Source organism: Dama dama, chromosome X, assembly GCF_033118175.1.
Source record: "Dama dama isolate Ldn47 chromosome X, ASM3311817v1, whole genome shotgun sequence".
Taxonomy (NCBI): Eukaryota; Metazoa; Chordata; class Mammalia; order Artiodactyla; family Cervidae; genus Dama; species Dama dama.
The window spans coordinates 10,239,847-10,311,935 of NC_083714.1; the positions used below are offsets into that span (position 1 = coordinate 10,239,847).

At 39.4% G+C, this 72,089-nt stretch overlaps 2 protein-coding genes, 2 non-coding genes and 1 pseudogene across 6 annotated transcripts; 1 reads left to right on the forward strand and 4 right to left on the reverse strand.

Annotated features, from left to right (window-relative positions):
- Window positions 1-558: 558 nt before the first annotated feature.
- BEX4 (brain expressed X-linked 4) lies at window positions 559-2,188 on the forward strand. 3 transcript variants are annotated; one of them, XM_061135923.1, is made up of 3 exons: window positions 559-715; window positions 1,168-1,246; window positions 1,593-2,188. In XM_061135923.1, exon 3 carries the CDS (start codon window positions 1,598-1,600, stop codon window positions 1,958-1,960), a length of 363 nt encoding a protein of 120 aa, XP_060991906.1. In that variant the 5' UTR covers window positions 559-715; window positions 1,168-1,246; window positions 1,593-1,597; the 3' UTR covers window positions 1,961-2,188. The 3 variants fall into 3 exon arrangements, with proteins under 3 accessions (XP_060991906.1, XP_060991907.1, XP_060991905.1); XM_061135922.1 differs by lacking the exon at window positions 559-715 and adding an exon at window positions 725-870; XM_061135924.1 differs by lacking the exon at window positions 1,168-1,246 and having other exon boundaries at window positions 564-715.
- Window positions 2,189-9,517: 7,329 nt separating this feature from the next.
- TRNAE-UUC (transfer RNA glutamic acid (anticodon UUC)) lies at window positions 9,518-9,589 on the reverse strand. The gene has a single exon. It is a non-coding gene; the product is annotated as a tRNA-Glu (tRNA).
- Window positions 9,590-37,671: 28,082 nt separating this feature from the next.
- On the reverse strand, window positions 37,672-39,850 carry TCEAL8 (transcription elongation factor A like 8). The gene is made up of 3 exons (XM_061136444.1): window positions 39,732-39,850; window positions 39,264-39,336; window positions 37,672-38,650 (listed from the first exon to the last, which is right to left on the reverse strand). The coding sequence occupies exon 3, from the start codon at window positions 38,611-38,613 to the stop codon at window positions 38,260-38,262; it is 354 nt and encodes a 117-aa protein (XP_060992427.1). The 5' UTR covers window positions 38,614-38,650; window positions 39,264-39,336; window positions 39,732-39,850; the 3' UTR covers window positions 37,672-38,259.
- A 7,364-nt stretch (window positions 39,851-47,214) lies between these two features.
- LOC133053195 (U6 spliceosomal RNA) lies at window positions 47,215-47,321 on the reverse strand. Its single transcript, XR_009692130.1, has one exon. It is a non-coding gene; the product is annotated as a U6 spliceosomal RNA (small nuclear RNA).
- Window positions 47,322-53,624: 6,303 nt separating this feature from the next.
- Window positions 53,625-54,040, reverse strand: LOC133052201 (transcription elongation factor A protein-like 5; annotated as a pseudogene).
- Window positions 54,041-72,089: the final 18,049 nt, after the last annotated feature.

Below are 72,089 nucleotides of genomic sequence, written 5' to 3' on the forward strand. Positions count from 1 at the left end.
GAGAAAATAAGAAAACGGTGGACAATCATGATGAATGATTGAGACCAAGATTGAGACAATGATTGAGACAATCATGAATGAATGAGAATAACAGCTTGGAAGTGAAGTGTGTGGGACACCTTGCTCATCACAGATATTCTTGCATTAATTTTGTTTTTTAGAATATTGCATTAAAGTGTGATTATCTTCAGTGTTGAGGGGTTTAGCATCCTTTAAAATGCTGTGTCTAAATCCCGGCAGGTGGAGGGGTGTATCCAGAGTGCAGAGGAGGGAAAAGGCAAGTCCTCAGAAGAGAAATGGGAATGGCTATCGGCCCCTGGGAAGATATTGCCCTTAGGTGGCCGGCAAAGAAAGGCCCAAGAACACGTGAAGAAAGGAGGGTTCTGCGGCCGGCTCCTGGACAAGTGTCACAGGGCGGCGGGTGGTGGTGGTGAGGAGTGAGGGGCAACGGAAGGTGTGTGTGCACCACCAAAGGCTCTGCGAGGCACCGCTGGCTCTGCGAGACCCTGAGGGGCAGGAAGGGCGGGACGAGGGCGTGGCTTTCCGCGGCGACACAAGCCCCACGTGACCGGCCAGTGCCTAGTCTTGCTTGCACGCCCCGCTTTCGCGTCAGACCCGGCGGTCGCCTCCTCGCCTCTTGGTACCTGCTCCTAGTGGCCCCGAGGGAGCCCGGGCCGGGGACGACCCCTAAGAGGAGGAGAAGCGAGAGGAGCAGGTAAGGGACCCGGAGTGGGGTCCGCAAAGATGGCGCGGGCGAGCGGACGCAGCCTGCGGACCTCTACTCGGGAGTCCGTTGCCTCGGAGTGGAGACTGCAGCTCCAACGCCACCCCGCCCCCGCCCCGACACCCGGCATTTGGCCGCGGAAAGCGGTAGGCCTTCCCGGGGGCTGGGGTGGGGAACGGGCCGGGAGGCCTTAAGGCGGCAGGCCCTTGCTAACACCTGCTTCTCGCACCATCGCGAGCTTTTCCCACACCCCTGCCCCGCCCCCGTTCTTCTCGGGTTAGAAAATTTTGGTCGGCGCGGCGTGTGGGGACTGGGAAGGGGGCGGTTGAGCATGGGAGCGGGGCACACTGGGTGGGGGTAGCTGGGGGTAGGGGACGCAGGGCCCGGAAGGAGCCGAGCGCCCGGCTGCAGCAGCCCCCTGCCCCCACCCCGACCCTCTGTAGGTCTGCGAGTCGGAAGTGTTGCGGCGGCGCACTTGCAGCAAGAATCAGGAGGAGCAGGAGACAGAAAGGATAGGCCCAGGTCGGTGCGAGGGACAGTTGGGAGGTGGCGGGGGGGAGGGGGAACGTGGGGAAAACCCTAAGACTCCAAATGCTCCCTGCAACCCCGTCCTCCATTTTGGTGCCTGCAGAGACCTGGGCCTGGATCGGCAGGGAAAATGGGGGCTTTGGAGCGCGGGAGGGGGTTAATGCTCGGACTGGAGGCTTCCTAGAGGGCATAGGAGGCCTCTCAGGCGGGAAAAGGAAAATTTGAAAAGCCTTTGACCACCAGGACTGGGAATATTGAGAGGTGCATAGTAGGGCCTCTGTCCTCGGTGCTGATCATTCCACCCAGAAAATAGTCCCTTGTTGCATCTTTTGTCTCCTAGGAGCAATGGCTTCCAAAGAGGAACGAGCAATAGAAAGTTTCAACATGGAAGATGCCCAACAGGAAAACGAAGAAGGGGACCAGGCCCCTTTGAAGACTGGAGAGGAATCACGCGACCTGGGAGGTGGCAAAGTCCAGAAGTCTGGAGGAAATATCAGGCTGGGATGGGTTAGACGACTTGTCCCTAATTTTCGGTGGGCTATACCCAACAGGCATATTGATCACAATGAAGTGGGAGATAATGTAGAAAAGCATGTGGGGCAGATGATGGAAATCAAAAGAAAGACTAAGAAGCAGCAGATGAGACATCATGTGCCCTACCAAACTCCTGAACCTGACAATCATTATGAATTTTGCCTTATACCTTGAATGTTAAGAGTTTTCCTGAGGTTAATAATGTGGCCTCTGCTCTACATGCTTGTAGTTTTTGTGAGTTACCTTTTTCTGTAAATCTTTTGGTGTTTCCACTTACCAGTTTCTAACTGAATACTGTTTTGTCTCATTGTATAACTTTCTGTCAGGAGGGCAATATCATTCAGTTATAAGAAAAAGTATTCTTTTCATAATATGAAATTAATAAAGCAGTTTTAAAAGCAATCTTCCTCTTACACACCTTGTTTTATTTTTTTTAATGTTACGTTTTCTCTTCTAGCTCCCTAGACACAAAATATCAATTGTCTTTGGTTATTTTTTGTCCTCAACCAACCAGGAAGGATCATATTCATAATTCAGTATCTGATAGGACTTTAAGAATGCATTATTGCTGTTGTTTAGTCGCTAAGTTGTGTCCAACTCTTTGCAATCCCATAAACTGCAGCATGCCAGGCTTCCCTGTCCTTCACTATCTCCCTGAGTTTGCTCAAACTCATGTCCATTGAGTCAGTGATGCCATCCAACCATCTCCTTCTCTGTTGTCCCCTTCTCCTCCTGCCCTCAATCTTTCTCATTAGGGTCTTTTCCAATGAGTTGGCTCTTTGCATCAGGTGGCCAAAGTATTGGAGCTTCAGCTTCAGCACCAGTCCTTCCAATGAATATTCAGGGTTGATTTTCTTTAGGATTGACTGGTTTGATCTTCTTGCATATCCTACTGTTTTCAAGGAGTGTGAGTCCACCATCTTCGTAAAAATACTTTAGTGGGGGAAGCTCTTTGAGAATGTGGGATCTCTGGTTTCTATCCTTTAGAACAAGAGCGCTACTTAGTCGCTCAGTCATCTGACTGCAACCCTATGGACTGCAGCCTGACAGGCTCCTCTGCCCATGAGGATTCTCTAGACAAGAATCCTGGAGTGGGTTGCCATGCCCTCCTCTGGGGGATCTTCCAAACCCAGGGATCGAACCCAGGTCTCCCACATTGCAGGCAGATTCTTTACAAGCTGAGCCACCAAGGAAGCTGTATGTATATTTCATGAACACATATGTGTATCATGTCACATTAAGTATAAACGAAGTAAGTGTAATAACATGATGAATACTTCCTGAATTCACTGGGCAAAAGCATTAGAAAAGTATAAGACCTTAAAGTAGCCTGATTATAAAAAGGGTAGGGACAATGGCAGATGAGGGTACTGGAGTTGAGATGCCAAGTACCAAGGTTACCTTCTGCTGTACATTTTGGTGGGGGGGTCTGACTTGGGGCTTTTTCTGTAGGACATTGTCATCTGGAAATGGAGAATATTTCACTATTTTAACTGACAATGAGCTGAAGAAGACCAGACTCAGCAAGACTGAGGCTGTTTTTCTGTGTTTTGCTTTTTTGTCTTTCCAATGTAGACTGGTTAATTTTTAGAATAGAGCAGAAAGACATCTCAAATATTCTTCAATCCAGTGTTCTTCATAGTGAGAATTGCTGCAAATTATAGCTCTTGAAATCAGTTTTGTGGGTCACAACAAGAAATTTTTTAAAAAGAATAGAATAAAAAGCATCTGTTCATCACCCACAAGTAGTGTTAAGAATTATTACTTTGAGAAGCTTGTTTTAGTTTTACATATAAGAAATAATGTCACCTTATAAGATGTATTTCTAACATCTTAAACCAGCCCCTGGGGTCTCTGTAAACTGAAAGAAGCTGAAAACTCTTGAGTCTTTCACACAAGATACCTTCTCTCTCATTTTCCTTTTTGGAAGTTTCCTACATTCATCACAACTTGTCGAGTATAGCATCATGTAAATAACCAATTGAGATCCTTTCTGATAGAGATCTGAAAAGGATGCCGTTAGGCCAACTGTTTCCAAGTGAATGGCAGAATTTGGTCCAGAAGTAAATCAGTCAGGAGGACCAATTTCTGCAGAAAGGTTAGAGAAGCACAGAACCACTGGGGATGTACCCCTCCAGCACTTCACATCCACTAGCAATGCTATTGTCAAAAAAAAAAAAAAAGCAAACAGTAGAAACAGAGAAGTGGAAACATGAGCACAACTCAGTTTGGTGGTGTTATCTTTAAAGATAGAGGAGAGGGGCTCTGAGCCAAGGAATGTGGGCAGGCTTGAGAGGCTCAAAAAGTAGAGAAATGTATTCTCTGGATTCTCAGTAAGGAATGCAGCCCTGCTGATACCTTGAACAAAAAAATCAGTACCAAGTGTTGGCAAGGATGTGGAGAACTATAACCTTCAAACATTGCTGGTGGAAAAGTGTAATCATGCACTTGCCATGGAAAGCATTGTGGCAATCCTCCTAAAAGTTCTATGTCGAGCTACCATTCAACCTAGCAATTCCACTTGTAGGTATATACTCAAGAGAATTGAATATGTGTTTGCAAAACCTGTACACAAATGTTTATAATAGCATTACAAGCGTACCTCAGAGATATTGCAAGTTCAGTTCCAGAATAGCAATAAAGTGAATATCACAATAAAGCAAGTCACAATGTGTTTATATTGTACTGCAGTCTATTAAGTGTGCCATAGCATTATGTCTAAAAAATACATATCTGAATATAAAAATACATTATCAATAAAAAATACCAAAACAATTACAATAGAAACATCAAAGATCATCAATCATGAATCACTGTAACAAATATAACAATAAGAAGTTTGAAATATTGCAAAAATTACCAAGATGTAACACAGAAACACAAAGTAAGCAAATGCTCTTTCAAAAATGTCACCAACAGACTTTTTGCTCAAGACAGGATTGCCACAAAATTTCTATTTGTAAAAACCACAATAAAGCAAAGTACAATTAAATGAGATGTGCCTCGAGGTATGAGGTATGATTTGTAGTATATAGCAAATCAAAAACTTAGGAGAGACTTCTGATTAAATTTTGCAAATTGACTACAAGGATTTGTGAAATCTCACAAGAATTAAGTGAAAGTCACTCAGTCATGTCTGACTTTTTGCAACCCCATGGGGTTTACAGTCCATGGAATTCTGCAGACCAGAATACTGGAGTGGGTAGCCTTTCCCTTCTCCAGGGTATCTTCCAACCCAGGGATTGAACCCAGGTCTCCCACATTGTAGGCAGATTCTTTACCAGCTGAACCACTAGAAAAGCCCAAGTAAATTAATAATCCTTTCTTAACTTTGCACTTTGGAATAATTTTACATCTACAGAAGAGTTGCAAAGGTAGTAAGGAGAGTTCCTGCATACCTTTCATTTAGATTCCCCTAAGTTAACATATTTCACCTATTAAAATTAAGAAATTAACATTAGTTCAGTACCATTAACTAAGCTAGACACATTATACAAATGTTACTAAGTTTTCCCCAAAGTCCTTCCCCCCCGCCAAGGCTCGGTCCAGGATACTGATTGTATTTAGTCATCATGTCTCCTCGTTTTCCTACATTCTCTGACAGTTCCTTATTATTTTATTTTTTTAATAACCTTAACACCTTTTGAAGAGTACTTGCCAGCTGTTTTGTAGGATGGCCCTCAATTTGGACTTGTCTGATGTTTTCTCATGATAACTGGGATTACTATGAGATTTGGGGAATAAAACCACAGAGTTGATAGCTCTTTTTATCATTCGTATAAATTATATGATATCAACATGACTTATTGGTGGTGGTGTTTACTTTGATCCCTTAGCTAAGTTTTTCCTCTGTAAATTTCTATTTCTCCATTTCCATACTCTGTTTCTTAGAAATCAGTCATCTAGTCCAGCTCATAGTCAATAGAATGGGGTGGGGGTGGGGGAGGTTAAGCTTCACCTCTTGGAGGAAGAAGTACCAAAAAATTTGTGAGTATAAAAATAAACACAATTATTAATTAAAATTTGGAGGTGAGGTACTTTGAAGCTATGCAAATATCTTGATTTTCCTTAAAGTTTTGCCCATTAGGTTTAACATTCATCAGTGGGTCTTACCTGCATCAAATTACTACCTTGGTATTCTAATGGTGATTTTCTATGTCCCTCATATCACCTACATTTATTACTTGGAATTATTCTGTAAGTAAGTCCTACCTTATTTATTTACTCATTCATTTATATCAGTATTGCTGTTGTTGTTTAGTTGCTAAGTCATGTCCGACTCTTTTGTGACCCCATGGACTATAGCCTGCCAGGCTTCTCTATCCATGGGATTTCTCAGGCAAGAATAGTGGAGTGAGTTGCCATTTCCTTCTCCAGGGGATCTTCCTGACCCAGGGATTGAACACACATCTCCTGCATTGTAGGCAGATTCCTTACCACTGAGCTACCTTGATGTTTTATTCTTTGTGATATAATCAAATAGCATCTGATTTTCTCAAATTGATCCAGTTTTGTCCTTTAGAAGCTCTTTGGTATTGGCTCATGTACCTTTGACATGTCCAATGTGTTAGGCAGAATTTTAAAGATATTCCCCCTCAAGATTCCTGTCCTTTAGTTATTCAATAAAATACTAATCTTGGAGAAATGCAAATCAAAACCACAATGAGGTACCATTACACACCAGTCAGGATGGCTGCTATCCAAAAGTCTACAAGCAATAAATGCTGGAGAGGGTGTGGAGAAAAGGGAACCCTCTTACACTGTTGGTGGGAATGCAAACTAGTACAGCCACTATGGAAAACAGTGTGGAGATTTCTTAAAAAACTGGAAATAGAACTGCCATATGACCCAGCAATACCACTTCTGGGCATACACACTGAGGAAACCAGATCTGAAAGAGACACGTGCACCCCAGTGTTCATCGCAGCACTGTTTATAATAGCCAGGACATGGAAGCAACCTAGATGCCCATCAGCAGATGAATGGATAAGGAAGTTATGGTACATATACACCATGGAATATTACTCAGCCATTAAAAAGAATTCATTTGAATCAGTTCTAATGAGATGGATGAAGCTGGAGCCCATTATACAGAGTGAAGTAAGCCAGAAAGATAAAGAACATTAGAGCATACTAACACATATATATGGAATTTAGAAAGATGGTAACGATAACCCTATATGCAAAACAGAAAAAGAGACACAGAAGTACAGAACAGTCTTTTGAACTCTGTGGGAGAAGGTGAGGGTGGGATGTTTCGAAAGAACAGCATGTATATTATCTACAGTGAAACAGATCACCAGCCCAGGTGGGATGCATGAGACAAGTGCTCAGGCCTGGTGCACTGGGAAGACCCAGAGGAATTGGGTGGAGAGGGAGGTGGGAGCAGGGATCGGGATGGGGAATACGTGTAAATCTATGGCTGATTCATGTCAATGTATGACAAAACCCACTGAAATGTTGTGAAGTAATTAGCCTCCAACTAATAAAAAATAAATTAATAAATAAATAAAAGAAAAAAATACTAAATCTTGGTATTGTTGTAAGGAGATATTTTTTCAGATACAATTTAACACTCAATCAGTTGACTTTAAGAGTGGGAGATGATCCTGGATTATCCTGATCTGCTGAGTAAAATCACATGAGCTGTTAAAGCATAGAACCTTCTCCAGCTGGTGGCAGAAGAGGAAGGCAGAAAAGAAAGGAGAGGATGTCGAGGACATTCAAAGCAAGAGATTGATTCAATTTGTCATTGCTGGGTTTGTAAAATGGAGGTGACCAAGAGCCAAGAAATATAAGGAGTCTCTCGAAGCTGGGAAAAAAAAAAAAAAAAACCTCAGTAAACAGCCAGGAAGGAAACAGGGACCACAATCCTCTAATTTCATGAATTGAATTCAGCCAACAACCTGAATGAGTCCAGAAGTGGATTCTTTCTCAGAACCTTCAGATAGGAGTCCAAGCTTATTGCCACCCTGATTTCAGCATTCTGAGACCTTAAGCAAGGAATCCAGCTGAGCCTGCCTGGATTTCTGTTTTAAGCCACTACTTTTATGGTTATTTGTTACACAGTAAAGGAAAACAAATACATTTGCATATTCTTTACAAAACACTTCTTTACTTTCTAGTACTACAAGACATTCCAGGTTCATCTTGTACTTTCCCTGCCCTGATCCTAGGATCAACTATTTCTCCAAGGAGTCATGGTTCCTTTTATTAGAAAATGGTATTTAGAAACCAAGATCTGTGCCCTATGTGTGTTCATTGCTAATGGGGCAGCATTGTGTCTAGGCCCTCTCAGTGGACAGAACTAATACACACACACACACACACACACACACACACACACACACACACACGAGTTCATATTGATGTCTCTGACACTAAATCCTTTCCTTTTTGCAACTTCTTTCTCTGCCGTGAGAAACTTGGCTCCCACTATCTACAACATATAATATAAACTTCTTTGTTTAACCTTCATACACAGGCAATGCACGGCTATACATGTAATAAACTGCTATACTACACTCTGAAACAGATATACCAACTAGAATACAGTTAATTTTGTCTTTTGCTTTGCAGTACCCAGTCAAGGGGTTTCCCTGGTGGCTCAATGGTAAAGAATTCACCTGCAGGACATGTGAGTTCAATCCCTCAGTTGGGATGATCTGCTGGAGAAGAAAATGGCAACTCTCTCCAGGTTTCTAGCCTGGGAAATCCCATGGACAGAGGAGCCTGGCAGTTTACGGTCCATGGGGTTGCAAAAGAGTCAGATATGACTTAGTGACTAAACACTACTACCACCCTGTCAAACGTCATTTCTTAAAGTTACTTAGGTCATCTTCATTATTCCCTATCCACTTCAAGGAAGTGATTTCATACATTTTGCTATGGTCTGAATGTTTGTGTCTCCCCAAAGTTAATTTGTTGAAATGTTAATGTGCAATGTGATTGTATTAGGAGGTACTCAGTCATGAAGGCAGACTTTTCATGGATGGAATTAGTGTCCTTATAAAAGACACCCCAGAGAGCTCCCTAATCCTTTCCACCATGTGAGGACACAGTGAGATTGGCAACCTACAACCCAGAAAACAATCTTCATTAGAACTCAACCATGCTGGCACCTTGATCTTTGACTTCCAACCTCCAGAAATGTGAGAAATAAATTTCTGTTGTTTATAAGCTACCCCAGCCTGTGGTGTTTTATTATAGCAGCCCAAATAGACTAAGACATGTGTAATTCAGTTAGATGCATCTATACTCTTTCCTGTATTCTCCTGACATTCTAGTTGATTTTTTAAGTTTCCATGTAGAAGGCTTTCTCAACTTTGTTACTGTTGACATTTTGGGCTGGATCATCTTTTGTTTGGGTAGTTGTCCTGTGAGTTGTTGGATGTTTATCAGTATTCCTAGTCTCCACCTACTAGGGTGCCAGCAGCACCAAGTTCCCCAGTGTGAGAACAAAAAATGTCTGCAGGTACTCCTAAATATCCCCTTATGGGCAAAATCACTCCCAGTTTAGAAGCACTAGCATAGGTCAAAGTCACTCTGTGGTGTATGGTTTTATGGGTTTGCATATGCACATTAACCACCATAATAATGTATAGAAGAGTTCTACCACCCTAAAAATTCCTTTTTGTAGCCTCTTTGCTATCAAACACATTCATTACCCCCAATCCCTGTGGCCCACTGATCTGATTTTTTTTTTTGGCCACACATCTTGTGGCACCTTAGTTCCCCAACCAGGGATTGAACCCAGGTCACAGCAGTGAAAGTGCTGAGTCCTAACCACTGGACCATCAGGGAATTCCCTCATTGATTTGATTTTAATTCCATAATTTTAACTTTTCTAGTACATCATATAAATGTAACCATACAATATGTAACCTTTAGTATCTGACTTTATTCAACTAGTATAATGCACTTAAAATTTATATGAATACATGCTGTTGCACGAAACAAAAGTGCATTTCTTTTTACTGCTGAGTAGTATTCCATTTTATAGATGTGCCAATATTTATTTATATATTCAACTGTTGAAGAACATCTGGATTATTCCCAGATTTTGGAGACTATGAATAATGCTACTATGATTATTCATGTGCAGGTTTTTGTTTGAATATGAGTTTGAAATTCACTGAGTCATGTGGTAAATATATATTCAACTTTATATTAAACTGCCAATTTGTTTTATAACATAGCTGTATCAGTTTGCATTCCCAAAAGCAATGCATGAGAGTTCTTCTTTCATATTCTCACCACCATATGCAATTGTGGAGGGTTATAAAATTTTATCCATCCTAATAAGTATACACTAGTATCTCATTGTGGTTTTAATATGGATTTCCTTAATGACTCTCAATATTGAGCATTTTTTCATTTATGTTTTCTTGCCATTTGGATATCTCCTTCAGTTAAGTCACTTCAGGCATTTTGACAATTTTAAAAAATTGTATCTGTTTATTTCCTTGTCTATTTTTGGCTGTGCTGGGTCTTGGTTGCTGCACACAGGCTTTCCTTAGTTGTAGTGAGCAAGGGCTACTCTCTAGTTGTGGTGCATGGGCTTCTCAGTGCTGTGGCTTCTCTTGTTGCAGAGCATGGGCTCCAGGGCACTCAGACTTCAGTAGTTGCAGTATATGTGCTCAGTAATTGTTGTGAGTGGGCTCAGTTGCCCTTTGGCATGTAAAATCTTCCCGGACCAGGGATCAAACCCATCTCCCCTGCATTGGCAGGTGAATTTTCAACAACTGAAACACCAGAGAAGTCCAGTTATATTGACAATTTTTAATTGAATTGTTTTCTTTTGCTGAGTTTTGCGAGTTCTTAAAATATTCAGAATATAAGTATTCTATAAGACATGTGATCTGCAAATATTTTCACGCAGTATGGTTTGCCTTTTTACTTTTTTAACAGTGTCTTTCATAGACCAAAAGTTTTCATTTTTATAAAGTTCAATTTATCATATTTTTATCAATGTCGTACTGATACATATTTTCTTGTGGTGTCATATCTGAAAACTCATTGCCAAAACCTGTATATCACAGATATTCTCCTATATTTTTCTCCTGGAAGTTATGAAGATTTTCTTCTGTCTTTGTTGTTGTGTAGTCATTCAGTCCTGTCTGACTTTTTTCGACCCCATAGACTGCAACACTCCAGGTTTCCCTGTCCTTCACCATCTCCTGGAGTTTGCTCAAATTCATGTCCATCGAGTAGGTGATGCCATCCAACCATCTAATCCTCTGTCGTCCCCTTCTCCTCCTGCCTTCAGTCTTTGCCAGCATCAGGTCCTTTTCCAGTGAGTCGACTCTTTGCCTCAGGTGGCCAAATTACTGGAGCTTGAGCTTCAGCATCAGTCCTTCCAATGAATATTTAGAATTGATTTCCTTAAGGATTGACTGGTTTGATCTCCTGGCAGTCCAAGGGACTCTCAAGAGTCTTCTCCAACACCACAGTTGGAAAGAATCAGTCTTTCAGTGCTCAACTTTCTTTATGGTCCAACTCTCACATCCGTACATGACTACTGGAAAAAACATAGCTTTGACTATATGGAACTTTGTTGGCAAAGTAATGTCTCCAATTTTTAATATGCTGTCTAGATTTGTCATAGCTAATGTGGGAGACCTGGGTTCGATCCCTGGGTTGAGAAGATCCCCTGGAGAAGGGAAAGGCTACCCACTCCAGTATTCTGACCAGGAGAATTCCATGGACTGTATACCCCATGGGCGTCTCAAAAAGTCGGACATGACTAAGCGACTTTCACTTTCAGTTTCTTCCAAGGAGCAAGCATCTTTTAATTTCATGGCTGTAGTCACTATCTGCAGTGATTTTGGGGCCCAGGAAAATAAAGTCTGTCACTGTTTGCAGTGTTTCCACATCTATTTGCCAAGAAATGATGGAACTGGATGCCATGATCTTAGTTTTTTGAATGCTGAGCTTTAAGCCAGCTTTTCACTCTCCTCTTTCACCTTCATCAAGAGGCTCTTCAGTTCTTCTTCACTTTCTGCCATAAGGGTAGTGTCATCTGCATATCTGAGGTTGTTATTTCTCCTGGTAGTCTTGATTCCAGCTTGTGTTCCATTCAACCTGGCATTTTGCATGATGTACTTTGCATATAAGTTAATAAGCAGGGTGACAATATACAGCCTTGATGTACTCCTTTCCAAATTTGGAACCAGTACATTGTTCCATGTCTGGTTCTAGGTGTTGCTTCTTCACCTGCAAACAGGTTTCACAGGAGGTAGGTAAGGTGGTCTGGTATTCTCAACACTTTAAGAATTTTCCACAGTTTGTTGTGATCCACACAGTGAAGGCTTTAACATAGTCAATGAAGCAGAAATAGATGTTTTTCTGGAATTCCCTTGGTTTTTCTATGATCCAATGGATGTTGGCAATTTGATCTCTGGTTCCTCTCTGCCTTTTCTAAATCCAGCTTGAACATCCGGAAGTTCTCAGTTCACATACTGTTGCAGCCTAGCTTAATGGATTTTGAGCATTACCTTGTTAGCAAGTGAAATGAGTACATTTGTGGGGTAGTTTGAACGTTCTTTTACATTGCTCTTCTTTGCAATTGGAATGAAAACTGACCTTTTCCAGTCCTGTGGCCACTGCTGAGTTTTGCAAATTTGCTAGCATATTTAGTACAGCACTTTCAGAGCATCATCTTCTAGGATTTGAAATAGCTCAGGTGGAATCCCATCACCTCCACTAGCTTTGCTCATAGTGATGCTTTCTAAGGCCCACTTGACTTCACATTCCAGGATGTCTGGCTCTAGGTGAGTGATCACACCATTGTGGTTATCTGGGTCATTAAGAATTTTTTGTACAGTTCTTCTGTGTATTCTTGCCACCTCTTCTTGATATCTTCTGCTTCTGTTAGGTCCATGCCATTTCTGTTCTTTTTTTTTTTTCATTTCTGTTCTTTATTGTGTCCATCTTTGCATGAAATGTTCCCTTGGTATCTCTAATTCTCTTGAAGAGATCTCTAGTCTTTCCCATTATATTGTTTTCCTTTATTTCTTTGCATTAATCACTGAGGAAGGCTTTCTTATCTCTCCTTGCTATTCTTTAGAACTCTGCATTCAGATGGTTATATCTTTCCTCTTCTCCTTTGCCTTTTGCTTCTCCTCTTTTTTCAGCTATTTGTAAGGCCTCCTCAGACAACCATTTTGCCTTTTTGCATTTCTTTTTCTTGGGGATGATTTTGATCATTGCCTTCTGTGCAGTGTTATGAATCTCTGTCCATAGTTCTTCAGGCACTCTGTCTATCAGATCCAATCCCTTGAATCTATTCGCCACTTCCACTGTAAAATCATAAAGGATTTTATTTAGGTCATACCTGAATAAACTGTGGAAAATTCTGAAAGAGATGGGCATACCAAACCATCTGACCTGCCCCTTGAGAAACCTATAGGCAGATCAGGAAGCAGCAGATAGAACTGGACATGGAACAACAGACGGGTTTCAAATAGGAAAAGGAGTACATCAAGGCTGTATATTGTCACCCTGCTTATTTAACTCATATGCTGAGTACATCTTGAGAAACGCTGGGCTGGAAGAAGCACAAGCTGGAATCAAGATTGCCGGGAGAAATATCAATAATCTCAGATATGCATATGACACCACCCTTATGGCAGAAAGTGAAGAGGAACTAAAAAGCCTCTTGATGAAAGTGAAAATGATGAGTGAAAAAGTTGGCTTAAAGCTCAACATTCAGAAAACTATGATCATGGCATCTGGTCCCATCACTTCATGGCAAATAGATGGGGAAACAGTGGAAACAGTGCCAGACTTTATTTTTTTGGGCTCCAAAATCACTGCAGATGGTGATTGCAGCCATGAAATTAAAAGACGCTTTCTTCTTGGAAGGAAAGTTATGACCAACCTAGACAGCATATTAAAAAGCAGAGACATTACTTTGCCAACAAAGGTCTGTCTTGTCAAGGCTATGGTTTTTCCAGTGGTCATGTATGGATGTAAGAATTGGACTGTGAAGAAAGCTGAGAGCTGAAAAATTGATGCTTTTGATGTTGGAGATGACTCTTGAGAGTCCCTTGGGCTGCAAGGAGATCCAACCAGTCCATCCTAAAGAAAATCAGTCCTGGGTGTTCATTGGAAGGACTGATGCTGTAGCTGATGTTTCAGCTGATGCTGAAACTCCAATACTTTGGCCACCTCATGCGAAGAGTGGACTCATTGGAAAAGGCCCTGATGGTGGGAGGGATTGGGGGCAGGAGGAGAAGGGGACGACAGAGGATGAGATGGCTGGATGGCATCACTGACTCGATGGACATGTGTTTGAGTAAACTCCAGGAGTTTGTGATGGACAGGGAGGCCTGGTGTGCTGTGATTCATGGGGTTGCAAAGAGTCGGACATGACTGAGCCACTGAACTGAACTGAATGGTCTAGTGGTTTTCCCTACTTTCTTCAATTTAAGTCTGAATTTTGCAATAAGGAGTTCATGATCTGAGCCACAGTCACCTTCTGGTCTTGTTTTTGCTGACTATATAGAGCTTTTCCATCTGCAGCTGCAAAGAATATAATCAGTCTGATTTCAGTATTGACCATCTGGTGATGTCCATGTGTAAAGTCATTTCTTGTGTTGTTGGAAGAGAGTGTTTGCTATGATCAGTGCATTCTCTTGGCAAAACTCTGTTAGCCTTTGCCCTGCTTCATTTCGTAGTCCAAGAGGAGTACTTGCCTGTTACTCCAGGTATCTTGACTTCCTTCTTTTGCATTCCAGTCCCCTATGATGAAAAATACATTTTTTTTTTTTTTGGTGTTAGTTCTAGAAGATATTGTAGGTCTTCATAGAACCATTCACCTTCAGCTTCTTCGGCATTAGCGATTGGGGCATAGACTTGGATTACTGTGATATTGAATGGTTTGCCTTGGAAACAAATTGAGATCATTCTGTCATTTTTGAAATTGCACCCAGTACTGCATTTTGGACTCTTTTGTTGACTCTGAGGGCTACTCCAGACATAATGGTCTGAATTAAATTTGTCCATTCCCATCCATTTTAGTTCACTGTTTCCTAAACTGTTGATGGTTCCCTCTTGCCATCTCTTGTATGACCACTTCCAATTTACCTTGATTCATGAACCTCACATTCCAGGTTCCCATGCAATATTGTTCTTTATAGCATCAGACTTTACTTTTGCCACCAAACACATCCACAACTGGGCCGATACTTCCGCTTTGGCTCAGTCTCTTCATTCCTTCTGGATCTATTTTTCCACTCTTCTCCAGTAGCATATTGGACACCTACTGATCTGGGGAGTTCATCTTTATTTTCTTATGTCTTGCATCTCCATTTTATGATTTACATTATTCTTTCATTTATATTTAATTCATTTTTATATATTTAAATGTAAATTACCATTAACATTTTGAGTTACTTTTCTATAAGTTGTGAGGCACGTGCTGAAGTCCATATTTTAGTTATTCATGTCCAGTTGTTTTGGTTTTATTTCTTTTCCAATATATGTTTCTTGGGATTTTATTCATAGACAATAATGTCATCCACAAATATGGGAAAAAATTTATTTTAAAATTTCTATGTCTTTTATTTATTTATTTATTTGCCTTTTTCCTGTTGTATAGAATAAGACTTCCATTATGATGTTGAATAAAAGTGCTGAGAGTGGATATCCTTGCTTTGTTCCCAGTCTTGAGAGAAAATATTTGGTCCCTCAGCATTAAGTATGTTAGCTGGAGGATTTCATAGAAGCCTTTTATCAGGTTATGGATGTTGATTTCTATTCACAATTTTAATCATTAATAGATATTGTATTTGTCAAAAAATTTCTTGCATCTATGGTATGCTCATGTGGTTTTTCTTCTTTGGGTTTTTAATGCAGTGGATTGTGTTGCTTGATTTTCAACTGTTGAATTAACCTTTCATTTTGGGGATAAATCCCACTTGGTTGCAGTAGATTGTTCTTTCTCTATATTGAGAAACTTAATTTGGTAATATGAGATATTGGTCTTACTTTTCTTTATTCATAGTATATTTCTTTGGTTTGTTATCAGAGTGATGTTGCCTTTGCAAAATGAGTTGGAGTGTATTTTTTCCTTATCTGTATTAGTTTTCAATTGCTGTCATAAGAAATTGCCACAAATTTAGAGCTTTATACAATACAAAGATATTACCTTACAATTATCTGGTTCATAGGCCTCACCTGCCAAAAATCAAGATGTCAGCAGAGCTGTATTCCTAGGGGAATATCTGTTTCTTTCCTCAAACACTGTTGGCAGAATTCAGTTCCTTGTGCTTGTAGGACTGAGATCCCCGTTTTCTTATTGTCTGTCAGCTAAAGGTCATTCCCAGCTTCCAGAAGCCAACCGTACATTTTGGCTCATGACTCTTTCTCCATCTTCAAAATCAACAATGGCTGGTAAAGTGCTTGTCACATTTTCAATTTCTCTTTCTCCTTCTATCTCATCTCTCTGACCTAGATAGGAAATGTTCTCTGTGTTTAAAGATTAGATTTGACTCACATGGATAATGAGGGCAATCTCTTCATCTCAAGGTCCAAACTCTTAATCAAATCAGCAAAGTCCCATTTGCCATGTAGCATAACATATTCATAGGTTCCAGCGATTAGGGTGTGGATATTTGGAGAATCATCATTCTGCCTATGACATATTCTATTTTCTGGAAGTGAGTGTGTTCTATTGGTGCTGTTTCTTCTTTAAATGTTTGGTAGAATTTGCCAGTGTAACCATCTAGGCGTAGAGTTTTGTTTTTGGGTGTTTTTAAACCATGAACTTGATTTCTTTAATAGTTGTAGGGTTATTGAGTTTATCTATTTTATCTTGAGTGCTGTTCAAATTGGACAATATCTATTGATTTATGTTCCAATTAGCTATCTCTTTCCTCTGTTATCTCCCTATTTGCATTAAATCTATTGTGTCAGTTTTAAAATTTAGTTATTGCATTTTGCAGTTCTAAAACTTCCATTAAGTTCTTTTTTATATTTATTTCTTTGCTGATAAATTTCTGTTTTAATTATTTTTTCAAGGGTGATGGCTCTTTTGAGCACTTTTATAATAGTTGCTTAAAAGACTAGCAAATATTTACAGATAGCATCCTATCATTGGTGTCTGTTGATTGCCTTTCCACATACTTTTTGAGATTTTCATGGTTTCTTATATGCTGAGTGAGTTTGGTTTGTATATTGGACATTGAATATAATGTCATGAAATTTTGGGTCTTGTTTACATCTATCCACTTGAGAGTACTTCAGATTCTGGTATTCTTCACCAGTACATCTGCCATTTAATATTTCCTTTACAGAGAATTCAAATAGCTGCACCACACACTGTCTCTGGTTTTTTGCAGCTCTGTTCAGGGCTGCAGAGTTAGAAAGTGTTTATTCTATCTTACCTGGGACCAGAACTGCACTGTATAAATCTTTATGTTTACTTTTAATTTGAAGAAAAATCACAAACTTAAAGAAAAATTGCAAAAGCTGTACAGAGAATTATTTTTCCTGAATTATTTGACAGTAATGCCAGCCTGAGACCCCATTAACCCCACGGTACACAAAATTTGAAGAGGGCCCTTATGACTTTCATCTCCTACCATTATGTTACATATATGGAAAAATGGAGATCATTCAGGTGGGGCTAATTTAATCACACAAGCTCTTTAAAAGGAGAAAGTTTTATATGGCCTTTGGCAGAAGGGGAAGTCAGAGAATTTGGAAGCATAATAAGGCTTGGATGCATCACTATTGGCGCTCTAAAGATGTCAGGAGCCAAATGCAAGGACAGAGAGAAACCTCTAGGAGTTGAGAGCAACCCTCTGTCAAAAGCCAGCAAGGAGATGGGGAAATAAGTCCTACCAGTACAAAATATTAATAATTGAGTTCTGCCACCAACCCAAATAAGCTTCTAAGGGTCTTCTTCCCCTGATCACCCAGATAAATAAGAGCACGGGACAGTTGACATCTTGATGTCAGCTTCATGAGACCTAAACAGAGAACTAGCCAAGACCTCCCAGACTACTGACCTACAGAACTGTGAGCTAATAAACAAGCATTGTTTTAAGCTGTAAAGCTCATGGTAACATATTACACAGCAACAGAAAATAAATATAACCCCAAGCATCTTCAGTGCACATTTCCCACAAACAGACATTTTCCAGCACAACCAAAATACAATTATCAAAATAGAAAATTAACATTGATATGTTACTATCATCTAAACTCAGATCCCAGTAGGTTTTTAGCAGTTATTTTAACAATGGCAAAAGGATCCAGTTCAGAATCACCAGTTGCATTTAGTTGTCACGTCTATTCTCCTTCAGTATAAAATATGCCCTCAAATTTCTTTGGCTCTCACAACATTATAGCTCAGTTATTTTTTACATTGCCCCTCCATTTGGCTTTGCTTAATATTTCTTCTTAAGTGGATTCAGGTTATGCATATTTGGCAGGAATATCACAGAAGTGTAGCTGTTCTGTTTTCTATCTTATCAGGTTTGTAAAGAGCCTTTTCAGACTGACCTTTGTGTCCTTTTGGTATGCTCCCCTCCCGTCATTTTCTGAGCACTTTGCTTTCTGGCACAGCAAAATGTTCTGGGCCCATCGTATTCTTTATCTGCCCTGTCCATGTAATCAGTCATTTCTCCAAAGAGTCCTTGTTCTTTTTATTGGATAACAGTATTTTGAAGACAAGATATGGACTCTAGTTGTGCTTATTGCTATTGGGGTGCTGGGCTTCCAAGCTCTCTGGGAGGAAAAACTAGAGTGAATTAGAATTAGGGCGGAAAAAATTAGACAATATTTGTATATGTATAGATACACACAGAGACATAGGTACTCATTCATATATACACATACATTCACATATTTACATCTTTATAGGGCATACCTCAATTTACAGTGATTCAAAGACACTGTATTTTTACAAACTGAAGGTTTGAGGCAATCATGCATCAAGCAAGTCTATTGGCACTGTTTTTCTAACATTTGTTCACCTCATGTCTTTGCGTCACATTTTAGTAATTCTTTTAATATTCAAACTTTTCATTATTATTATATTTATTATAGTGATTTGTGATCAGTAATCTTTACTACTGTTACTACTATGTTGCTACTGTTACTGTAAGTAACATAGTAGTAACATAGCTGTTACTACTGTGACCCACTGAAGGCTCAAATGATAGTTCATGTTTTTTAAGCAATAAAGTATTTGTAAATTAAGGTACATACTTTGTTTAGACATAATACTATTACATACTTAAGAGACTACAGTATAGTGTAAGCATAACTTTTATATGCACTGGGAAACCAGTGTGATGAATTTTATGCAATATTCCCTTTATTGTGGTGGTCTGGAACCAAGCCAAAAAATATCTGCACAGTATGCCTGTATTCCTTGTCAGTATGTGTATCATAATGTGTCGAACCAGTCTGCTCTCCTCATGTATATTTGTGTTGTTTTCAAATTTCAATATTATCATTATTGTTCTAATTGACATCTGTATACAAACCCTACTTCGTAAAGGTTGTGCTTATTATCATTCCTACCCACAGCATATGATAGTTCTATTTACTGACACCCAGACAAACACAGAATCTTATCAGCCTTTTTAATTTTTATGATTTGATTAGACAAAGGAAGGATTTTTTTTTTGTTCTCATTTGTATTTTTTCTGTTGTTAGCTGAGTTTCCATTTGTTTATTGGCCCTTTATGTTTCCCTTACTCTGAATTTTCCATTCATATCCAAGTCCATTTTGCTATTGAGTTGTAAGAGCCACCCAAATATTATGAAGAACTCCAAATCTGTAATACATGTTGTAAATATTGCATTGCATTGTTTATATGTGTTTTTAACATACTTTATGATATTATTTTGTTTTAAGGCATTTATGATACTTTTATGGAATTTTCTGATTACAGTAATGCATATAGCAGAAAAAGAAAAAAAAATTGAACAATGCTAATAGGAAAAACATCCAAACACTGGAGTGTGGTAATAACTTTTCTAATATCTTAAAGTTAAAACCATTAAATTGACCCAGAGGCCATAGCAAAACATAGTTGTTAAGAATCGCAACTTTATTTTTTTTTACCTTCTTAAAAAAAAAAAAAAAAAACCTTTTATTTTGTGTTGGGGTACAGCTGTTTAATGGAGAGGGCAATGGCAACCCACTCCAGTACTCTTGCCTGGAAAATCCCATGGACGAATGAGCCTGGTAGGCTGCAGTCCATGGGGTCGCTAAGAGTCAGACACGACTGAGCAACTTCATTTTCACTTTTCACTTTCATGCATTGGAGAAGGAAATGGCAACCCACTCCAGTGTTCTTGCCTGGAGAATCCCTGGGACAGGGGAGCCTGGTGGGCTGCCATCTATGGGGTCGCACAGAGTTGGACATGACTAAGCGACTAAGCAGCAGCAGCAACATAGCTGATTAACAGTGTTGTGATAGTTTCAGGTAAACAGACAACAGACTCAGTCATACATTTACATGTATTCATTCTCCCCCAAATCCAGGCTCCCACATAACATTGAGCAGAGTTCAATGTGCTATACAGTAGGTCCTTGTTGGTTAACCATTTTAAATATAGCAGCATGTACATATCCATCCCAAGCTCCCTAACTATCCCTTCCCCCTGGCAACCTTAAGTTAGAAGAACCATGACTTTAGATATAAGAAAATTGGGTACAATTCTTACCTTGCACAATTCACTTCACTTCTTTGTCCCCCAGATGCCCTGTTTGTAAAAAGTACTTCTAATGTATTTCAAATACTTGTTGTTAAGATTAATTTATTTCAATCATTTATTTAACAAATGTATTGAATGGCTACCAACTACTATTGGAGGTCAGTAGTTCTTAAAGTGTAATGGCCAGAGCATCAGCATCACCTAGTAACTTGTTAAAATTGCAAATTTTCACCCCTCACTCCAGACTGAATCAGAGCTCTGAAGGTAGGGCCCAACCATCTGTGTCTACAAGTCTGCCAAGTGATTATGATGTGCTCTAAGGTATGAAAAACACTGCTTTAGGCGTTAGGGTTGTAAGAAGTGCTCAATCAGAACAGACCTGAGAACCAATAAAGAGTCATTATATATTACCTTTCTCTATGCTTTTCTAAGTGGGAATTTTCCAAGCACATTTGTAACTGTTCCACCAAACAGGATGAACTTCTGGGAAGGGAGATGGAGGGAAAAAGTGGAAAGAGTGACAGATTTTATTTTCTTGGGCTCCAAAATCTCTGCTGATGGTGACTGCAGCCTTGAAATTAAAAGACGCTGGCTCCTTGGAAGGAAAACTCTGACCAACCTAGACAGCATATTAAAAAGCAGAGACGTCACTTTGCCAACAAAAGTCCATCTAGTCAAAGCTATGGTTTTTTCAGTAGTCATGTATGGATGTGGAGAGTTGGACCATAAAGAGGGCTGAGTGCCAATGAATTGATGCTTTTGAACCATGGTGCTGGAGAATGGGATTGCTGGATCATACATTAATTCTATTTTTAGTTTTCTGAGGAATCTCCATATTGTTTTCCACAGTGATTGCACCAACTTACGTTCCCACCATCAGTGTAGGAGGGTTCCTTTTTCTCCAAAAAAGGGCCATCATTAAAAAATCTACAAATAACAAATGCTGGAGAGAGTGTGGAGAAAAGGGAACCCTCCTACACTGATGGTGTGAGTGTAAGTTGGTGCAGTCACTATGGAAAACTATATGGATGTTCCTCAGAAAAGTAAAAATAGACTTAACATATGATTCAGCAATCCCACTATTAGGCATGTATCCAGAAAAAAACTATAATTAAAAAAGATACATGCACCCCTATGTTCATAGCAGCACTATTCACAGTTGCCAAGACATGGAAACAACCTAAATGTCCATTGACAGGTGAATGGACAAAGATGTGGTACATATGTACAATGAAATATTATATAGCCATTAAAAAGAATGAAATAATGATATTTGCAGCAACATGGATGCAACTAGAGATTATCATACTAAGTGAAGTAAGTCAGAAAAAGAAAAACAAAAACAAATACCATATGATATCACTTATATGTGCAATCTAAAATATGACACAAATGAACCTATCTATGAAACAGAAACAGAATCAGGGACATAAAGAATAGACTGGTGGTTGCCAAGGGGAAGATGGTGGGAGACAGTTGGATTAGGAGTTTGGAATTAGCAGTTGCTAACTGGTATATATAGAATGGATAAACAACAAGGTCCTACTGTATAGCACAGGGAACTGTACTCAATATCCTGTGTTAAATCATAATGGAAAATAATATGAAAAAGAATGTATACATATGTGTAACTGAGTCACTTTGCCATATAGCAGTACAGTTAATTACAGTTAACTAGTTAATTAGTACAGTTAATCACAATTAATACATTGTAATTCAACTATACTTCAATAAAAATAAAACCAGTAACATCAGAATTTTTAAAATAACATGAGCACAATTATAACTAGAGAATGCAACCAAAAATAAAGTGAAAGTTGCTCAGTCATGTCTGACTCTTTGCAGCCCCAAGGACTATACAGTCCACAGGATTCTCCAGGCCAGTATACTGGAGTGGATAGCCTTTCTCTTCTCCAGGGGATCTTACCAACCCAGGGATCGAACCTAGGTCTCCTGCATTGCAGGTGGATTCTTTACCAGCTGAGCCACAAGGGAGGCCCTATCAAAAATATAAGTCAGGCTCTAACTATATAGGTAAAAAAAAAAAAAAAAATTCAAAGCAAAAAGAATTGAATGGAATGTGGCTGCTTCCTGGACTATCATTGCTTCCAATGCATTACTATAAATTTTTTTCTTAATCTTTTTTGTCTCTTCCAGACATCTTTCTATTGTGTTGTCCATTCCATCACCCATCTGCTTTATTGAATCAAGGAAAAGAGTGTAAAATTCCCTCTCATCCTGTAATTCACTTTTCTATTTTTTTCAGGTTCTTGCCGTTCTTCCATACCCAAAGAGCACCTCTAGATTCCCTCAGTCTCGTTCAACAATTTCCCCTTTAGTCTTTTCTATGAGTCTCTTCTTTTACTGAATGAAGGGCAGGTAGAAGCAATGTGAAGTCCTAGTTATATCCTGGACCATATCCACTCCTTTACCACACCACCACCAGGGATTCCAGCCCAGAGCACTGTGTCATATCTACCTGCCCCAATCACAAGCAGTTTCCTCCTTTTTCCCTTCTTGGACTGAGACATGCCTAATGGACGTTTGGACCTGCAAACAGATGAGAGAGAGTGTGGTATGGAACTGCTTGGTGGATAGACCAGTACTCTAGACAAGGGTCTCATTCAAGATTGGCCTACCCCATACCCTCAAGTCTCAAAACACCCCTTCCTGCCCTGCCTCTCCCCTATTCCCAGCCATTAAATGCCTCCAAATTGGAATAGAGAATTCATTTTAAATATTTGTTTGCCTTTGTTAATGCACTGTGTGCCCTTACATGACCATTTGTTTTACCTTCTCCCTCTTCATTTCAAGGGTCATCTCCATGTTTATACACCACTTCTCTGTAGACAGGGTATAAAAGCAACAGATTATTTCCAAACTATTCTCAAGTCTCTGTGTTCCCTCCCTGACCATTCTTCTTCAGCCTTCTCTTCTCCATCCTGAAGCCCATCATTTTTCTTCCGAGAAGTTAACGAGGTCTCAGTGAAACAGGCCCAAACCAACTTCAATATTTGTCCTCCTTTGCCTCCACACTCCTGCATGCCATGACAAATGCAGAATTCCTGGTCCAATTGCTCACACAGACCTGCTTTGTTCTGAGGAAGTGTGTTCATCCCCCTCCCTCTCTTGGCTAGATGCCAGCCAGGGGAGTGAATACTGCAGAAAAAAAGACCTGAACTAGAGGGACATATGCCCACCTTGGCTCCTGGTCACAGGAAGCCCTTGCATCATTACTGAGCTTGCCAACCACCCCCCCAACACACAAATGGCTCCAAGGGCCCCTACCCATCTCTCAGCTGGCAGGCTGTGCAGCAGGAACCCCTACCTCACTCTTGCCACATACACACTCCCCCTCCTTCCACCCATCTATGCAGGGAGCCCTTGTCAGAACACTGCCCTGTCATTCATTCCCATCCCCACCAATCTGAGGAACTACAAGTGGCATCACTTTGGTTGGAGTTTGCCCTTCTCTGGTTACTAATGAAGACCTCCATCCATTCCCCATCACTACTTCCATCAGGCCTTGGCCTTTTCTGCTTTTATGTCCTTTGCCTCTCCTATCATCTCCCTTCCGCCTCTTACCTTTTCCCCCCAGGCATCAATGCCCACCAAGTACCTTGCTTTTGTTATGCAAGGTAGCAGGGATCTAAAGTGTGACTTTTACTAATTCTCAAGATTTTTTCTGCGTAGTTTCCTTTTCAGATCATAAATGCCATAAAGCTAACTTTATTTAAGAAGAGGAAAGGGTGGTTTTTTTTTTTTGAGATTATTAACACTGCACCCGCTTACTTTAGAAACTTCAGAAAGAACCAAGGGATTTGAAAAACATTTCAAGTTTATGTTCCTTGAAAGAGGTAATTTATTAACTTTGTAACCATAATTCACTTCTATGTAAATGATGAGGAAGGAGAGAGCGACCTTAATAGAGAATGCGGTGTCATTGTCACAGTCATTAAGTAACTATTAAAGCAGAAAAAAATTTTTGTGCCATCTCACATCCTCAACAAGCTGTATTTTCACCTGTTTGTTCCCAATGTATGTGTGCTGTGCTAATATGTCCAACTCTTTGAGAACCCATTGACTCCTCTCTCCATGGGATTCTCCAGGCATTAATACTGGAGTGGGTTGCCATGCCTTCCTCCAGGAGATCTTCCACACCCAGGAATTGAACCCACGTTTCTTTATGACTCCTGCATTGGCAGGTGGGTTCTTTACCACTAGTGCCACCTGGGTATACACGTATGCAACACACATATACACATACTGCAGTCCAGATGGATACATTCTTTATTAAAAGTGCAGGCCTTGTAGAGGAATGGGGTAGGGTAGGAGGTGGGAGGAAGTTCAGGATGGGGGTGGGGACACATGTAAACCAATGGCCAAGTCATGTTGATGCATGGCAAAAACCATCACAATATTGTAACTATCTTCCAATTAAAATAAATAAATAAATTTTTTAAAAAGTGCAGACCTTGGCATCAAGCCTCATATAGTCTCTTACATTGCTAAACTGAGCTGGACAATCTAATACAACTCTCGAGGTTTGGCTCATCTTCACATTAAAAACAAAGTACACAATAATAGCTATAAATCATGCTTATACATGTGGCTCTTGAAAACTACCGTCTATGAAGTATTTAATGTACCAGGTACATTGACTGGATATTCACCTCTAATCCTCAACAATGTCCTTTGAGATACATTGTATTATTGTCCCAATTTTACAGACAGGGTAACTTAGGTATATAGTTTTTTAAACTCACCCAGAGTCACACAGCTCTTAAGTGAAGAGTTGAATTTGAATCCAGATCTGCTTGACACCACCACTTATGGTCATAGCCAATAAGTTATATTGTAGGCCCCTGAAATACTGGTGTCCCTTACAGTTCTTTTGGGCTCCCCAGGTGGCTCAGTGATAAAGAATCTGTCTGCCAATGCAGGAGATGTGGGTTTGATCCTTGGGTCAGGAAGATGCCCCTGGAGAAGAAAATGACAACCATTTCCAATATCCTCGCCTGGAAAATCCCATGGACAGAGAAGCCTGGTGGGCTATAGTCCATGGGGTTGCACAAGAGTCAAACATGAGTGAGTGACTAAACAACAACAGTTATTTCATGGACCTTTTTTTGTTATTCTCTAAATATTTTTATTAGTTGTCTATTGCTACTGTAACAAATTACCACAAACTTAGTGACTTAAAATGACAGCAATGTATTCTCTTAAAGTCCTGGAGATCAGAACTCCAAATTTTCGGTTTTACAGGACTAAACTAAAGGTGTTGGCAGGGCTGGTTCCTTCTGAAGGCTCCAGCTTTTGTGGGCTGCCAGATATCTTTGGCTTGTAGTTGCACCTCCACAATTTCTGTTTCCATATTCTAAAGTCAATTCTCCCTGTGCCTCCCTTTACAAGGACACTTGCAATTGCATCTTAGACGCCACCTGAATAATCTAGGATTATTTCCCCATCTCAAGATCTTTTTAAAAACTTTTCATTTTATATTGGAGTATAGTTGATTATGGCTTCCCAGGTGGCATTAGTGGTAAAGAACTCGCCTGCCAATGCAGGAGACATAAGAGATGCGGGTTCGATCCCTGAGTCGGGAAGATCCCTGGAGGAGAGCATGGCAACCCACTCGAGTATTTTTGCCTAATCCCATGGACAGAGGAGACTGGCAGGCTACAGTCCATAGCGCCACAAAAAGTCAGACACAACTGAAGTGACTTGGCATGCACACACATAGTTGATTAACAATGTGATAGTTTCAGGTGTACAGCCAAGTGATTCAGCTATACATAAATATGTATCTATTCTTTTTCAAATTCTTTTTCCATTTAGGTTGTTACTCATTCACATCAGCCAAGTCCTTTTTACCATTTAAGGTGAAATTCATGTTTCATGAAATTCAAATTTTTCAGGGATTTAAGACCTAGATACCACTGAGGAACATTGTTCAGCCTGCAACAATGTTCAAATAATCTTTTTTTTTTTAAATTTTTAATTTTTTTTTCTTTTTTAGCTTTTAATTTTATATTGGAGTATTGTTGATTAACAATGTTGTGTTAGTTTCAGGTGTACAGAAAAGTGACTCAGTTATACATGTACATCAATGTTCAAATAATCTTATGATTTTTACTTTCACATAAGCATTGACTCCTAAAGCTGTGTCTCTAGCCTATATCTCTCTTTTGAGCTCCACATTATTTTATCTACTTTACTTTACTTTTGGATTTTCCACCCAAATGTCCTACCCTAAACTAAGTGTTTTCTCAGTTCTTCTCTCTCTACTGCCAAATCTCTCTCTGGGGTCTATAGCTAAATTAATGGCATCAGGATTCAACCAGTTCTCCATGCTAGACTTTCTCTTAGTGTCTCCCCCATGCAATCAGTCACCAACACCTGCTGCTTATCCTCCTTTAAACTAATGTAACCGCCTCCTTTCTGTCCTCCTGTTGACGAAAAATTAGCCAGTCCATCTAAGAAAGAAATGGAAATTTTTATCTGAGCCAAATTGAGGATTATAACTAAGGAACAGCCTCTCAGAAAGCTTTGAGAACTGTTCACCATTAAGAGGTCAAAGTGCGGTTATGCATGTTTTCAAGACAGAGGGCTGTACATTACATGACATATTATTGACAGTTTACACAACCCAGATCTAAGTGTACAAAGTGAGTAGTGGGTCATGGGTTGTCATGGCCCCTTATTAGATCAAGAAGGAATGTTATCCTTTAAGGAGCTATCTTGTTGGTTCTAGGAGAATGTTGCTCTTTATGGATGAGAAGGTATTTCTGTCGATGGGGATGTTTGGGCAATCCATAATGTAGATACACAAAACACAGCAGTGGGGAGAGAGGAGGCCAAAAGGCAAAAAAAATTATGTTTAAATTTTTATTGTCTTGCCATAAAATATGAATTTTATTTCACACTCAACACCTGAAGAATTGCCCCATCCCATAATAGGATGGTTATAGAATTCCATATATACAGGAAGATGTCACATTAAATAATCCTTAAGACAGCCCTATGAAGTTAGCATATCTTTGGGAAATTCTTAATCTGCTTTTGCAGAATTCTCAAAGGCAAGAAGAACCTAACATGGAGAGAACATTTTCATGTATTCTCATGGCAACTTTTAGCTGTCTTTGGAGATGCACCCATTTGTGTAATGCTTAGAAGATTGGAGTAAAAGTAAAATGTGGCTCTTGCTAGGCAACTTTATGTCCTGAGAAACTACTATACTATAGCTCTGGCATATTTGTAGTCTGAATCTTCGGGTCTTGTGTAAATACGGATTATGTTACTCTTGCTTTTGCTCTACTCTACTCTACTTCTTTTGCTCTACTCTCATCCTTGCTACATCCTCATACCCTATTACTCCATTCCGAGCATCCCTACATTTCCTTCCATTCACTCTCTGAATAATTGCTCTGGAGTTCCTGACCACTGCTTTCCTCCTGTACTGGATGGGGGTTTAATGGAACAGGGCTAACCTTGATCCCTGTGACTCTCTCTCTTTTTGATACTTTCATTGCTGGCAAAGCAGTTCACATGGTCTTTCCACATTAAGATCTGATATAATACTATTAGTTTTTCTTATTCAACTACATGCTTCTTTTTGTCTTAACCCTACGGATGCTCCTAGTCCACTTTAACTGAATATATAAATGTTCTCAAGTCACTAGCTCTCTTCCTCCTACAGGAGTGTGATCATATCCATGGTGTATAGATATTGCTATTTTAACTCTCACAAAAAGTTTTGGTGACATGTGGTGGTCTGTCCCAACAAGTTGACTTATGGAATGATTTCTTATACTATTGCAGAAGCAGAGTTCAGCCTGTTATCCCTGTCTTTGTGTTCCACTAAAGTTGTTTGTATAACCTGTCACACCTGTGGACAAAGAATGTCTCCTGTCACTTCAATAAACAAAGAATGTTGCTGCCAACAAGCCCTGTGCAGCCACCTCTCAACAGTGCACCGTGAGGGGAATTCAGGATGGAAAAGGCTAACAAGATATAGGCCCTAGATAATTGGGATTTGTATCTGAGGAACAATTTCTATGAGCCCGGATTCTTACATCTTCCCATACATAGGAAAGCACTAAAATCATTAACTTGAAATGTCTGAATTTGTTTTGTCTTGTCTTGTTGCAATTAGCAGTAATGTTTTGATGTTTGACTACATGTTTTGTTTTTCAGCAAAATCTCCTATATATCCTGGCTCCTCTCTTACCTCTTCAGAACAGTTCCTCAGAACTATCTGAGAGGCTATTTCTTTGGCCTATCATCCTCAGTAAGGTCTCTGAATAAAACTCACAACTTTTAAGTTACTTTTCTTTAACTGACATACCTCATGCTTAAAGATAACTAAATTCATCAATCTTGATTCTAGATTCTCATTCTGCCACCTTTTATTCTGGAGGACTGATAAGATATCTCTTCTTCCCCCCACCACCACTACCAAGAACTTTTTTTGTGTGACTGTGCCACATGACATGCAGGATCTTAGTTCCTTGATTAGGGAAATCCACGCCCCCTGCAGTGGAAGCATTGAGTCTTAACCACTGAACCACCAGGAAAGCCCCACCATCAACTTCTTATTTTAAAAAATTCAAACCTGTAAAATATTTCAAGAATAATAGAGTGAATGCCCCTATACTCTTAATCCTTCATCTAGCTTAGACTCACCAATTAATATTTTGCTAACTGCCATCTCTTTTTCAAGAGAGAGAAATATATATACATATTTTCTTTCTCTTTCTTGAGAGAGAAATATATATTTTTTCTTTCTTTTTTTTCAACACTAAGCTATTAATATTCTAAGCTAATAGACTAAGCTAGACTAAGTTAGACTAAGCTAACAGACTTTATAATACTTCAGCATTTTGTCTCCTAAGAACAAGGACAGTCTCCTAAACAACCACAATACAATGATCACATTCAGGAAATTTAGCATTGCTTTAATACTGTTATCTAAACTATAGTCCTTATTCAAACATCACATTTAGTTATGATGTCTTCTAATCTCTTTTAATTGTGAACAGTTCTCTAGCCTTCTTTCAAGGCATTGACTGTTTCCCAGGTGGAGATAGTGGGAAAGAACTCCTCTACCAATATAGGACACGTAAGAGACACAGGTTTGATCCCTGGGTTGGGAAGATACCCTGGAGGAGGGCATGGCAACCGACTACAGTATTCTTGCCTGGAGAATCCCATGGACAGAGGAGCCTGGTGGGCTACAGTCCATACGGTCACAAAGAATCAGAAATCTATCCAGCAATAATTTCAAAAGAATCAATTGCCATACTATCTATCGTGAAACAGATCACCAGCCCAGGTGGGATGCATGAGACAAGTGCTCGGGCCTGGTGCACTGGGAAGACCCAGAGGAATTGGGTGGAGAGGGAGGTGGGAGGGGGCATCGGGATGGGGAATACGTGTAAATCTATGGCTGATTCATATCAATGTATGACAAAACCCACTGAAATGTTGTGAAGTAATTAGCCTCCAACTAATAAAAAAATAAATTAAAAAAATAAATAAAGTAAAAATAGAAAAAAAAAGAATCAATTGCCAATACACACAACTATAAGGATGAATCTAAAAAACATTATATCAAGTAAAATGAGTGAAAGATGTTAAACACCAAAGAGTGCATGCTGTATGATTCCATTTATATGAAATTCTACAACAGACAAAACTAATATAAATTGATAGAAATAAACTGAATGATTACCTGTGGTGGGAGGGGGCCTGAGAAGAGAACAGGAAACTTTTTAGAGTAATGAAAATGTCCTATTTTACACTCAATTGTGTACACTTAAGATCTGTGAATTTCACTGTACACAAATTTTGTCTCAATTTTTTTAAGTGTGTAAATCGTAATATAAGCATCAATAAGGCAGGAACTTTTTGTTCACTGCTGTGTCTCAGGAACTAGCCAAGGGCCAGGGCTCTTAGCAAGAGCTTGATAAACATTAAGGAGAAAAGGAGCAGACCTTGGAAATCACCTACATCAACGGTTGTCAAATGTACAATGGCTATTATGACTCTCAACTGTAGTTGGTATAGATATGTCTTGCATTTGAACAATATTATTATTCCACTTCTTGCCTAACCAAGAATTCTTTTGATCAGTTACACATTTTGAAATAAGAGCTATTACTGCAAAAGTTTTTCTGACTTTAATTCCTCACTTTTCCTGTGTTTTCATACTGTCTCCACATTACATGGTTAGCCTCCAGGATTAAAGGATAAACTGGTCAAAAGTGATGAGTATGTGTTTATGCAGGGTTATGCCCATATGGTTGGATAATGTTTTGTCTTAGTCCAAATGGTCATTATCATCAGGCAGTTGAAAATAGAGTCTCAGGAGAAAAGTCTGAGATGCTGAGAAGGATAAATTTATTTTGGCTGACACATAGTAGGCAACCAGTAAATATTTGTTAAATGAATAAATAAATGAAATGTAAATTTGTGAGTCTCTAGCAAATTCAACTGAGGGTATATCCTTCCTATATTTTTTATACCTGTATATTTTAAAAGCAGAATTAGGAATTCATTTAATAATGTTCTTTGAAAGTTTGGTTTATTGCCATTTTTGAAAAATTAAGATCATTTTAACAGGAGAATATTTAGAAAGCATCAATAATTATGAAATGCCACCTGTGACCAAAAATAGAAATACAGCATAAATTTAGCTAACAAGATAGAATGGCGAGGAGGTAGCATAGAGAGGGGAAGCTTCTCAGCCAGGATCCACAGAGTTCTGACACTTATACCAGGTACTTCTCAGAAGTAAGAGGGAACAGAAAGCAAATGAGGAACTTCAAGATCCAATAGCCCCTATTTCAACTAAAATGAAAGGAAAAACATAATTTTACTATTTTCACCTTCATGACTTTTTTTCTAATTATAAAAACTGCACATGCTCATTGAAAAAGTTAAAATTGGAAACACAGAGAAGGATAAAGATGAAGTTGCAATTTCCAATATTAACGTCATCTAGAAATATTCACTTCAAATGTCTTGATATTTATCTTTAACCTATGTGTGTTTTGCAGCTGTCTTTTTCATAAAACAATATGTAAGGAACAGCTTTTCATGCCAATGATGCATTTCTAGATTATACTTTGTAATTCATGACATTAAGATTTTCCTCATGATTTCACATGTTCTGGCACATAACTAAATACAATGGAAATGTGGAGGGAATTTTTTCTCATCGTACAATAGAGAAATGGCACCAGAGTCCGTAAATGATTTATTTCTTTTATAAATCCAAATGAATGGCACGTACTGCATTTAGTTTATGTACTATTTGTTTCTATTAGGCAAGGGAAAAGGTTGGATGAGAGGAACAAGCACAGACTTTTGCTTTAGAAACGTGTTGTGGAGTCAAAGAAGCACAGATGTTTTGGGTTCTAATTTGAGTATTACTCGACATCACCTGTGATCACTCACCTAGAGCCAGACAGCCTGGAATGTGAAGTCAAGTGGGCCTTAGGAATCATCACTATGAACAAAGCAAGTGGAGGTGGTGGAATTCCGGCTAAGCTATTTCAAATCCTAAAAAATGATGCTGTCAATGTGCTGCACTCAATATGCCAGCAAATTTGGAAAACTCAGCAGTGGCCACAGGACTGGAAAAGATCAGTTTTCACTCCAATCCAAAGAAAGGCAATTCCAAAGAATGCTCAAACTACTGCACAATTGCACTCATCTCACACTCTAGTAAAGTAATGCTCAAAATTCTCCAAACCAGTCTTCAGCAATATGTGAACTGTGAACTTCCAGATGTTCATGCTGGTTTTAGAAAAGGCAGAGGAACCAGAGATCAAATTGCGAACATCTGTTGGATCATTGAAAAAGCAAGAGAGTTCCAGAAAAACATCTATTTCTGCTTTATTGACTATGCCAAAGCCTTTGACTGTGTGGATCACAATAAACTGTGGAAAATTCTTAAAGTAACAGGAATACCAGACCACCCAACCTGCCTCTTGAGAAACCTGTATGCAGGTCAGGAAGCAACAGTTAGAACTGGACATGGGACAACAGACTGGTTCTAAATAGGAAAAGGAGTACGTCAAGGCTGTATATTGTCACCCTGCTTATTTAACTTGTATGCAGAGTATATCATGAGAAACACTGGGCTGGAAGAAGCACAAGCTGGAATCAAGATTGCTGGGAGAAATATCAATAACCTCAGATATGCAGATGACACCACCCTTATGTCAGAAAGTGAAGAGGAACTAAAAAGCCTCTTGATGAAAGTGAAAGAGGAGAGTGGAAAAAGTTGGCTTAAAGCTCAACATTCAGAAAACTAAGATCATGGCATCTGGTCCCATCACTTCATGGCAAATAGATGGGGAAACAGTGGAAACAGTGGCTGACTTTATTTTGGGGGGCTCCAGAATCACTGCAGATGGTGATTGCAGCCATGAAATTAAAAGACACTTACTCCTTGGAAGGAAAGTTATGACCAACCTAGACAGCATATTAAAAAGCAGAGACATTACTTTGTCAACAGAGGTTCATCTAGTCAAGGCTGTGGTTTTTCCGGTAGTCATGTATGGATGCGAGAGTTGGACTGTGAAGAAAGCTGAGCGCCAAAGAATTGATGTTTTTGAACTGTGGTGTTGGAGAAGACTCTTGAGAGTCCCTTGGACTGCAAGGAGATCCAACCAGTCCATCCTAAAGGAAATCAGTCCTGGTTGTTTATTGGAAGGACTGATGCTGAAGCTGAAACTCCAATACTTTGGCCACCTATGCGAAGAGTTGACTCATTGGAAAAGACCCTGATGCTGGGAGGGATTGAGGGCAGGAGGAGAAGGGGACGACAGAGGATGAGATGGCTGGATGGCATCACCAACTCGATGGGTATGAGTTTGAGTAAACTCCAGGAGTTGGTGATGGATAGGGAGGCCTGGCGTGCTGCGGTTCATGGAGTTGCAAAGAGTCAGACACGACTGAGTGACTGAACTGAACTGAACTGAACATCATCTGATGATAATGATGATGACAACACATGATAATGATGATCAAAGATCTAACATTGTCTGAAAGCCTATTATATGCCGGGAATTTCATAGTTTTATGCATTTGCTTCCCATAACAATCTTGTGGGTTATACTCATTCTGCAGATGAATGAACCAATCTGTCTTCACACTTCTTATTAGTAGAGGATTCAAAACTAGCCAGTAGTTTTGGACTATACTGTGTCCACCCATTCAGAGGATAGATTTCCAAGGCTTGGCCACAGATTGTTACAAGCCTTCACAGTATGAGATATGTGCCCAACAGGAATCCACTGGGTATTCACTCAGTACTATCCCTTTATCATGATGGTGATGATGATGATAATTATGATAAAAGCAATGATGCTAATGGAGAGGAACTTTTATCTTTGATCCAAGAGTTTTATGTCTGGGGACCCCACGGGTCTCCAAGAAAGGATTTATGCAAGGTCACATACTGTAAGAAGAGTCCAGATTGGAACCTGAGGTGGTGCTAGTGGTAAAGAATGCACCTGCCAATGCAGGAGACAGAAGAGACAAGAGTTGGATTCCTGGGTCGGGAAGATTCCCTGGAGGAGGGCATGGCAACCCACTCCAATATTCTTGCCTAGATAATCCCATGGACAGAGGAGCCTGGCGGGCTACAGTCCATAGGGTTGCAAAGAGTCAGACATGACTGAAACAACTTAGCGGAGCACAGTACAGCAAAGTCATGTGCTTAACCATGTTGCCATTCCTAAAGCCAATTTCATCTTCATCTTATTGCCCAACCAGGAAAAGCAGTATTGATTTCTCAGATGACAGACCTAAAGAACAACGGTCACAATGGCATTGCTTCCTCCACCATCAATGCCTGCAAAAGTATCTTCATGCCGGTTCATAATTTGACTACCCTGGTTCCCAAGTTGTGGGCTAGGACTATAGTGCACGTGGTTGTTTAAACAGGAGGCAACAATCATTTTCTCCTGAGCAGTAGGGCCATGTGCCTTTGCAAGCTTCCTCCGCCTGGGCTCTCCTCTGTCTCTGGATCTGGACCCATGCAGACATCAGAAGCACCGCATCAGCCACACACAGAACTAAAGGCAGTACAACTCAGAGCTGCATGTGCTCAGTTCTGTCTGACTCTTTGTGACCCATGGACTGTAGCTTGCCAGGCTCCTCTGTCCATGGAGTGGGTTGCCATTCCCTTCTCCAAGGGATCTTCCAAACCCAAGGATTGAACCCAGGTCTCCTCCATTTCAGGCAGATTCTTTACCACTGAGCCACCAGGGAAGCCCCAAACAGGCGGACACAACAGAGGCCCTTCTGGAAGTCTGAGCAAGGTGGGTGGGAGAGGCATGAGGCAGATCTTGTTTAAGACCTATCCCCCTTAGCCAAAGATTATCAAAACCAATGTTTTCAGTTACTGAATTTTGAAGTCTTTTTCCCTTTAAAAGTTCCCATCCTTAAGTAGATATATTCCTATGTATCTTATTCTTTTTGCTGTGATGGTAAATGGGATTGATTCCTTAATTTCTCTTTCTGATATTTTGTTGTTCGTGTATAGGTATTCAAGAGATTTCTGTTATTAATTATGTATCCTGAAACTTTACCAGACTCATTGATGAGTTCTAGTCATTTCCTGATAGCATCTGTAGGACTTTCTACGTGTGTATGTCATCTGCAAACAGTGACAGTTTTACTTCTTCTTTTCCAATTTGGATTATTTTTATTTCTTTTCCTTGTCTGATTGCCATGGCTAGGACTTCCAAAACTATGTTGAATAAAAGTGGAGAGAGTAGACATCCTTGTCTTATTCCTGATCTTAGAGAAAATGCTTTCAGCTTTTCACCATTGAGTATGATGTAGGTTTGTTGTATACGGCCTTTATTATGCTGAGGTATGTACAATGGAATATTACTCCATTAAAAAGAATGAAATAATGCCATGCCATTTGCAGCAACATGAATGGATTTGGAGATTATCATACTAAATGAAGTCAGACAGAGAAAGGCAAATATATGATATGGCTTATATGTGGAGCCTTTAAAAAAAATGATACAAATGAACTTACTTACACCAAAAAAAAAAAAAAAAAACCCAGATTCACAGACTTAGAGAACAGACTTGTTATCAGAGGGCAGAGTTGGGGGAAGGGATAGATTAGGAGTTTGGGATTGACAAGTACACACAGCTATATTTAAAATAAAATGCTTTTCCATAAAAAAAATGAAGTTTTTCAAACAGTTAAAAAAAAAAAAAGCTCCCATCAAGCCTCCTTGTGAAGGAAAAAGGGAAGAAAGGAAGTCTAGTGCTCTGACCTGCAATGGGGACAGTGATCCTCCAGGTACTCATGTCCAGGACAGCCTGGCCATCAGTCTAGAAAAGTCTGGTACCTGCTGCAGACTGGAGCAGAGAAACCAATGTCAGACCATCCTGAAGAGGGATGTGCCTTGCTGGAGCCCTTCTACATCCTGTCCCAGCGCCACCCCTCAGTGCCAGGGGGCTGGATTCAACCAGTCTTATAATGTTGGCAAGTGAGTTCCTGGACCTTCATCTCACTCCAGCCAGAATCCAGCCTGACCAACAAGTTGTTAACTGAAACTTCCACAGCCCACCTCCAGATAGTGACTCTTAGGTGGGGCCCAGAAATCAGTATTTTAAAGATGCTCCCCAGGTGATTCTGATGCAGGTAATTATCCAAGGCTTTGATAAAACATTTGAAGTGCAATCCATTCCATTAACTGTTTCTTCCTGGAATTGCTTGTCATAATACTAGAACGATAAAAGGACTTGTGGAAGATTATTGAGTCAATGACAGAATTTGGACAAACCTAGTGGCTCAGCAGTAAATAATCCACCTGCAATGCAGGTTCAATCCCTGGGTTGGGAAGATCCCCTGGAGAAGGAAATGGCAACCTACTCCAATATTCTTGCCTGAAAAATCCCATGGACAGAGGAGCCTGGTGGGCTACAGTCCATGGGGTCGAAAAACAGCTGGACGCAATTTAGTAACTAAACAACAACTGGCTCCCTAGCAAAAATCAATCAGAAAACCAATTAAATAAAAAAAATCAATTAAATATTGAAACATGATGTGTCACAAGTATGTGTGGCTATCAGAAGGAAAAGATAGTCTTTATTCTGTAGGGAAAATATAATTTCTAATATTTACATAGTAGCCATTCTACTTTAAGTGTATTTATAAAGTTTTTACCTTTCAAGTTTTTTTTTTCCACATATCAAATGGGGATGGGATGGAGTGAAGGGAACTGTTCCCTTACATCTGTTTCCTATATTACTTTTTGCAATTTACACATATTCTGAGTCTTCTGAACCAGTAGGACAGGACTGCCAGGCGCCTTCAGGGAGAGATCGCCCCACGAAAGAAGACAAAACTTCAGTTTTTAGACTTAAGGCAGCAACTCTGACTATAGAGTGGCATCTTTTACTCAAATTTGAACTCTAGTCCAATTCCCAAAATGGACTCATCATGTCTGACTCCTATGGATGAGGTATCCTGTGGTTGAAACTGGATGGGACTATTGCTAAGAATTCTGCATCACACTGTGGCCCATGCAATCCTGGAACAGACCCCCACTGTTTTTGTTGTTTAGTCACTGTCATGTCTGACCCTTTGTGACCCCCTGAACTACAACCCACCAGGCTCCTCTGTCCATAGGATTTTTCAGGCAAGAATACTGGAGTGGGTTGCCATTTCCTTCTCCAGGGGATCTTCCCGACTCAGGGACCCAGGGATTGAACCTGTGTCTCCTGCATTGGAAGCGGATTCTTTACTACTCAGCCACCTGGGAAGTCCTCCCACTGTGTTAAACATCATTATGAAGCAGAGAGAAGATTTAGAAGAGTGGGGGTTCAATCCACTGGGGACACCAGGAAACTCAGTGGGGTTTTGGCACTGGAGGACTCCAGTGCCAAGCAGGCACGGCAGGACCCAGGGTGGGGCTTGACAGCAGAGGCCTGGCATGGAAGCCCCCACCTCCCTGCCTATTGGACTTGTTCCTGAGCACGGGTTGAGTCACACCAGGACCCTCCCTCAAAACTGATGTTCTGCAATGGGTTGGGGTTCTATATATGCATAGGTGGGGAACAAGAGCCCACCAAGCACAGCTCAGTCACCTCATTTCTTCCCCACACCAGCCCTGTGAGACAGGTGTTTTCCCATGAAAAGATCAAGTCTTAAGCAAGTGTATCTGTAATAATTGCCAGTTTTATTCCTCTGGCTAAGAGATCCAGAGGTATTTCGAGGTTTACATTTTTTTAATAGTTCTTTCATCAAGAGTTTAGGTGCCCCCATTGCCCTTATAAGCTGGTTGCAAATTATCTGATTGACTCTTAATTAATAAAAAAAATTTAATTCTCTTTGTGTGTGTGATGTGTTCATTAAAAAATACATATAAGCAAAAAGAAAAAAAACAGCACACAGAAACAAGCACAGTTAGATTTCTGATATATGCATGTATGTATACACACGCACGCACACACACAATTTGAGACTTTCTCCTACATATGTGAGCTGGTACTAAATATACTGCTTTGTAACCTGTTATGTTTTACAATATGGAATGAACATATTTTCATGCATATGTGTGAAATTTCCCAATCGAAAAATAGACCTAGAGAATGTGTCAAAATACAAAATGCAGATGCTGAAAACAAGGAAACTACCTAAAACAAAACTCCACCAGATGATTAAAAATAAAGCAAAAGTCACAGATTCATCAGAAAATGCTAACAGAAAGCTGGGGCAAGATTTTAATATCGGACAAAAAAAGAATTCAAGGCCTAAAGCACACGGGATAAGGACGGCTGCGTGAATGTCTTTGCTTCCAATGCATCATCACAAACTTGTTTCTTACTCTTCTTATCTCTTCCCTAAGCCTTTCCAACTCATCTGCTCCTCTTATCATTTCTTCAGGGTCCAAATGCCTAACGGGAGTGTCCTCTTTATATCCCTGACCAGGCTGAGTCAGCCCTCCTCTAAGGTTTCCTTCTGCTTCCTGGCTTACACCTTCTTCAGAAGGTTGAGGATTTCTTTCTGCCTCCTGTGGTACAGCCTCCAAAGGGCGGTCTTCCTCAGCCTTTGGCATGTTCTGTGGTTTTCTTTCATTTTCTCCACAAGACTTTTGCATGTTGAGTATTTTTCAATTTCTTTTGAATAAATTAACCCTGGAAAACAAGGAAACAAAACAACCAGATACAAGGCAAATGAACCAGCAGCTAGAGTATGGGTTTCCATAGATATTGGCTTCTTCTCACTTAGGTCTCTAACTGTCAAAGTTTTCCAACTAGAAAAGGCTAGATCCTCAGGCTCTGAACTCCCCTGGCTCCGCCCCTCTCTCCCCCTCCCCCTCCCGCTCCAGCTCCATCTTCTCTCCTCCCGCTCCAGCCCACCATTTCCCAGCAGGCCCTGCTACAGGCCTCTCCTAGCACCGAAACAGGAGCAGGGAGCAGCGCGGAAGCAATTAACCCCTCCCTCGCCTCCTGTCTCCAACACTCCCGCCCTTTTAGGCTTTCCCAAGCCATTCCAACCTCCTACCTCTCACCTGAGACCGGCTGGTCCAGTCTCTGGCCTCCCCTCCCCCTTCCACGTCTCTCCAGTCTCCCCCCTCCCCCGCCCCATTTCCGCTGCAGGCTCTGAACAGGCCTCTGGCGCTTCATCCGGATGGGGAGAGGCTACAGTGACCCCAGGATGGGCTTCGGTGTCATCCGCACTCACACCCCCACCCCCACCCCCACCCCCACCCCCAGGAACAGGAGGCAACTGCACCTTTACACTGACCTGCAGGGATCCAGGGAATTTTCCTCCCTCTTCCCTCAGTCGATTTGGGGTCGCTCCCCAAAGACCAAGAGTCCTGCAGACCGACAAGAGTGCTTGGTAAGGAGGTCAGTACCTGAATCACTGGTCCCTTTAACGATTCTAGGCCTTATTCGTCTAAAGTTTCCCCACGTCCTCATCCTCGCGATCTTTTTAAGGCAACCCCGCCCTCCCTCCCCGGTGCCCACCCGTTCCCTTCAGACAGGGAGTGAGCGACTCAAGTTGTTTCTAAATTGTTTCTGTGTCTCTCTTGGGGTCCTCAATTAGCTACCCTTCTCCCTCTCCACCCCCAAACTGCCCAAAATTTCCTGCACAAAAATGGAAGTTTAGCGGAACCGTGGTGTTAGGAAAGTAGTACCGGCTATGCTTGGTTTCTGCTATCTGACTCCTAGACCCCAGGGTCCCGAAGGCAGCGCCCAGCTTTATACTGACCTGAAAGGATCCGGGGCACTTTTCTCCTCCTCCAGCTATAGGGAGCTGCTCCTGGGAAACAGGCCCTGGACTATAAGGACTTCTGCACACGTCGACTCCTGGTCACGTGAGGGTCGCGTCATCAATGAGCTCGAGTCCTCGGTTACTCCTCCCATTTAACACTGCAGCCCGCCCCCTGCGTTCCCTCCATTTGATACTGTCAATCTTTTTTTTTTTTTTTCCATATTTGCCAATCAGAGACAATAAAACTGGTATCTTCTTCCTGCAGTTTCTCTTCGTCTTTCTCGGGTTACCAGGGAGAATCAGCCTCTCGGGGTGAATAGACAATTTCTCCTTCTTTGGGGAATCATCTCTCTCCTGCTTCCAATTTCACCTCCTCTCCTCCCCCCAAGATCCTACAGTCCACCATTTCCCTTGGAGTTCTGTCTAGCATTAAAATGGGCGAAGGTGGTAGATCGGGGCAGAAGGGCGGCTAGAAAAGAACCTGGGAGTGAGAGTGTGGGATTTTTTTTTTTTTACTAGTTCTCTTAAATAGTTTTCTGCTTTAATGTTTTAAACAATAAGCTTACTCTTTAAAAATGATGTTTAAAAAAGAAATGCCACATAAGCAATACTTGACACAATATGGAAGACAAATTAGTTACATCAATTTTTAAAACTTTGGAAAAATTTTCTGATAGCTGCAAATGAAATGACAGTTTTCACAACATATTGATGTGTTAGAAAAGGTTTTTTTAAATCTTATTAAAACAGCACCTTTTAAAACTGACGCCAAATTAATCGGTGGGAAGAGGCCCAGTTTTCTCTTGTTAGCAGTTTTATGTAAGTAATCCACTAATTCTTCTCTTTCTGGTTAAACTCACGTTGTAAAGTGTTAGATGTCTGACCATTTGTGAGGACTGTTGCTTCTGTGGCTTCTGGTTGAGTTTTAAGTAGAGGCTTCAGGCTTCCTCTTCTTATGACCTCTGTAGGATTCAGTGTCTTGCTAATCAGGTAAATCTATAGGAAAGCCTCCTTTCCATGGAGTCTACTTTAATTTGGATCTCAAAAAAAAATGTATTGGAAAATAACTCTCACACGCTCTTAGAATACAGAAAGGAGAGAGTTCCTGGTGAGTTCTGATAGTTTGGTGTGAGGCTTTTTAGCAGTGGAATTTTCATTCATGCAGGCCACTCTCGAGGTATTCTGGTATCAGTTTGTTCCATGAGCAACGTATGTAATTATTATAATCAGAAAGCAGAGAGAACATCATTGCTGTAAAAATATTGGTTAAAAGAGGAAACTGATATTCCTGCAACCCAGCATCCACTGGTACTTGGAGGTATGTTGGTACTGGGAATGGCAGTCTGACCAGTGGAGCCAGCTGGAGAGTCAGGGAAAGAGGCAAAGAGGGGTTTCTTATCTAGGATGGTCACGGTGGGATGTGGTAGCCAAAGACAGAGCCCACCACAGAGAAAGCAGGGTTGGAAGAAGTATTTTTGTTGTTTTTATGTTTCACAATTTATATTTAAGCATGAATTATTTATTCCACAGTTGAGAGATACATTTCCTATTATTCAAGGGAGAGTATTTAATATAAATATAGCTATTGAATTATAAAGAGGTAACCATTACCACAAAATATTTCCCTTATATTTAATGGGGGAAATGGATATTTTAAAAAAATTATTATCATATAGTGAAATTAACCTTGTTTTGGGTATACAGTTCTATGAAATTTAAGAAATGTATATATTTGTGGAACTACCACCATAGTCAGGATACAGTTCATTCACCCCCCCAAAAAAAACTTCCTAGTGCAGTCATACCTTACCCCCTTCCATGAACTCTGGCAACCTCTCATCTATCATTTTCTCTTTTTCAGAATGTTATGTAAATGAAATCTACAATATGTCACATTTAGAAACAGGCTTCATTCACTCAGCATAATGCCTTAGAGATTCATCATTTAAGTTGTTTCATGCATTAATAACCCATTTTTTTCTTTTTACTGATTAGTATTTTGTATAAATATGTTCCAGTTTATTTGTCCATTTACCCTCAGTAGGGTAAATTTTTGTTCTTCCAAGTTTTGAGTAATAATGAAAAGAGTTGCTGTAAACATTTGTGTACAGGGTTAGGACCTGATTGCTTCAAACCAGACTGTTAGGGTAACCTTTTATCTGATCTGTCTACCTTCACACCTCCTTGTCCCTTCTCAATTTACTTTGCACATTTCTGTCAAATTAAACTTCACTCTTCGTTATTTTCAACTTGTCATTCTCCTGCTCAAAGGCTCTGGATGGCAACCCATCTGTGAGGTCTATCCTGCTTTTCTCATCCTGACCTTCACTGTTGATCAGAATTGAGCCACACTTGTCATCTACTTTTCTGCCCCATCCAAAAGCAACTCTCATTCACTGTGCCCGTGTGCTTTCTTCTCTCTCTTTGTCCTTGCACCCCATTTTCTTCCTCCTGATTGCACCCCTCTCCTTCCTAGATCCTGGTTCTGCTCATTCTTAGGGACCTAGCTCCATCACCCAGCCTCTAAAAAGCCTCCCCAGCTGGAAGTGAGCTCTCCCTCCCCTGTCAGTGCTGCACATAGGGTCTGCACCCCTCATATTGCCCTCAGCAAAGGTTGCCTTGTACCTTTCCCCTTTCCTGTGTATTTGTGTGTATGTTGGGTGGGGTTATCTAACCAGGCAGATATTCAGATGTGGGTTGCTAATGGGGAGTGGGGGCAGGCTCCAGCTCTCAAGCTGCTTGACTGGCTATTGGGATTTTAAACAGTGCATCTCCCAGAAATTTCAGAGATTCAGAAGGAGCTGTATGCCAGTTGGCTCACAGATGAACCTTCCCTGCTTGCACAAAACTGGAGCAGAAATGTCATTGTCTCCTCCTCTGTTTATTCTGCTTATGAGTAGTCAGAACAACCCTAACACCATTTTTATGGAGCTACTGACAGAGGATATTGCCCTGTTTTCCTAAAAGTCATATGAGAGAGATCAGTCAGCTCACTGGTGCACACCTGACCAAGAGCCAGATGGTACATGCCTTCACCTTCATCTTTGTCCTTGAGCAATTTCAGTACATCAATAGAGCACTCAGCTACTTTTATTTTTTTTAATTTTAATTAATTTATTTTAATTGGAGGCTACTTACTTTACAATATTGTGGTGGATTTTGCCATACATTGACATAAATCAGCCACAGGTGTACATGTGTCCCCCCACCTCGTCCTGAACCCTCCCCCATCTCCCTCCCCGTCCCATCCCTCTGGGTTGTCCCAGTGTACCAGCTTTGAGTGCCTTGTGTCCAAAAATCTGTTTCTTTACATCTGTGTCTCTTTTGCTGTCTTGCATATAGGGCCATCATTACCATCTTTCTAAATTCCATATAGATGTATTAATATACTGTATTGGTGTTTTTCTTTCTGACTTACTTAACTCTGAATCTGGCTCCAGATTCATCCATCTCATTAGAACTGTTCTTTTTTATAGCTGAGTAATATTCCATTGTGTATATTACCAACACTTTCTTACCCATTCGTCTGCTGATGGACATCCAGGTTGCTTCCATTTCCTAGCTATTGTAAACGGTGCTGCAATAAACATGGGGTACACATGACTCTTTCAATTCTGATTTCCTCAGTGTGTATGCCCAGCAGTGGAATTGCTGGGTTGTATGACAGTTCTATTTCCAGTTTTTTAAGGAATCTGCACAGTTCTCCATAGTGGCTGTACTAGTTTGCCTTCCCACCAACAGTGTAAGAGGGTTCTCTTTTCTTCACACCCTCTCCAGCATTTATTGTTTGTAGACTTTTTGATAGCAGCCATTCTGACCAGTGTGAGATGGTACCTCAGTGTGGTTTTGATTTGCATTTCTCTGATAATGAGTGATGTTGAGTATCTTTTCATGTGTTGGTTAGCCATCTGTATGTCTTCTTTAGAGAAATGTCTGTTTAGTTCTTTGGCCCATTTTTTGATTGGGTCATTTATTTTTCTGGTATTGAGCTGCATGAGCTGCTTGTGTATTTTGGAGGTAATTCTTTGTCCATTGCTTAGATTGCTATTATTTTCTCCCATTCTGAAGGCTTTCTTTTTACCTTGCTTATAGTCTCCTTCATTGTGCAAAAGCTTTTAAGTTTAATTAGGTCCCATTTGTTTATTTTTGCTTTTATTTCCATTATTCTGGGAGGTGGGTCATAGAGGATCTTGCTGTGATTTATGTCAGAGAGTGTTTTGCCTATGTTTTCCTCTGGGAGTTTTATAGTTTCTGGTCTTACATTTATATCTTTAATCCATTTTGAGTTTGTGTGTGTGTGTGTATGGTGTTAGAAAGTGTTTAGTTTAATTCTTTTACAGGTGGTTGACCAGTTTTCCCAGCATCACTTGTTAAATAGATTGTCTTTTCTCCATTGTATATTTTTGCCTCAGCTACTTTTAAATTAAGTTAATCACAGTAGCTTTTAAATGTAAGATTTTTGGAAACAAAGAGCATTATAGTCAGTTAAAAACTATTTTTAAAAAGGAAAGAAAAGGGGGTACACATTGATTTAAATAAAGAAGACGTGAGTTCTGGAGAGTAGACACCCTGCCCCTCTGACCCAATCAATATTCTGTTTTTGTGCACCAAGAGAGCCGTAGGGATAGCTCCAAAGTCCACAGCCTTTCCAGTGGTGTGAGGGGAGGAGAAAGGAGCTCATATACAAGCTTATGACATCTAGAATATTGTTTTCTATGCTCCCTTTAGAAGTTATTTTCTGAAGCTCTGAATTCAACAACTCCTTCTGCATATTTCTTATTGTTCTTTCAAAGCTTATCCCATAGAAGAGCTTGAGATGGCTGTTTCTCTCCCTCATTTCTCTAGTATGCTGTCTATGGCTTGAAAACATCCCTCCCGGCATGGCTAAATCTGCTGCAGATCCAAAGGTTTGTCTACAGAGCATGGACTGAAGCGGCTGCCGTCTGAGATGATAAACCCTTCTGGAGTGCAAGTAGACCAACATATTTCATCACTTTGCTCAACTGAGCATGAATCCACTCATGTTCTAATGTGAGTGGTGCACACAGTGCCCAAGCAGATTTCTACGTAGATTGTATGTCTCTGCTTCAGAAAGTAAACTCAAAAAAAAGAAAAGAACAACACAACAACAAAAAAAAACCCAGAAAGTAAAGTCATCTACCATCCCTCCTGTCACTGTGTTCCTTCACTTTTGGGAATTTGGCATGCATAAGTTTCACAAGATCCAAAACCTCTTCAAAATAGACATTTGCTGCATCCAAGCAAATGAACATAATTTGAAGCACAACTTTTCATCTCTTCCAGATAATACTGTCCGCTTTCCTGAACTCTCAGCCAAATGCTACAAACATTGTAGATTATTGTAGCCAAGAGTTTCTAATTATCAAGGGCATAATGCTTATGAATTACTGTGAACCTGAAATGCTGTGTCATAACCACTGCCATTTCATATGTCCCCATGGTATCTGTGTTGATCACAGTCATAGGAATCCTTGAGTTGGTCTGCTTAGACTTTCTTACTATGTGACAGAATGCCCAAGACCCACCTCAACTAGATTCTTGAGATTGCTTTGCTTAAGCCTTGAGGTTCACATCTATGTGGAGCATGTTGCTGGGTTGCAGGGAGGCACATTTCAGCCATACTACAGCTTAGACCAGGCAACTTTTTCCTGTGGCAAAAAACAGAGTTGTTGGGGAGAGTGCTGTTGTTTTTCTCTGGGTGCTTTTAAAAATTAAGTTTACGGTGGAAAGAAAGTTTCTTTGCTGACCTCTTGATTCTGCCTTAGTTGCCTGTGCTACCTTATCCTTGAGGCATTCTATTTACCTATCCTAAGGCTTTCCCCCTGGTTTTTTGACTTTCTACTTTGTATCCTTTATTTATCTGTAAGACCATTAGAACAAAAAACCTTACCTGGTTCAACTTTGTAACCACTCCAGTGATGAAAGTTCAAGGTGGCAGAAATGATTTAAATTTTCACTCAGAAGAGAATGGTTAAATTAATTATCCATACTGTGGAAGTTGTGCAGAAATAAAAAGTAATGAAATAATGCACATGCAGTGACAGAAAATTATATTGAAGTCATATTTTTGAGTGAAGAAAGTGGCAGAACAGTATTTAAAGAGTACTGTTCCACACACAAACACATAATGCATACATATATGTATATGCAGGCAATGAATTTATTAAGTAGTTCTAATTTTCTGGTATAATCGTAGAATAATTTTATTTTTTCTAGTAATTGCTGTCAGCTGTGGTCTGTCAAATCTTCCTGTTCTCACTGAATAATGAATTTGTTCAATTATGTTTCAGTTTGTTTTCTCAACTATTCAATCGCTTTCATTCATTAAGAGAGTTTTGTTTTGGGTTCTTGAAACTCAGTCTGGTTTATTTTTTAAACTTTTTGTTTTGAAATAATTTTAGTTCTAAAGAAGTGTTTGAAAGATAGTACAAAGCATTTCTGTAAACCCTACATCCTGCTTTGCCTAATAATTGTGGTACATTTATAAAAAAAAACAAATGAACATTTGTGCAGTACTGTTAACTAAATTACAGAATTATTCCGATTTCTCCAGATTTTTCACTGCTATCCTTTTCTTGTCCCAGGATTCAATCCAGGACACAATGTTGCATTTGGTCAATATGTCTCTTTATTCTATGACAGTTTCTCAGTCTTTCCTTGTTTTTCATAACCTTGACACTTCTAAAGAGTGAGGTATTTTGTAAAATGGTCCTCAATTTGGATTTATCTTATGTTTTCTTATAATCACAATGGCTGTTATTAATTTGGGGAAAGTGTCCTTTTTATCACAATGTCAGGGTTACATGACATCAGCATGACTAATCACTGGTGAGGTTAGCTTTTTTTTTTTCATTTATTTTTATTAGTTGGAGGCTAATTACTTTGCAATATTGTAGTGGTTTTTGCCATACGTTGACGTGAATCAGTCATGATTTTACATGTGTTCCCTATCCTGATCCCCCCCTCCCACCTCCCTCCCCATCCCATCCCTCTGGGTCTTCCCAGTGCACCAGCCCTGAGCACTTGTCTCATGCACCCGACCTGGGCTGGCGATCTGTTTCACACTTGATAGTATACATGTTTCAGTGCTATTCTCTCAGATCATCCCACCCTTGCCTTCTCCCATAGAGTCCAAAAGTCTGTTATATACATCTGTGTCTCTTTCTGTCCTGCATATAGGGTTATCGTTACCATCTTTTTAAATTCCATATATATGCGTTAGTATACTGTATTGGTGTTTATCTTTCTGGCTTCACTCTGTATAATGGGCTCGTTTCATCCATCTCGTGAGAACTGATTCAAATGTATTCTTTTTTAATGGCTGAGTAATATTCCATTGTGTGTATGTACCATAGCTTTCTTATTCATTCATCTGCTGATGGATATCTAGGTTGCTTCCATGTCCTGGCTATTATAAACAGTGCTGTGATGAACATTGGGGTACACGTGTCTCTTTCAGAAAAATATGAAACGCTTCACAAATTTGCATGTCATCCTTGCGCAGGGGCCATGCTAATCTTCTCTGTATCGTTCCACTTTTAGTATATGTGCTGCCAAAGCGAGCACTGGTGAGGTTAACTTTGATCGTTTGATTAAGATGAATGCTGGGTTTCTCCACTTGTAAAATTACTATTTTTCTCTTTTCATATTCTATTTGTTTGGAAGCAAGTTACTAAGTCTAGCCCATATTAGAGAGGAAGGGAATTAAACTCTACCTCCTGGAGGGAGGAACATCAAAGTGTTTGTGGATATGTCTGAAAACAACCACAGTAACTGATAAATATTTGGGGTCAGATAACTTGAGACTGTGCAAACATTCTGTGGATTTGCCTGCAAAAATTATTACTGTGATGTTCTGAGGGTAACTTTTCATATCCCTCATTTCCTTCTACATTTAATATTTGAAATTATTATGTAAGAAAGATCCTCCCCCCATTTACTTATTCATATGATTATTTGTTCCTATCAGTGTGACACATGGATTTTTAAGTCTTCAGGGTTATAACACAATACAGTCATTTGGCGGGGGGGGTTTGTCCAAATTTTCTAGCCTTGACAATTGGAAGCTCTTTCAGGTTGGCATACCTTTATCCTTTTTCTGCTTCCTTGCTTTCTGGTACTATAATATCTTCCAGGTTCATCTGGTTTTATCCTTTTCCCAGTCCAATAATCAGCCATTTCTCTGAGGAGTCTTGGTTAATTTTATTGGATAATCATATTTAGTAATTAAGATCTGAGTGCAGGGTATTCTGGTTGCTACTTGGGTGTCATTGCTTCTCAAATTTCTTAGCTGATAGAGCAAGGAGATGCATGTTTGTAATATCAAACTGTATATATACAATCTCTGCATTTATTTATCATGTATATCTATAGCTATTTGTATCTCTATAGATGCAAATGATATAAAGACACACAAGTTCATACTAATACATGTGACTGTAATCCATTACTACACATATCCATTTAGCTTTCTCTCCTCTTATTTTTTATTTTTAATTTCTATCTCTGACAGTGAGAAACCTGGTTCTCCTTTATGCATAATTTATTCACATATTTAATTAACTCTAGTATATAGTTAAATTAGTTTCAGAATTTCTATCATGTACCCCTGTGAAAAACAAATTTCCCCACCAGAACATAGCCTCCCCACCAAAATCCAGAGAGACTATTTTAGATGATTTTTAAAACATAATTATTCTTATAGAGTTTACCTAAAAGCTCTTATTTTGTTTATATTTACTTTAAAGTTTCAAAATATCAAGTTATTTTTCTTGCTGACAAATTTGCAACAAATATAACAAGAATTCTTTTTGTCAGCCATAGAAGTTTTGCTGGAGTCCTGGTTACACACTGGGTACTGAGAGAAACAACAATCTGATAAAATAGGATATAAGTAATGCAGCTAATAACATTGACAAGGACATAGTACAGCACGGAGACACAAAGCAGAAAAAATTTGGAAACAAAGAGCAAATTAAAACAATGATTAGTGTAACTAGCTGTAATTCAGTTGTTATAAGTGACCAAAGGAACCATAGCTCATTTAATGAGCCATCCACAGTACCAGCCCTGTGTACTTAGACATGCATGGCTTAATCTTTGATACAAGCATATGCTACTGGCAGGATCAACCAGGTAGACAGAAAAAGATAAATGTTTCAATTCTGTTTACAATGGTAATAATTTACCAAATTACAAGTCATAATTAGTGTAAGGAAAACTTTCCCCTTGGAAAGACATAGAATTAAGCCAGTAATTTTTCAGACAGAAACCATAAATATTATAAGCATATTCACCAGTTCACACAGTCCTGTGTAACTAATTCCTTCTGTTGACAGGTTATAAAGCCATTAGATCTCCCATTAGAATTCTTCAGTTTCTTACTCAGTTCAGGATTATGGTCTGAATATCAGAGACTTGTATTTATCCAAAAGTCCTTTTTATAAATCTTGCAAAGGAAGCATTTTTGTAGTGGCATCATAGTGAAACCGTAACGGTCTATAATGACAAAAGACTTAAGAAGGCACATTTAAATTTGATTATAATGCAACTGACAAAGTAACTTGGTTATAACATTTTCAGATAATAGCTAGAATTATGCTTGATAATTTTACCAGGATGTATCAGAATTTTAGGAACTCCGTATAATCTCTAGAATACCTATAGCATTTACCATACAATATAACCTAAGAAGATTTACTCTTTTGACAACACTTCACATGTAATCTAACATACCGAGTGAACTAAACTAATTTAGTATCTCTCTCTGGGGTGTTTCAGGGGGCCCTTTGAAGCATCCCAAAGTTAGCTAGAGGTCAAAGGAGCTTCCTTATAATTTGACTTGGGAAGTTTTGTCAAAAAATACCAAACAGCTTTTAAACACAACAGGATCATAGGTCACTGTGAAACAATACTTATTCATTTAACTAAAGTCACAAAATGATTAAAAGAAAACAAACATGGATCACCTGAGGGCACAGAAGCTCATATAATCTGTTATCAAAAAGGAGCACTTCTAACAGAGAGATCAAATTCTAGTCTCATGTTAACTTATCAAAATCCATTTACTTAGTTAACTTCAATCTAAATTTTGTTAATCCTGACCATGTATAAAACTTTCTCAGTAAAATGTAGTTCTGTTCCTTATACCTTCCTAACAAAAAACACATACTGAAATACTATTTTCAGTAGCTCTAATTATATATTTAATTTAAAATCCCTGACTCTTGAAAACCTTAATTTCTAGTGAAAACCAAAAGGCAAGTAATAGTTACCAAAATCTAGAGAGACTATTTTAGGTGATTTTTAAAACATAATTATTCTTATAGAGTTTACCTAAAAGCTCTTATTTTGTTTATATTTACTTTAAAGTTTCAACATATCAAGTTATTTTTCTTGCTGACAAATTTGCAACAGATACAACAAGATTTCGTTTAACTTGTACTAAATCTAAATGCAGTTAAAGTAATTATACTTAATGTTAATGACTTTGAAGACAGATCTATATTAATTGGATCAATAAATTTAAATGTTAATGCCAGGTATTAATTCAATATTGAACGTTTCCCAGTTCAAGTGAAACTGAAACTCATTTAGCTCTTAATTTTTCTTATACTTAGAATTGTTTGGTTTGTAAGCTCATCCACAAATCAACCTTAGCAATGTTATCCAAAGACAGAGACACATGCAAACACAGAAGCAAACAGGGAGACCTCATAGCTCTCATTTCACAGTTTCAGCCCTGAGGTACAGAAATGTAAAACCCATCAGTTTACAAAAGTGGTTGGATTAAAGTTAGGTTTCTGGAAGATGGAACAAGTCAAGCTCACTTGTCTGAATGACCAAATATTTATAGAAACACAGTTGGAATTTCTATTTACCCTTAACAAATTAGTTTCTAAATTACTTTACCATCTTTTCAAATTTTGCATCTTAAAAGTATGGCAAAGATGAGGGCTCCTGAGAAGATCAGATAGAACATTTGCATCTCCATTGTATAGGGAAGTTTCTCCTAGGATAACTTTATTTCCTCTATGTTTAATACTTACAAGCCTCTTAAAATAAATAGGGAAGGTTTGGGGAGTGATATCTATTAGAAAGTCAATCAACTTGTTCCCCACTGTCAAAGTTACCCAGGACGCCTGTGGGGAAATTAGAATTGGACACCTCAAGTCCATCCAAGGCCTTAGACAGTGATGCTAAGCCAGGGCCCTGTGCTCTGGGGGTGAACCTAGAAACTTCTACTTGATTTTCATGGGTAGGGGAAACAGGAGGTGGTGAAAGGAGTGAATATGTTGGTGGCATGGCGAGGGGCAGTTGGAAAAACTGCCAGTGCAGCCTGTTCAGCCAGTGGGAAAGCTGGATAGCCTGGAGGGGGTTTTAAGTTTTGAAATAAATGTCTCCATTCTCATTTCCTCTCTCTTCTCCTTGTAGAACAGGTTCTCCCTTGGGTTTCCTTTCAGACTGCTATACCATAAGGGGGCAACCCTCTGATTTCTTCTCCTCCTGATGAAATAGCATAAAAGTGTCTACCTGTAGAATCTCATATTTTTTGCCTGCTCTTTTGCAAAACAATTCTAACTGCAAGATCATATAATACTTGGGGGACCCATTCAGGGACCATCACTCTTTTGATCTTAACATATCTTATATATGGCCCATATATTTGGGATAGATTCAATATTTCCCATTTTTATAAATTTGATAATACCAAAACACAAAAAAATGCAAATTCCAACACAAAAGTCTCAAACAAATTCTAGCATCAATGCACACAAAACTAAAACAAAACCAATGAACTAGTTCCCAATGAACTGGTTCTAAATCAGGTAGAGTCCAACAATAATTTCCCTCTCCAACAAGGTACCCCAATCAAACAAACTGACTTGTCCCATAAAGGAAAAGCCCAAATTGAGGGGGGAAAACTGTGGAAAACTGTTCAAGAGATGGGAATACCAGACCACCTGACCTGCCTCTTGAGAAACCTGTATGCAAGTCAAGAAGCAACAGTTAGAACCCGACATGGAACAATGGACTGGTTCCAAATTGAGGAAAGAGTAAGTCAAGGCTGTATATTGTCACCCTGCTTATCTATCTTATATGCAGAGTACATCATGAGAAATGCCAGGCTGGATGAAGCACAAGCTGGATTCAAGATTGCTGGGAGAAATGTCAATAACTTCAGATATGCAGATGACACCACCATTACGGCAGAAAGTAAAGAGGAACTAAAGAGCCTCTTGATGAAAGTGAAAGAGGAGAGTGAAAAAGCTGGCTTAAAACTCAACATTCAAAAAATGAAGATCATGGCATCTGGTCCCATCACTCCATGGCAAATAGATGGGGAAACAATGGAAACCATGACAGACTTTATTTTCTTGGCCTCCAAAAATCACTGCAGATGGTGATTGCAGCCATGAAATTAAAAGGCACTAGATCCTTAGAAGAAAAGCTATGACCAACCTAGACAGCATTTTAAAAAGCAGAGACATTACTTTGCCAACAAAGATCCTTATAGTCAAAGCTATGGTTTTTCCAGTAGTCACGTGTGGATGAGAGAGCTGGACCATAAAGAAGGCTGAGTGCTGAAGAACTGATGCTTCTTCAGTTTTGAACTGTGTTGTTGGACAAGATTCTTGAGAGTCCCTTGGACTGCAGGGAGATCAAACCAGTCAATCTTAAAGCAAATCAGTCCTAAATATTCATTGGAAGGACTGATGCTGAAGCTGAAGCTCTGATATTTTGGCCACCTGAGGCGAAGAACTGACTCATTAGAAAAGACCCTGATGCTGGGAAAGATTGAAGGCATTAGGAGAAGGGGACGACAGAGAATGAAATGATTTGATGGCATCACCGACTCGATAGACATGAGTTTGAGCAAGCTCTGGGAGTTGGTGCTGGACAGGGAAGCCTGGTGTGCTTCAGTCCATGGGGTTGCAAAGTCGGACATGACTGAGTGAATGAACTGAACTGAATGTGAGAAGAGGGACTTTCTCCATAGTTCAGTAGGGAACATGAGCATGTGTACATGCTTAGTTGCTTCAGTTGTGTCTGACTCATTGCAACCCTATGGACTTTAGCCCACCAGGCTCCTTTATCCATGTGGATTCTCTAGGCGAGAATACTGGAGTGGCTTGTCATGCCCTTGTCCAGGGGATCTTCCCAACCCAGGGATCAAACCCATGTCTCGTATGTCTTCTGCACTTGCAGGTGGATTATTTACCACTAGCACCATCTGGGAAGCCAGTAGGGAACATAGTGGGGTGTAACTCACTAGGGACTCTCAAGAAATCAAAGGAGCTGTGTTATCTTGAGGAGTTCACTGCATCAGCAGCAGTGGGGCACTTAAGAGAATACAGAACCCATGAGAAGAGGTAGAGTGTGCTTCAGGCACAGCATTAACCAGTGGAGAGTGGCACCCACCTATCAGCTGTCTGAATTTACTTATGGACATACTTGAGACCTCACCCAGCCCCCTCCTAAACATCTGATGGAGTTCTGGTCTTGTTAGTGAAAGGGAGAGCATAGGAGCCAGCCCAACACAGCTTACACAGTCAGTGTATCATCTGATCATTTCCATAGCCCTGGAAGGCAAGTTTTATCCCCAATTCACAAATCACAAGACTGTTTTCTATAGCAGTGAATCTATAATAACTGCCAAGTTGATTCTTCCAGCTTCAAGCCCCAGAGATAATGTGTTTCACACATCATTTCACATCCTGACAACAGGAATTTTAAGTGTATCCCCTAATTTCATAAACTCACTTTATATGTACCTTCCTATTTTTTAAATCTTTTATTAATTATTTTATGACAAAAAGTCATCTGTATTCTTTAGTGGGGAAAGAACAGATGAAAAGATAATCTCCTCTACTGCCACAACCCAGAGAATCTGCAGTCTGTGGGGGAATCCTCTGTCCTCCTGTCCGTTTTTCTTTTTGCCTTCCAGGGCACATAATCTTCAGCAGGGCGCTTTTCAGCAGTGTGAAATTGTCTCTCTGGCTTTGCCTGGGATTCCGACTTGCCCTCTCTGAGTGGGTTTCCCTCAACTTCAGACTTGCCTGCTTTTCTTGCTTTCCCTCATCTGCTGGTTGTCTCTCATTGTCTGGTTTCCTCTCATTCTGGACCTCTGGTTCCTGTTCTGACTTCCTCTCCACTTCCAGCTTTTCTTTCTCGTTTGACTCTCCTTCATTTTCAGGCTGTACTTCATCTTCTGGCCTTCCCTCATTGTCTAAGTTTCCTTCATTTTCTGGCTTTCCTTCATTTTCTCTGTAGACCTTCTCCATGTTGAGATTTGCCCTCCTTTGCCTGTCCTAGGAGACAAAATGGAGACCAAGTAGACAGGATTTAGGTGGTGAAATACAGGTCCTGATAAATAGTTGCCTCTATGATTTAGGATCTTTATCAGCCTATCCCAACTTTCAGGTGCACTCCCGCCCATATATTTTCTCCTTTCTTTCCCTGTGTCTGCAAGGTTGGCACACATATTTACATGAGCCCGCCTTGCAGATACTTCCATAAGTATTTCTCCCTACATTTAAGTGAGCTATGCTGATAAGTCCATAAGAGCAGATTTGTCCCTAAACTTTGCTCTGGTCTTGACTATGCCCATAACAGTTTTAACCTGGTGGTCCCCGACTTAGACTGACCTGCAAGAATTCTGTCCAGTTTCTTTTTCCTCTTGTCTACAGTTGTAAGACTTCTAGAATTGCAGATACAACTGAACAATGGCCAGTTCTCAGATTTCAGAGATACTCTGATATCTTCAAGGGCTTCATAGATACCATGCCTACCAACTCTCACTTCCTTGTTCTCCCCTCTGTCCTCACTAACGATAAAACACCATGCTCCCTTAGGGTCCTGACAAAGGCCATGTATTCTGAGACTGGAATAGAGAGTCTTGGAGGAGGGGTGGCAGATAGTGGCCTCCCCAACTTCACTCAGGCTTTAGGAACTCCTACTTCCAGGGGTTCTGGGGCAGTTGCCCTCTCCCACTGACCTGCACTGGTACTTCAGGTCTTTCCTTTCCTTGTCTGGGTTGGTGCCTACAACCACAGACCTGAAGATCTATAGAGAGACAGGAGACAGATGATGCATGAGGGATTGAGAAGTGAATGACTGGCAAGGGGATACTGATTCTTTTCCCTTGCATACATGCTCAGTTGCTTCAGTCATGTCCGACTCTTTGTGACCTTATGGACTGTAGCCCACCAGGCTCTTCTGTCCATGGGATTGCTCAGACAAGAGTACTGGAGTGGGTTATCATGTCCTCTTCCAGAGGATCTTCCCAACCAAGCATTGCAGGTAGATTCTTTACCACTGAGCCACTGGGGAAACTGATTCTTTTCCCACTGCTTGTCAAAACTTTCCAGCTCCTGCCATCCCCTTGCCCTTTCCCTTGCTTCACTGTTCCCCCTCTACAGTCCCTCCCTAACAGCCTCTGTTTTTCTTTTTGCCATGAGAAATGGCAGAGAGAGATTGTTTCCAAAGTATTTCTATGTTTTCCAATCTTCCTTCCAAATTTCTATCTCACTTTTTCTTGTGAGGTCCAGGGCATTAATGTTCAGAAGACAGAGCAAGCTGTGCTCAGGTCTCTGCCCTCCAAACCCCCACCCCTGGACACCCAGATAGAATGAACCCATCACTCATTCTGAAAATTGGTGATGGTAGAGTCATGGAGCTGGGAAGAAATGTCCAGAGCCTTCCTGCCATGCCCTCCCTCTCCGCATACACAGAAAGACCACATTTTCCTGCAATGCAAGAGATAAATTATTTCCAAACTCAGTTAAAATTTTGGTCCATGTTACCTCCTCTTGACCCTCACTAGTTCAGAAGCCTCTCCTGCCCTATAGGGAGCTGCTTTCCAGACTGAACCTCTGTCCCCCTCCTCTTTAGAACCTCTCTTCCTCCCCTCACCCTTATTCCCCTCTCCCTCTTTTCCAAAATGGATCAAATATGAAGAAGAACAGTCTCGGCCCCTTTGCAAAGGGGTCTGCCTCCCCATTTTGGGTTCCCAGGCTTTGTCCTCTTCCCTCCATCCTGGAGGGATCAGACCATTTCCTCTCCATCCCCCTCCCCTCCCTCCTCCCTCCTCAAATGTCCCTGATAAACTGCCTCCTAGGAGATCCCAAATGGTACCCATTCTCATCTTCTGGCCCTTCTCTATCTCCTCCCACCAAGTCCTCTGTCTCTTGCACCAAATGTATGAACATCAGGGAAGGGGTAGAGAGAATCCAGTCCTGAACCTGCTCTGGTCTTTGCCTTTTGCCACCCCCACCCCCAGGGATCCACAAACGGCAGTGATTTTGTGACCATTTCAGGGAGATGCTTCCTTCTCAAATTTCTTGCTCCCATAAAGGGAAAGTCACTCAGTCATGTCTGACTCTTTGTGACCCCAAGGACTGTAGCCCACCAGGCTCCTCTCTATGGGCTTCTCCAGGCAAGAATATTGGAGTGGGTAGCCATTCCCTTCTCCAGGGGATCTTCTCAACCCATGTCTCCTGCATTACAGGCAGAATCTTTACCGTCTGAACCACCAGGGAACCCTAAGAATACTGGAGTGGGTAGCCTGTCCCTTCTCCAGAGGAGATTCCTGACCCAGGAATTGAACCAGGGTCTCCTGCATTGCAGGCAGATTCTTTACCAGCTGAGCTACCAGGGAAGCCTTGCTGCCATAAGCCAGTCCTTAACTAGGGAAATAAGTGATACCTGGACCTCTCCCCCAACACTCATACAGTTTTCTGCACAAAAATGAATAGGGGTGGGAGAATGAACAGGGGTGCATCTGGAAAGCAGACTGGATCCTGTGTAGCCTCTATTTCTGTTACTATCCCTACCTCAAGTCTCCCCCCAACCCCTGCTCTGGCTGGTACCAACCTGTGACCTGTGGGACTATTGGGCAATTGTCCCCTCTGACCCCCAATCTGAAATCTATCTTCCTCCACGAAATAGGGAGCTGATACCTGGAGGAGAGGGACTTCTGCAGGCGTCAGCTCTGGATCACAGGAAGGAGTGTCACCAGTGGGCTCGAATCCCTAGTTCTCCTTCCTCCTGCAATAAGTGCGTCAGAAGTCAGCCCACTTCCTCCCTTCACTTGCCCCCTCCCAGCTCACCCTCCTTCAGTCCCCTTCCTTCACTGCCTGAGGCCCTGTCCTCATTTTGATCATGACTAATCACAGAGGTCAAATGGGGCCCCTGCTCCCCATGGTATATATTTGTGCTGCCTTATCAGTGGCCATATCTTCTCCCAGGGCTACTGGCCCCACTGGTACGTTTCTGAAGAATTTCTTTCTCTCCTTTGATTTCAAAGCGCCTGTCCCCTCCTACTTCTCTACTCTGACACTGGTTGTCACTCCTTCTGTCTTCACATAATAAGTACAGGGTGGATTGGCAGGTAGGGAAGCAGGTAGTTGAAACAGTGATTTTCTTTTCTTCTAAATAATTGTTTTTTCAGTTTTACTTAATGTATTCCTCAGAGCATGAGTTATTCTTATAAGTTAAATAAAGCTCTTTTCATTTGGGAAAAGAACATGTTTAACATAGAAGAAAAAAACAAGATCCCCAAATTCTGAGAGCAAGTTAAGTTTCTAATATTAATTTTTATTATATAGAAAGTAGATTTGGTTGGCTACATATAAAATAATTTTTTTTAGTTTTCATAAATGTCATGTTCTACTGAAAAATCCATGTATTTAATGTTCCCAAACAATAGCTGAGTGCTAAGTGCACCTGCTGGTACGTGATGCCTAACACAATATCAGTCTTGAAAATCTGGCCTATGGCTATTTCATTCAGAGGTTTAACCATGCACAAAGGCAGTAGAGCATTTGAGGGGTGCCGAACATGGGCTGATCTTCCCTGCCCTACCTGACTGTTGCTTACTCCAAAAATATACATGGAGAAGTGACCAAGATGGTGATTTCAATAAATGCTTTTGGCTCCTCCCCTCCCTCCCCCAAATTCCCACAGAGATTATTCAATTCCAGCAGAGATGGGAATGCTGTTCTGACAATTGGAGACCAAAACAGATCCCTTCTAGATCCCTGCAGCAGAGGGTTTCCATAAGGCCTGTAGAAGTGATTGTTGTGGGGAAAGCCTCCATACCTGCTTGTTGTCTGCCATTATTCCCAGTGCCCAAGTGGAAATTTCCTTGATTCTGTCTATCTGCTGCCTACCACCTAACTAGGGAGATGCAGCATGCTGGGTCTTTCAACTCTATTATCTTTACTTCCAGGGCATCTTGCAGGAGCCTAGCCAATCAGCAGGGTTGCTGCCTGCCAGTCCACACCCACCCTGGCATCCTCTCAGCCAGATTTAGACCAGTGTCAGAATTCTGATAAGCCAACCATACTGATTGACTGGACCAGGTGTTTTCAACTGAGGGAGTCTGTGAACCACCTGAAGTAATAGGCAAGGTTGCATATGTTTAAAAGGTAGTAAAATGTGTAGACTTATGAAAAGAAGATCTGTATCCTAGCAACCTCAGAAATCCTGAGACATGAACTGGTTGGCATCATGAAGAAGCAGGAGCTATGAGGTTGAGAAAAGACAGAGGAGAAGCAGCTACTTGGGAATGAGACAGGAAGAGACAAATAGCAGCAGAGCTATGTTAAAGGAGAGCTCTTACTCCTTGGGTTCAGGCATTCTTAACTAAAGAACTCCCTGGAATAATGTTCAAAATGATGTGCATGTATGTGTGTGTGTGTAGGATATTACTGGGTGTGTACTTTTGACAAGGATAGTATCTATTACTTTCTTCAAATGCTCAAATGGGGTAATGTAAAAAATGAAGGAAGGTCAATTGACCTAGAAAATATATTTTCACATACATCTTTTTTCAAATAGGACTATTTCTCAGGAGAAATTAACATTAATGGTTAACCATTTTAATGTGTACAACTCAGTGGCATACAGTACACTCATAATGTTGTGAATCTATCACCTCTATCTAGTTCCAAAACATTGTCATCAATTCCATACCCATTAAACAATCACTCCCAATTCTCCCTTTTCCCTAGTCCTTAGCAACAACTAATCTACCTCCTGATTCTATGGAATATTTTATATAAATGGAATCATGCCATGTGTGACCTCTTATGTCTGACTTCTTTCACTTAGCATAATTTTTTCAAGGTTCATCCACATTGCAGCATGTACAGTATTTCATTTCTTTTTATAGCTGAATATACTTCATTTTATGTCTATATCATATTTTGTTTATCCATTCAAACATTGATGGATATCTGGGTTGTTTCCACCTTTTGAAAATTGTGACTAGTGCTGCCTTAAACATTTAGGTATGTTTTTTTATGTGGATATGTGTTTTTATTTCTTTTGAGTATATGCCTAGGAATGGAGTTGCTAGGTCATATGGTAATTCTATGTTTCTATGTCTATTTGAGGAACTGCCAAACTGTTTTCCATAGTGGCTGCAATATTCTGCATTCCTACCAGCAATGTATGAGGGTTACAATTTCTCCACATTCTCCAAAACAATTGTTAATTTCCATTTTTTATTCCTATAATCCTAGCTGGTGAGAAGTAGCTTTGATTTGCATTTTCCTAATGACTGATGAAATTGAGCATCCTTTCATGTGCTCATTGGATATTTACATACCTTCTCTAGAGACATATCTATTTAAGTCCTTTGCTTATTTTTAATTGGGCTGTCTTTTTGTTGTTGAATTGCAGAAAATTTTCATATATTCTAGATTGTCTTCACTTTTTGATAGTGTCCTTTGATTCACTGAAGTTTTAAATTTTTATGAAGTCCAATTTATCTGTTTTTCTTTTGTTATTCATGCTTTTAATGTCATATCTAAGAATTTATTGCCAACTCCAAGGACATGAAGATTTATCACATTGTTTTCTTCTAAGAGTTTTAAAGTTTTGGCTCATGTATTTAGGTCTTTGGTTCATTTTGAATTAATTTTTTATGGTTTGAGTTAATTTTTATATATGAATTTATAAGATTCAAAGATTCTTTTGATGGCAGGGCATAATACACTATCACTTGAATGGATCAAAAGGCATTTTTACAAAAAAAACTGCAATTTACTCTTTGATGTCTTGACTTCTGTTTTAAGCTTGATTATTTGGGGTATTTGAGTGGCCCAAGTAGTAGAGGATATTTGCAGAGAGTAGGAAATAATTTGCCCTAAATAGCATAGAAAACATTTTATTGTGAGAATTAAAAGGAGGAAAACAAATAGAAGAATAAAGAGTCTTTGTAGACCAACCATAACCAAATTCCTTATTTATATGGCATTAGCCAAGAAAACAAATCTGAAGTTTTCAAGGTCTCTAACAATATTTTTGGTAGACTTGAAGAGTGTTATAAGTATAATTATATATTTTTATGACAAAAATATCTTGGTGACAAATCCAATAGTTATATTGTTGGAGGGTATAAACTGATAGTTTAGTAAAATATATAGAAAAAGTTAGTAGTATTTATAGCTAAAGAGAAGAAGTAGTTGTGTCCATGGTCAGAGACATAAAACAGGAGATAGTGATAGAAAGTTGGAGTTGGGGAGTAGGATAAGGTGCTAAGAAGTGGGAAGTCCTCTTTCTAGGTACTTGAGGAGTGTTCTAGGAGGTAGTTTCTTCCTGAGGAAAGCAATAATCTCCATTAATTTTTATAGTGGCATTAATAGTAATAACCTCTATAAGATTTCCCTTCAGACATAGGAGTAGAGATGTGTATACGTTTTGGCAGTGAGCAAAACATATACCAGGGTCATGTGCTAAATAAACGATGAACTCAAGACAAAATAAAATCACTAGAATCAAAGGAAGAAAAGTAATAAATTTATTGTGTCCAATTTGTTAATATCTTAAGAAAGGTAGCACACAGGCATTGCTGGGACTCTGATCTTAGTGGCTGGTGGGAAGTCTTTCCCCACTGAATGATCTTGGCACTCTTGTCAAAATTCATTTGACTTACATATGAGAATTATTTGGTATTCTAGCCCATTGATCTGTCTTTTCTTTTTCATTTATTTTTATTGGTTGGAGGCTAATTACTTTACAATATTGTAGTGGTTTTTGTCATACATTGACATGAATCAGCCATGGATTTACATGTATTCCCCATCCCGATCTGTCTTTATAACAGAATGACACTGATTATATAACTTTACAGTGAGTCCTCCAAATTTGTTCTTCAATTTCAGGGTTGTTTTGGCTATTTAGGGTCACTTGAGATTCCATATGAATTTTAAGACAGGTTTTTCTGTACCTGAGTAAAACATCGTTGAAATTTTGATAAGGATTGCACTGAATCTATAAATTATTTTGGCTAGTACTGACATCTTAACAATACTGTCTTCCATTCCATGAACGTAAAATTTACTCCTATTTTATATTTTTTTTCAGTGTCAAAGTGTTTTTCACCCTTGCTTAATTTTATACCAAAATAGTTTATTCTTTTAATGCTATCAAAAAGAGTATTAATTTGCTTTTCAGATTGTTCACAGTTGGTGTATAGAGACACAACCCATTTTTATGCATTGATTTTGTACCTGCAACTTTGCTAAATTTATTTATTAATTCTAACAGTTTTATTGAGGACTCTTCAGGGTTTTCAATCTATAAGATCATGTCATCTGAGTACAGAGATATTTTCTTCTTCCTTTCCAGTATGGATTTTTTTTTCTCACCTCATGGTGCTTGGACTATGCCTTCCATCACTGTGTTGAGTAGAAGTGATGAAGGTGACATCCTTCTCTCATTTCTGATCTTAAATGAAAGGTTTTCAATCTTTCACCAACTGGGTATGGTGTTAGTTGTGAGCTTTTCATAGAAGGCATCTATTATGTTGAGGTAGTTTCCTTCTATTCTTAGTTTGCTGAGTGTTTTTATCATGAAAGGGCAGAGTGTTGAATTTTGTCAAATGTCTTTCCTGAATCCATTGAGATAATTTTTTTTCCTTCCCTTTCTTAATGTGGTTTATTACATTAATGTGTTTTTATATGTTGAACAGGGCTTTTCTGGTGGCTCAGCGAGTAAAGAATCTGCCTGCAATGCAGAAGACCTGGGTTCTATCCCTGGGTTGGGAAGATCCTCTGGAGGAGGGCATGGCAACTCACTCCAGTGTTCTTGCCTGGAGAATCCCTATGGACAGTCCATGGGGTCACAAACAGTCGGACACGACTGAGTGACTTTCACTATTTTGAGCAGTACTTATATCCAGGAATAAAGTCCACTTGGTCATGGTGTATAATCCTAATGTACTGTTGAATTCTGTTTTCTAGTATTTTTGAATAAATATCTGTATGAGTTATTGGTCTGTAGTTTTCATTTCTTTCAGTGTCTTTTTCTGGCTTTAGCTGGCCTGGTAGAATGAGTTATAGAGTGTTTCCTGCTCTTCAGTTTTCTGGAAGCATTTCAAAAAGATTGGTGTTTATTTGTTTGTTTGTTTTTTAATATTTGGTATAATTTACCAGAGACACCATCCTATCCTGCTCTTTTCTTTGTTGAGAGTTTTTGATTATTGATTCAGTCTCCTTACTCATTATTGTTCTGCACATATTTTATATTTCTTCAGTATTCAGTCCTGGTAGGTTATGAGCTTCTAGGAATTTGTCTGTTTCATCCAGGTTATTCAATTTGTTGACATAACAATTGTTCATAGTCCTGTCTTATAATCCTTTTTATATCTGTAAAATTAGTCATAATATCTCCTCTGTAATTTAATTTTTTTTAATTAGTTGGAGGCTAATTACTTCACAACATTTCAGTGGGTTTTGTCATACATTGATATGAATCAGCCAATTTTAAGCCTATAGATATTCTCTTTTTTTCTCTATTCAACCTAGCTAGAGATTTTTAAATTTTGGAGATTTTTTTTCTTTTTTTATTGATTCTTTGAAGAACTAACTTTTATTTTTTCTCTATTGCTTTTCTAGTCTCTATTATATTTGTCTCTACTCTCATCTTTATTATTTCATTCCTTTTAATAACTTTGGGTTTAATTTACTCTTCTTTTTATACTTGATGTATGAAGTCAGCTTTTCATGTGAGATCTTTTTTCTTTTTTAATGTAAGTGTTTATAGCTGTAATTTCCCTCTAAACTCTATATTCACTGTCACCCATAAATTGTGGTATAATGTGTCTTCATTTTCATTTATCTTGAATTTTCTAAATTCTCTTATGGTTTCTTCCTTGACACATTAGTCAAGGTTTAATATACTTTTCTTGAATTCCTTGAGAACCCAAGATCTCCAGTCAGTCCACCTTTGTATCTCTATCTTCCAGTGTTATCATGTGCTTTTTGTTAGGATATGTCTATGGTTTTTATGAAGAGATCTCTAATTTTCCCATTCTTTTGTTTTCCTCTATTTCTTTGCGATGATCACTGAAGAAGGCTTTCTTATCTCTACTTGCTGTTCTTTGGAATGCTGCATTCAGATGGGTATATCTTTCCTTTTCTCCTTTGCCTTTTGTTTCTCTTCTTTTCTCAGCTATTGGTAAGGCCTCCTCAGACAATCATTTTGCCCTTTTGCATTTCATTTTCTTAGGGATTGTTTTGATCACAGCCTCCTGTACAATGTTATGAACCTCCATCTGTAGTTCTTTAGGCACTCTATTAGATCTAATCCCTTGAATCTATTTGTCACCTTCACTGTATAATCATAAGAGTCTTGATTTAGGTCATACCTGAATGGTCTAGTGGTTTTCCCTACTTTCTTCAATTTAATCCTGAATTTTGCAATAAGGAGTTCATGATCTGAGCCACAGTCAGCTCCCAGTCTTGTTTTTACTGACTATATACAGCTTATCCACCTTTGGCTGCAAAGAATATAATCAGTCTGATTTTGGTATTGACCATCTGGTGATGTCCATGTGTAGAGTCATCTCTTGTGTTTTTGAAAGAGAGTGTTTGCTTTGACCAGTGCATTCTCTTGGCAAAACTCTGTTAGCTTTTGCCCTGCTTCATTTTGTAGTCCAAGAGGAGTACTTGCCTGTTACTCCAGGTATCTCTTGACTTCCTACTTTTACAGCCCAGTCTCCTATGATGAAAAGGACATCTTTTTTTGGTGTTAGTTCCAGAAGGTCTTGTAGGTCTTCATAGAACTGTTCGCCTTCAGCTTCTTTGGCATTAGTGGTTAGGGCATAGACTTGGATTACTGTGATATTGAATGGTTTGCCTTGGAAACACACTGAGATCATTCTCTCATTTTTTAGATTGCACCCAATACTGCATTTTGGACTCTTTTGTTAACTATGAGGGCTACTCCTTCTTCTAAGGGATTCTTGCCCACAGTAGTAAATGTATGATCATATGAATTAAATTCACCCATTCCAGTCCATTTTAGTTCACTGAGTCCTAAAACGTTGATATTCACTCTTGCCATCTACTGTTTGACCACTTCCAATTTACCTTGATTCATGGACCAAGTTCCTATGCAATATTGTTCTTCACAGCATTGGACTTAACTTCCATCACAAGTCACATCCACAACTGGGCATTGTTTTTGCTTTGGCTCAGCCTCTTCATCCTTTCTGGAGCTATTTCTTCACTCTTCTCCAGTAGCATGTTGGACACCTACCACCTTGGGGAGTTCATCTTTAGCTGTCATATATTTTTGCCTTTTCATACTATTCGTGGAGTTCTCAGGGCAAGAATGCTGAAGTGGTTTGCCATTCCCTTCTCCAGTGGACCATGTTTTATAAAAAAAAATTAGAGAAAATTAGAGATACCAAGAGAATATTTCATGCAAAGATGGGCACAATAAAAGACAGAAATGGTATAGACCTAACAGAAGCAGAAGGTATTTTTAAAAAGGTGGCAAGAATACACAGAACAACTATACAAAAAAGATCTTCATGACCCAGATAACCACAGTGGTGTGATCACTCACCTAGAGCCAGACATCCTGGAGTCTGAAGACAAGTGGGCCTTGGGAAGCATCACTACGAGCAAAGCTAGTGGAGGTGATGTAATTCCAGCTGAGCTATTTTAAATCCTAAAAGATGATGCTGTGAAAGTGCTGCACTCAATGTGCCAGCAAATTTGGGAAACTCAGCTGTGGCTGCAGGACTGGAAAAGATCAGTTTTCATTGCAATCCCAAAGAAAGGCAATGCCAAAGAATGTTCAAACTACTGCACAATTGCATTCACGTCATACGCTAGCAAAGTACTGCTCAAAATTCTCCAAGCAAGGCTTCAACAGTAAATGACCCAAGAACTTCCAGATGTTCAAGCTGGATTTAGAAAAGGCAGAGAAACCAGAGATCAAATTGCCAACATCCGTTGGATCATAGAAAAAGCAAGAGAATTCCAGAAAATCATCTACCTCTGCTTCAGTAACTACGCTAAAGCCTTTGACTGTGTGGATCACAACAAACTGTGGAGAATTCTAAAAGTAAGGGTTAGACCACCTTACCTGCCTCCTGAGAAATCTGTATGCAGGTCAAGAAGCAACAGTTAGAACTGGACATGGAACAACAGACTGGTTTCAAATTGGGAAAGGAGAACAGCAAGACTATATACTTTCATCCTGCTTATTTAACTTATATGCAGAGTATATCATGTGAAATCCCACGCTGGATGAAGCACAAGCTGGAATCAAGATTGCTGGGAGAAATATCAATAACCTCAGATATGCAGATGACACCACCCTTATGGTAGAAAGCGAAGAAAAACTAAAGAGCCTCTTGATGAAAGTGAAAGAGGAGAGTGAAAAAGCTGGCTTAAAATTCAACATTCAAAAAATGAAGATCATGGGATCTGGTCCCATCACTTCATTGCAAATAGATGGGGAAACAATGGAAACCATGACAGACTTTATTTTCTTGGGCTCCAAAATCACTACAGATGGTGATTGCAGCCATGAAATTAAAAGGCACTAGATCCTTACAAGAAAAGTTATGACCAACCTAGACAGCACATTAAAAAACAGAGACATTATTTTGCCAGCAAAGGTCCTTATAGTCAAGGCTATATTTCATGTATGGATGAGAGAGCTGGACCATAAAGAAAGCTGAGCACCAAAGAATTGATGCTTCTGAACTATGGTTTTGGAGAAGACTCTTGAGAGTCCCTTGGACTGCAAGGAGGTCAAACCAGTCAATCCTAAAGCAAATCAGTCCTGAATATTCTTTGGAAGGACTGATGCTGATGCTGAAGCTCCAATACTTTGGCCACCTAATGTGAAGAGCTGATTCATTGGAAAAGACCCTGATGCTGAGAAAGACTGCAGGCAGGAGGAGAAGGGGACAACAGAGGATGAGATGATCGGATGGCATCACTGACTCAATAGACATAAATTTGAGCAAACTCCTGGAGATGGTGAAGGACAGGGAAACCTGGCATGCTGCAGTTCATGGGGTCATGGAGAGTTGGACATGAATGAGAGACTGAACTAACTGACTGTCTATTTTGGTTTTTCAGTTGTAAGATTAAAGGTGTGGAAGGGATGGGACAGCTCTATTTATCCAGAACTGCAGGTCAGTTTTTTGCTGTCAGTAAAACTGAAATCCAGCTCAAGTTTAATTATGGTCCTGCAGCTTCTCAGATATACGGCAAGACACTTGTACTCTCTTAGCATGTGTCGTTATTTATTGTTATAGAGAGAAATCTTAGGACTTCTAACAGTTTGTCTCTATCCATCTCTGAGAATCAAAATGTCTTTTGATGAGAAAGGTTACATTTTGATGAAGTCCAATATATTGATTTGTTTTCTATTAGAGTTTTTTTTAATTCTAATTTAAATTTTTTTTACATACTGAAAGTGTTAGAGTTTCTCCTGTGTTTTCTTCTGTAAATTTTATGTTTTACCTTATATTTCGGTCTTTGACAAGTTTGACTCAACTTTTTATATGATGTGAGATAAAGTTTTTCTAATGATGATGATGTGGTGGTGATCGTGATCATGATCATTAATAAAATGTCAATTGAAACTAGTTCCAACACCAGTTATGGAAAAGAGTGCCTATTCTACCATCAAATTGCCTCAGAATCTTTGTCAAAAGCATATATATGAGTCTGTTTCTTGGCTTTTTTGTATTGATCAATTTGTCTATATTTATGCTGATACAACACTGCTCTATTACAGTACCTTTATAATAGTCTTGTAAGAAGGTAGTCTAAGGTCTCAGAAATGTTCCTCTTCTCAAAATCATCTGGACTATTCTCAGTTCTTTGGATTTTTTAATATAAATTTTAGAATCAGATTGTCAATTTGTATTAAAAATTGCTGGGGTTTAATTTGTCATGAATGTTTTGTAGTTTTCAATGTGCAGATCCTGAAAATCTGTTGTCAAATTTAACCCTAAATAATTTGTATTTGTGATATTACTGTAAATGACATTGTTTTAAATTTTATTCTGGCTACTCATTACTTGTAGAGAGCTGAATATTTTTCCTTAAAATTCATGTTCACTCAGCACTTCGGAATGTGACCTTATTTGAAAATAGGGTCTCTGCAGGTATAATTAAGAATTGAGTGATATCACACTGAATCATGATGGGCCCTAAATCCAAAGAACATGTCCTCAGAAGAGACAGAAAGGATACACAGAGGAGAAGCAGAAATTGTAGTTGCTGCCACAAGCCAAAGAATGTCTAGGGTCACTGGAACTGGAAGAGATAAGGAAGGATTTTGTTCCCTAGAACCTTCAGAGAGAACTTAGTACTAGTGATATTTTGATATGGACTCTGGCGTACTGACCTGTGAGAGAATAAATCTCAGTTTTTTTAAGTCACCAAGTTTATGGTAATTTGTCATGGCAGTCTCAGAAAACTAGAAATATATTTGTATATTGATCTTGTATTCTGAAACTTTTCTAAACTCACTTATTAGCTCTAGTAGTTTCTAGTATATTACATAGCATTTTCTACATGGACAATTTTGTCTTCTATGAATAAAGATATTTCTATTTTTTTTCTTCTGCAATTTGTATTACTTTTATTTCTTTTTCTTACTGTATTGGCTAGAACTTCTAGTACAGTGTTGATTCTAATTAGTAAAAATGTCCATTTTTGCCTTGTTTCTTGTCTTAAGGGGGAAACATTTAGCCTGTAGGCACATATCATTTTGTAAGTTTTTCATAGATGTATCAGGTTGAGGAAGGTCTCTTCTAGACCTCATTGCTGAGTATTTTAACACATTATTGATGGGGGGATTTTTGCAAAAGTTAATGCCTGTGGCCAGCAATTTGTTATGTAAGTGAATATCGAAACATCTCCAGTCAATAACATTCAGGTAACAAAAGACATATTAATGTATCTCTGGTCCTTAATGTATTAATCAGTAATCAGTTTCTAAATTTTAGCAGTTTTTTTTCATTCTCACTTAAGATGATCATATGTTTATTCTTTCTTTTTTATGTCAATATGGTGAATTATGATTTTCAAATACTAACCCTGCTTTTAATCCTCAGGATAAACCTTACTTGGTGATGTTGTATTGTAATTTTTATATATAATTGAACTCATTTCAGTTCAGTTCAGTCGCTCAGTCATGTCCGACTCTTTGCTACCCGATGGACTGCAGCACGCCAGGCTTCCCTGTCCATCACCAACTCCCGGAGCCTACTAAAACTCATGTCCGTCGTGTCGGTGATGCCATCCAACCATCTCTCGTCCCCTTCTCCTCCCGCCTTCAGTCTTTCCCAGCATCAGGGTATTTTCCAATGAGTCAGTTCGAATCAGGTGGCCAAAGTATTGGAACTTCAGCTTTAGCATCAGTCCTTCCAATGAATATTCAGGACTGATTTCCTTTAGAATTGGCCGGTTGGCTCTCCTTGCAGTCCAAGGGACTCTCAAGAGTCTTCTCCAACACCACAGTTCAAAAGCACCAATTCTTCGGGGCTCAGCTTTCTTTATAGTCCAACTCTCACATCCATACATGACAACTGGAAAACTAGACGGACCTTTGTTGGTAAAGTAATGTCTGTGCTTTTTAATATGCTGTCTAGGTTGGTCATAGGTTTTCTTCCAAGTCCAATAATTGAACTAGATTTTGCTAAAGTTTTGTTAAGAATTTTTACATATGTGTCCATGAAGGATATTGGTTTTAGTTATCTTTCCTTGTAATATAATTGTCTGATTAGTTATCTGGATAATTCTAACCTTGTAGAATGAGTTGGAAGTATTCTCTCTGCTTCAGTTTTCTGAGGATTTGGCATAGACTTGGTGTTCTGTCATCTTTAAATGGGGCCTCCCAGGGGGCTCAATGGTAAAGAATCTGCCTGCAGTGCAGGAGATGCAGGAGACAAGGGTTTGGTCCCTGGGTCAGGAAGATCCTCTGAATAAGAGCATGGCAACCCACTCCAGTATTCTTGTGAGGAGAATCCTGTGGACACAGGAGCCTGGTGGGCTACTGTTCATAGGGTTGCAAAGAGTCAGACATGATTGAAGCTACTGACCATGCATGCATGCATCTTTAAACGATAGGTAGAATTACCACTAAAGCCATCTTGACCTATAGTTTCCATCAGAGGAAGTATTTTAAATAAAATTTCCATTTATTGAACAACTGTAGGGCTTTCTTCTATTCCAATACAAGTGTTTATACTATAAAATTTTCCAAGTACTACTTTTGCTGTATCACAAATTATTATATGATTAGTTTTCATTTTCACTCAATTCAAAGTATCTTATAATTCCCCTTTTTAACTTCTTCTTTGAGCTATTTAGATCTGTATTGTTTCACATTAATTTAAATATTAGGGGAATTTTCAGAGATCTGTCATTAGTTTCTTGTTTAATTCTATTGTGTTCAGTATATATTTTATGATTTGAATCCTGTTAACATTACTGAGGCGTATTTTATGGTCCTGTATATGGATTATCTTGGTCAATATTCCACGTGCATGTGAAACAAATGTACTGTTGTTGGTGGCAAGTTCTACAATTGTCAACTAGGTAAATTGGTTCACAGTGTTGTTCAAGTCATATGTACTTGCTGTTTTTCTGTCTACTTGTTCTATCAGTATTTTAGAGAAGGTGTTGAAATCTATGATTGTAATTGGGATTTTTCTTTTTATCCTTGCATTTTTATCAATTTAAAAATGATAAAATTTTATCATTTTACCAATTTACATGAAGCACTGTAATATGTGAATATTTATTATTTTTATGTCCTCTTGACAAACTTACCACTTAAAATTATGTAATGACATTCTATGATCATGATATATTAGTGTTAATCACTCAGTCGTGTCCAACTCTGTGGCCCCATGGACTGTAACCTGTCAGGGTATTATTCTTTTCTCTGAAATATATCAAAACTGATATCATTATAGCCACTCAAGCCCTGTTCTGATTGGTGTTAAGCTTGTTCATCTTTTTCCATTTTTTTTCTTATAATCAATTTGTATCTTTAAATTTAAAATAAGGGCCTTATAGGCAGCATATATTTATGTCTTCTTTTTCTATACAGTCTGATAATATCTGCTTTATAATTGAGGTCTTTAGACCATTTACATTAAAGTGATTATTGGTATTGACATGTTTGAATCTTAATCAACTATCTTGCCATTTGTTTCCATTTGTCACATCTGCTCTTTTTTTTCTCTTTTCCCTCCAACATTTTCTTGTGTATTCTGAAGATTCCATTTTATCTATTTTGGTAATATACATTTTTAACATTTCAGAATCTACCTTCAAGTGATATTAAGGTATAGAATAAGAACTTTAAAATTGTGTACGCCTATTCCCCACCTCCTGGCCTTTGTACTACTATTGACATACATTTCACTCCTACATGTGTTGTAAATCCTATAATACATAGTAAGTTGGGGGCAATTTGAAGGCTCATATTGTTACCCCACTCTCAGAGAACTTTTCCCTCCACTGTCTAATGTTCAGTAACTGACAATTATTGTTTTATATATTTTGTCCACATTTTTGTTTTTTTCAGTTATAGGGAAGTAAATCCAGTCCCTGTTACTCTATTTTCATTTGAAGCATAAATGTGGCTTGATGTTTCAAATGATGGTTAATTTTTCAGGACTTGTTTTCACTTCTAACCAAAGTGCATTTCATGTGTATCTGGACTTGCTGAAAGAGTCCAGTGTTTGTACACTATTCTTGCTCTGCCTCTGGCTAGAAAATTCAAACTGCATAGCTTTCTTTGGTCACAAGGTGGCCCTTAAGTTTATTGTCCGAATTTCCTTCAATAGATTTTATTTTTTTAAGAAAAAAAATCCAGCAATTATTTGTATTCAAACATTATATTATCAACATTATTATTTAAATTTTATTGAAATGCATAAGGATTCAAACATGTATCCTTGTTGGTCATTTGCTGACAAACACTAAATCTATACTTACTTAGTTTTTCATTCATCAGATATCTACTAGATATACATGGTATACTAAAATTTCAATGACCCAATCCATAGCTACCTCTCAAAACTTTTTTGAACACCCTTTTCTTTGATAACAAAGGGCACACTCTCTAATCTCACTGTCTTCTCTTTGCTAGATTTTTTAGGTATCTATGAGAAGAATTTGTCTATCCCTTTTGTGGTTTTAGAAAAGGCAGAGGAACCAGAGATCAAATTGCCAATATCCGATGGATCATCGAAAAAGCAAGAGAGTTCCAGAAAAACATCTATTTCTGCTTTATTGACTATGCCAAAGCCTTTGACTGTGTGGATCATAATAAACTGTGGAAAATTCTGAAGGAGATGGGAATACCAGACCACCTGACCTGCCTCTTGAGAAACCTGTATGCAGGTCAGGAAGCAACAGTTAGAACTGGACATGGAAAAACAGACTGGTTCCAAATAGGAAAAGGAGTACGTCAAGGCTGTATATTGTTACCCTGCTTATTTAACTTCTATGCAGAGTACATCATGAGAAACGTTGGTCTGGAAGAAGCACAATCTGGAATCAAGATTGCCGGGAGAAATATCAATAACCTCAGATATGCAGATGACACCACCATTATGGCTTAATGAAAGTGAAAGAGGAGAGTGAAAAAGTTGGCTTAAAGCTCAACATTCAGAAAACTTAAGATCATGGCATCTGGTCCCATCACCTCATGGGAAATAGATGGGGAGACAGTGGAAAAAGTGTCAGACTTTATTTTTGGGGGCTCCAAAATCACTGCGGATGGTGACTGCAGCCATGAAATTAAAAGACGCTTACTCCTTGGAAGGAAAGTTATGACCAACCTAGATAGTATATTAAAAATCAGAGACATTACTTTGCCAACAAAGGTCCGTCTGGTCAAGGTTATGGTTTTTCCAGTGGTCATGTGTGGATGTGAGAGTTGGACTATAAAGAAAGCTGAGCACCGAAAAATTGATGCTTTTGAACTGTGGTGTTGGAGAAGACTCATGAGAGTCCCTTGGACTGCAAGGAGATCCAACCAGTC

Excerpts from the sequence above, each read along its gene's own strand:
- BEX4 (XM_061135922.1), top strand. The coding sequence starts at position 745 with ATGGCGCGGGCGAGCGGACGCAGCCTGCGGACCTCTACTCGGGAGTCC. Across the intron at positions 871-1,167 it reads GCATTTGGCCGCGGAAAGCG|GTCTGCGAGTCGGAAGTGTT; the intron begins GTAGGCCTTCCC and ends GACCCTCTGTAG. Across the intron at positions 1,247-1,592 it reads GACAGAAAGGATAGGCCCAG|GAGCAATGGCTTCCAAAGAG; the intron begins GTCGGTGCGAGG and ends TTTGTCTCCTAG.
- TCEAL8 (XM_061136444.1), bottom strand. The coding sequence starts at position 38,613 with ATGCAAAAGTCTTGTGGAGAAAATGAAAGAAAACCACAGAACATGCCA.